Here is a 72,089-nt window from a genome sequence, read left to right as displayed (position 1 = left end):
CAAGGAGTTGAACCACAATAAAAAGCCTGCCTGACTTCACTGAAGAGGAAAAGCCAGGAGAGCTTGGGCTATGGGGTGTAAAATGGAATAAATAAATTAACAAAAGAGGGATGGAATTAAAAGCAGCAGTGCTGCTGAATAAACAACAAGAAGATTTTTTTAAAAAAGGCTATGTCTGTCTTTTACCAGTAAGAGGGAAGTGGACGTGCCCAAGGGGATGCCTTTCACTTCAACTCATGAAAGGCAATAGCTGCTTCTATGCCATTAAGAAGCTACCTGTTACTTCAACTCATGACAGGCATTAGCTTCAGCACAGGGCACGTCCACATGCCCTAGGGGACCTCATCCCCTTGCCCCACATCTATTCAGTTGTTCCCCAAGGTTAGGGTGGGCAGCAGTGCTGTGTTTCCTATCTGTTATTTATTTGCTTAGTATATGATTTCAGATTGTGTTTGTGCATTTGGTGGTGCTACTGTTTTAAAAAACACTGGGAAAAGTCCGTTCAGAGTAGAAAGAGAAGTTTCCCAGTATCCCAAGTTACCCATTTTGCCTATCCCCTCCTCCAACTTTGGGATCATGTGATCATGACTGGGAGTTGACTCTGCCCCTCAGCACTTCGAAAAGGTACCTTTTCCCGTTTTTTTACATATTTTTTCAAAAACTTCTAGCAAGCGAACCGCACCACGCAGAGAGCTGAGAGTAGGCTCAAAATGACCCCCAGCCACGACTCTCTAAGCACAAGAAGTTTCAGAAAGATAGCTTAAAAAACAACACAGTTATCCCCCATTCTTTTCTGCAATGCAATCCTATGGGCAAAAGTTTTCAAAATGGTGATCGGAGCGCTCCGCGGAGAGAGAAGCGCTCCGTCTATGGGCGCTTCTCTTCACCTTGCTTCTAAGGGTCCGCGGTCCGCTTCTACTCCGCCTCTGGGCAAGGCGGAGCAGGCCAATTCGCTTCTGATTTTCCGATTCTAATCGGAGCAGAGCACATCCCTAACAAATACTTTGTAATAACCATGATAAAATTTCAAAAGAAGACATTAAAATTATGCAACCACCAAATAAACAAACAAATCAATCAATTAATAAGTAAAATGCTTGGGCAAAAAGGAATGTTTTGATTTGGTGCCCCAAAGTAGAACCAAATGGTGGCTGATGGAACTGTATATATTGAAGGAAAAATACAGAAAAGAGACTAGATGGCATAGACTTGGAGAGAAAAGTGAATGATTAAGGGAAAAGACACTCTTTATACCCTTTATTTAAAATTAGCTTATCTTGCAATCATTTTTTCACCCTTTTAAATCCAAATTAATTTAAAATATCCTGTGTATCATCATCTCTGCAGCAGGGTCCAATTGACATGTATTGTATTTGGTCACTTCACAATATTTCACTATTATGTAATTTGTGAAGATCAAACTCTGTATTACAGAAGGTGGCACCCTTGTGTCAAGTTCTCCCTGTCTGTAATATGTGAGGTCACATATCACATATTGTGATGTTCCTATTAATGATGAGGAGCAGAGCAGGGAAATGTACTTTATACTGATGTAAGTAATGCTAAATATTATGGAAAAGACAGAGGATAAACTAACACAGAGATGCTATGTTTAGCAGAAACTCCATGGCTTTATTCAGCACTGGTTAGGCCTTATCTTGGGTATTGCATCCACTTCTGGGCTCCTCACTTCAAGAAGGATGCGGACAAGCTGGAGCGTGTCCAGAGGAGAGCAAAGAGGGTGATCAGGGGTCTGGAAACAAAGCCCTATGAGGAAAGACTGAAAGAACTAAGCATGTTTAGTCTGGAGAAGAGAAGATTGAGGGGAGACATGATAGCACTCTTCAAATACTTGAAAGGTTGTCACAGAGATGAGGGCCAGGAACTCTTATTGATCCTCCCAGAGTGCAGGACATGGAATAATGGGCTCAAGTTACAGGAAGCCAGATTCCAGCTGGACATCAGGAAAAACTTCCTGACTGTTAGAGCAGTACGACAATGGAATCAGTTACCTAGGGAGGTTGCGGACTCTCCCACACTAGAGGCATCCAAGAGGCAGCTGGAAAACCATCTGTCAGGGATGCTTTAGGGTGGATTCCTGCATTGGACTCAATGGCCTTATAGGCCCCTTCTAGCTCTACTATTCTATGATTGTATGATCCAATGGTGTCATTCTATTATTTGAAGGGAAATTTCCTCCCCACTATAACACACCCACCCCAAATTGTTAGGGAGAGTTGGTGGATCATCTGGAGCAGATTGGGGGGGGGGGCATGTGGGGCTTCAGGGAGGAGGAGAGGAGGAGGAAGTCACATTGCACAAGCAGACATCTGCTAGCACAACATTGGATCCAAACCCATCTCTTAACAGATCCAAGAAAGTCTCTATAAACTAGCTATATTTGGGTTTTTTCAATCATTTTTTCAGTCCATTTTCATTGGGAAAATAATCATAAATAGAGCTTAAGAGGGAGAAGGAAAACCCCTAATACATTTTTGATCAACCCTGATAGATGCATCCCTTCTCTTATCAATCTTTGGGCCCAAAGAGATGCAAGTCTAAACACAGGTAAAGGGAACCATAAAGATAGCCAACACCTATCATTAGTATTTCATGCACAAACTTGGTGAAGTACATGCAAAAACATCAGATATGCTAGTGCTGATTGAAAGAGCCTTGGCCTACAGCCAATAGCAGCACAGCTGGGATCTGGCCTTGCTGCCACTGGTTGAGATAAGGAATGCAGAGGAGACAAGACTACCTAGGGATACATGGAAGTTCACACAAGGATCTTTTGTAAAAGCTATTTTGCATTTTTGCATATGTAGAAAAGCCTAAAATTGACATTGCAAAATGAAATTGAGGCCAACAGTCAGGAGAGAGAGAGAGAGAGAGAGAGAGAGATGATTATCTGTGATCGCTCAAGAAGGAAGAGTTTGTGTGAACAAATAGGTAGGGTTCGGTGTAAACAGGTTCTTGTTTCCTTTGACTAATATTCAACTTCCCATTCCCATTCATGGAATCTTGAAGAGTAGATGGTACTTCTAAATCCTCATGTGATGAACATATGTAGCTGCCCTATAGGAGTCAGTTGGTCCCTCAAGGCAAGTAGTGGGTGGATCTCCAAGCCCTGTTAACTTTAACTGGAAATGCAAGGGATTAAAACTTGGACCTACAAAACAGTTACAGTCCTTCATCTTTTATAATATTATTGTCTCTCTTGCTTCCAACTCCTTCTCTTCCAGCTTGCCATCTGGCTCATCTTCATCTTCTGTTTCCTACCTAAATATGTCTAATTGGGCAGACCCAAATGAACTTTGTCAGCTCAAATGTGAGCGATCTGTGGGGATGAAATTACAATAACACCACAATCCACTCAAATTTTTCAACATGACCTGCGTTATGGTACTGCAGCACTCACATTGCTATGCCATTTTTTTAAAAAAAAATCAATTTTACCCTCAATATTTCAATGTTATGGCAGGAAGGATTGCTTTCACTCTGATTTGGCTTCAAATCACAGGGCGTCATTATGAAGCCAAATCAGAATGAGACAATAAGGTCCATTGCACTGGGGGTTAACACACTCCCTACCATCGCTTCTCCGCCAGTGTTTTCTTTCCTCAAATTACTTCCTCTTTCAAAAGAGGAAGTACAGAACCAGCACGAAGCCCATTGAGTTTGCTGTTCTAATGGCGCTGCTTCTCCTGCACACAGCAGGAGAGAGCAGCAATTCCGAGTTTAAAAAAACATCTGACTTAATGATGGGTTTTTTGTCACACAAGGAAGGCCAGAAGGGGCGGAAGGCGTGCGAATGGCAGACAACGTCATGTTAGGGACCTGAGCAAACTCTGTAAGTGCCCAATAATGAGCATGCAGTAAAACACTCATCGGATGGAGCTTAATATTTCCTGCCTTCAGTGTGGAAACTTGGGAATTCTTTAAAATGTTTTTTTTTTCAAATAAACTCTTTTGAATAAGAAAAATGGCACCCAGCCACAGCCAAGAACATTTACATTCACTCCACATTTTCCCCAGGTGTGCCCCCAAAGCAGCAGAAATCCCCTTTCATAGCCTGCGGACAGAAAAGGAGAAAGAGAAAGAACATAAGAAGTGCCCAGATGCTGGATCAGACCAAGGGTCCATCTCGTCCAGCACTCTGTTCACACAGGGGCCAACCAGCCATCGGCCAGGGATGGACAAGGAGGACATGGTGCAACAGCACCCTCCCACCCATGTTCCCCAGCAACATTACTGCCTCAAATACTGGAGATAGCACACCACCATCAGAGAGAGAGAGAGAGAGAGAGAGAGAGAGAGAGAGAGAGAGAGAGAGAGAGAGAGAGAGAGATCAAGCCTATATATCTAAAATGTCAACATGTTATTTCTATCAGCATAAGTATGGGCAGGAAAGTACATTCTGATGAAATACAACCAGATTGCTTCTGGAGGGCAGGAAAGCACCTGTGTTTCAAAGTGCATTTTCCTAAAGTATTATCAAGCATAATCAGCATTGCGCAGTATAAACCTCACTGTTTGTAGACCAGAGGCTCTTAAAGTGTATTTTTAATGATCCACCTTACCAAATGGAGCAACATTTCCCTTCCGCACAGGAGTAACAAGGCTATAAAGAAGAAAGCAAAGCTGAGCAAGGGGCAGAAGAATAACAGCAGTAACAGGACAGATGGTTAGCCAAGAGAAATGAGACCTAGAGTTGTTAGCCAGACAAAATACACGTCCACTGCAACAGATTGTGAGGCAAGCCCTAAGATACTGGGTTACCCTCTGTCAACCTGCAATCTCGCTCTCTAGCTTGCAAGCTCTGCTGTTGAGGGAGGGAAGAGCATGTACAGTGCTGTGACGCTATGGCAGTGACAGACTGTTAGTAATCCTGTCAACGGCTGAAACTTAGGGCTAAGCTAAACGTGATGTTAATTGCATGTAGGCAATTAACATGCAGATTTTTTTAAAAAAAAAGAAAGAAAAGAAAAGAAAAAGAAAACTTAAAACACTGCCGTGGACAAGGAACTGAACAGCATGGTAACAACCCCTCCCTCTTGGTATTAACTCCCATGAGGACCAGTAGATGCTTTCTTCTCAGGGCAAAAAACAGCTTTATGGGGCAATTTTCTCCCTCTCCATGCACTACAGGCCTGACACTTCTCCTCTCGTTCCCCCCGCCCAACAGCTTTTTAAATCCTTTTAAATATGCAGCTTAATTGGTGACACACACAATTAACATCTCCCCAGAAGCTGGTGATCCAATATTTCACGGAAGACCTCCAGGGATGGACAAGCCAAGGTCTCCCAAGACAATGGTGCATTTTCAAATTATCCTCATTAAAATTCCACACATACCCCAGACATACAGACGAATCCTAACTTTAAATGGAAACTGACTTCCTGTGGTTCATCAAACTGATAACTTCTGATTCTGTCTTCAGTGGATAGAGTTGTCAAAGAAAAGCAGATACGTAATAACCTCTCTCTCTCTCTCCCTCTCTTTAAATGACCAACTTCAGTAATAGTGAAATCTTTTTAACTAGCTTGCTTAGCACACTGGCTTCATAATGCAGAAAGAGTTTAGAGGTGAACTGTATATATGTATCAATAAACAATAAGCAAACACTAGAGTTGTCTGCATTTTTTCTACTATCACGTGTGGCTTGCCAGTGCTAAATTGATGTTGTTATTCATTTTGATTGCCAGGTTAGTGATAATTTTTACATTGTTTTGACTGTCCAAGCAACTCATTCTCATTATTGGTTATTTTAATATACTTTTGATAAATTATTATTATTATTATTATTTATATATATAGCACCATCAATGTACATGGTGCTGTACAGAGTAAAACAATAAATAGCAGGACTATGCAACAGACCCTCTTTTAAAGAAATTGGAAGAAATTTACAAGAATAAGGTTGCACCAAACGTTCACTAGTTTCTATATTTGCTTCAGAATTAGCACTGATCAAAAGACAAATAATAATGGCACTATATATATTCACTATATATGTTCTTCAGTACCCTTTTGTTTTTGCCCTTGTTGTCTTTGGCTTTACTTGCCTTCACTGCCATTTGATCTGATTGGCTGTGGCATCCCATATTTTGTTTATGAATGTCCATGACATCATGTCAAAAGTAACTCTGTGATGTCATTGACACTAAATCACATGGATGGGTGATTTTCAATCTGATAGTGAAGGGAAAGATGAAGAAAAATGACACCGAGAGACACCGGCAGCCACAGGAAGAAAAGTGTGTCACCCGACATTGAAGAACATGAGTGCCTCTTCCCAATTTTTTTTTTAACACTAATGAAAATGAACATGAAACTAAGTTAGTATTTTCATGTCAGACCTAATTTTAATACAAATATTCAGGTTGGGAGGGGGAAAAGACATAACATCCAGCACTTACTATCTTACCACCTGAATCTTTACCTACTGCAGGCATTTAGAAAAACTAAAGATCATGCAGTTCATTCTCAGAATGAAATAAAAAAAGGTGTAGTACCGGATTATGGCCTTTGGTTTATTACACAGAACCATGTTCAGTTGGCTATAGAGCCTACCTGTATAAAAAACACATCATGTGAGCTGAAGATAACTTGTTGCTATGAAATCACAAAAGTAATCCCGGCATATGCAGGCTATTCTTATATCCAATTCTGTGTAAAGCAAACAGCATGGATACAAGGTATGTCTCAATGTACTTTGTTTGATTTTCATCCTGACCACACTAGCAAGCGCTGTAGTATTTACAAAAGGATGGGTCAGCTCAGGTAACCTGTCAATGTTAACAAAGAAGACAAAATATTCAAATTAAAGTGGGAGGGGGAGGAATCTACACCAGCCATTAAATCCGGGCTGGTCTCATGTGGGTTCCTGCGCTTCTACTTGATGCACAGGGAAACCTGGGGGCAAGTGGGGATAGCCATAGGCTTTCCAAGGGATATTAGGAACCATGGAAAAGTTGATGTTTCCCGTGGTCCCGGGAGCATCCCGCGGACCACGGTTGTGTGGCCATCACTCCTGCCTCTTCTTTTCCTCTCCACAAGTAGTGGGGCCCTGAAAATGGGCCCAGAGCTGTATGTTTTAATCTGTCCAATAATAGAAGTTATGAACATCACAAGCCCTTGTCCTTCACACTTGCCTCAGACTTTTCCATCTTCTGGATCAGGTTTAAAAGCTGATGAACATGAAGCTCAAAGTAAAACTTCAAATGCAGAAGATATTCCAACACAGATCCTGATTACGGAAATAAACTTGAGTTATGGTAGAAATTTCAAAGATATATTATTTTCTGAGCTGGAGCTGGATAGAAATAAATATGAGTTCAGGATAGCTAATTTTGTCTACTGTTACTATGACACTTACTGTGGTTCATGATGAAATAGTGCTGAAGAGTTCAATGTTATTATGAAGTTTAACTGAATATCCACATTTATTGCTTCTCCTTAATTACATTATAGAAATGTTTCTTTTCTGAGCATTTCTCTCTAAAAATGAAAGTTGCCTCTATTTCACCATATCGTTTTTAAGCCCAGGTAATAAAATCTTATTTTTGTTTCCTACCATGTTGATGCTTTCTATGTTCAGTTATGCTTATTTTTCCTATTTACCCAACCAGCAAAACCCATGATTTATTTAGATATCTTTGGGTGATCCACTCCATCACCATCACTGAATAATGAAAATATCATTATTTTCAAAATTGTGTTTATACTTAACATTTAACAAATATTAGGCTCCGGCTATTGGGCGGTATAGAAATGCAATAAATAAATAAATAAATAAATAGGCTGACCATATGAAAAAGAGGACAGGGCTCCTGTATCTTTAACATTTGCATAGAAAAGGAAATTTCAGCAAGTGTTATTTGTATATATGGAGAACCCTTGTGAAATTCCCTCTATATCACAACAGTTAAAGGAGCAGGAGCTATACTAGAATGACCAGATTTAAAAGAGGGATGGGCACCTGCAGCTTTAACTGTAATGATGAAGAAGAAATTTCACCAGGTTCCCCATATATACAAATGACACCTGCTGAAATTCCCTTTTTAATATAATTGTTAAAGATACAGGAGCCCTGTCCTTTTCATATGGTCACCCTACAGATATATCAAAACTAGCACTATTTTATGTGTGGCTCCCAGTCATCTCAAGTGTGGCTCTGTGGTTCACCCTCTCATTCTCTCTCTCCCTCCCTCTCTCTCTCTGGGCTCATCTACATACACCAAGCAGGATATCCCACAATTAAAGTGGTATATAAAAGGCAGGAGCCAACTACTGCTTTCTAACAGTACTGAAGTGCACTGCAGGAACTACGCTACTGCTTTATAGTGGTACTGAAGTGCACTGACAACTGTTGGGGCCCAGGACACATCTACACCAAGCAGAGTATAACACTGTGAAAGTTGTATATGGTCTGTGTCAATGGGCCCCAACAGTTGTCAGTGCACTTCAATACTGCTATAAAGCAGTAGTATGACTCCTGCCTCTTATATACCACTTTCATACCACCTTTCATAGTGGAATATCTTGCTTGGTGTAGATGAGCCCACACTCTCTAAAGTAGCTGCTCCCTCTCGGCAGGGGCTCTCAAACTTTGCCTTGTTGTTTGCTTTAGCGGTGGGCCAACTACTGTGATCCCGGCTACTGGGGTTGGGGAGCCAGAAGACCTGTTGTTCCTAAGTGGCAAGGTGGCTGGGTGAGGGAGGGGAAAGGAGCATGCAGGAGTAATCAGCCAATTTAGCAGTCATGGAGGATGGACAACGTGATTGACTAGCGGCATTAGTTCACTGTGTAGGAGCAGTAGGTAAAGGGGAAATTGAATGCATGAGTGTGAGAGAGAGCATAATGTGGACTGGCCCGGGCAGATTTTGCAGCATTGAGTACAGCACAGCACTCCTTCAGTGATGAGGAAAAGATCCATCCCAATCCAAGGATCAAGTGAGAGTGTCAGACTTTGCTTGCTTGATGATTTAGGCCGTGGCTAGACAAGGTGGTGTTACAGCGACAATCTCACAATTTTATGATCACAAGATCGTCTCCCTCATCTACACATGCCACATGACATCACGGCCACCATTTTGAATGTATTGTTCTTAAAAGAACAGGAGAACACTAGTGCTCCACCGAAATCATTTTTAAAAAAGCAACAACCTCACGCTCCCCCCCACTCCCCCGATGGGGTCTGTGCTCTTTGCCCCGGTCCCAGCTCCTCGTGGTTACTCACGAGGGGCTGGGACAACCTATGATGCCCGGCCACACTTTCTGTGGTCTCGGGATCATCCTGAGACAGTGGGGAAAAGGGTCTGCCAATATCCCGGGGCTCCCGGGATGCCCTGTGTGTCATGTGGATGCACAGGGATGATCCCGGGGCAATCCCTGGGATATCGGCTGGTCTAGCTATGCCCTTGGTGACTGACTGATGAGGACTTGCTGGGATGAGATGGGGAGGAGAGGCCCCAAAAGACCTCCAGACAATTCCAGTGCACAGTGTTTCCACTTGACCATGGGGAGGGAGGAAGAGGACACCCACACACAAACACACAGCTCAGGATAGGCCCCCAAGTAGACACAGTAGTGATTGCCTGGAGCCAAAGTAGTTCCTGCTTGAAAAATAGGGAAGATCACCATGCTACATTATACAGAAATGCTGAAATCCACAAAAGAGGCTTCTACACATTTACCACAAGATGGATTACCAGGGACACAGACCGAATCCTGCTTTCAGTAGGATGTGAATTTTGAAATCATATCTGCATACAGATTCTGGAGCAACTAGTCATCTAGTTCTTCCATGCACCTAGAGCTAGATTGCAGCAAATAACAATTCATGCACTACAGTTTCTTGACAAGAAAGTAAACATTGCATGTATTTCCATTCTCCTGTCCCCAAATGTGTGATTTCTTTAAAAAACGGCTTCTTTCCATAGCTTCAAAATATCTGAAAGCTTTACATATTTACCCAAGAGGGAATTGTGTGAAGACTGATGGCTGTTTGAACTGTCCCAAAGATGGAACCACTCATAACCCCCCCACCCCCCCGGCCCCAGCTGGCGTCTCTTTAATCTCAATGGAAATATTCATCCAAAACAATATTTCACTTCAGTCTCTTGGATGATGTCTTCAGCTTCTTGGCTACTGAATTACGTTATCTATTTATAAATTTCACCCACAAGATGGCCCCTTATAAATAGAATGTTTGAAGATAAAATAACCCAACTCTGCATAAACCACAAGCTTTTTAATCTCCAAGCTTTTATTTTGTGCTCTACATTTTCTTGGATTCCACAAAAGGTGCTCTTGTTATACGCTCAGCAGCTTCCAATTGGCAGCAAAGGATTCTCAATCACAATTTTCTTGACTCCTGTTGAATTAGTCTCAAGTCTGCTATTGATCTTTTTATAAAGCCAAAGTCTAAAATACTGGAATCAGGGGTAACGTTTGCATCAAAAAATGTCTGAATTTGCCACTGTCTCAAGAACGGACTTCTACCTATGGATTACTCTGTGGACACAGCCTATATTTACCTCAGTTTAAGAAAGGAAAATGTCAAATGTGTCAGTGGAATTGAAAGGCAGGTGAAAATTGGAAGCACATTTGAAAATCGATCAAAATAATCTCCCTTCACAGAGATTGTTATGTGGTTCACAAGCTAAGTGCGCAGGACAGCCTTATCCCTTAACTATCTCAATTAATCTCTTCTTTACTAGCTAACCAGCTAAGAATATCTGTGAACCAAAAGTTCTGGGTTCAAATTATACTTCACCCACAGTTGCCCCTGTCTCAGCCTCAGCTCCCCATCTGCAATTTGGGACACCTCTACTAATAATAAGTTACTGGCTTGCATAATCAGGCTGTTGTGAGGATAGCTGAGAATACATGTGGAGCATTTTAAAAAGTTAAAATATGCTAACCAATTGCTAAGAATTATTATCATTAGATGTGAAATATCAAAATGACCTCTGGTGTCCCTCAACGTTTATCTTGTCCATCATGCTATTAAAGATAACCTGAAAGTGCTGAGAGAGGCCATCTGTAGTTTTGGGGTTTGGTGCCACAAGTATGCTGAAAACACACAACTCTATATCTCCTTTCCATCTAAAGCCAAGGAAGCTGTTCAAGTCCTAAATCAGTGTCTGAGATCAGTAATCACCTGGAAGAGGGAGAAGAAATTGAAGCTTAATCCAGGAAGTGGCTGTCCTGGTCAGTCAAAGGCAGATCAGGGAATAGGGATTCAACCTGTGCTGGATAAGGAATACATCCCCCTTGAAAACAGCAGGGGTGTACGGTTTAATTTAACCCTGAACCTAGATACCAAGGATTTGGCAGCAGCAAGGAGTGTGTGTTTGCACAGCTTTCATCAACTGTGGCAAGTGCCCACATTCTTGAAGATATCAGATCTGGCCATAGCGATGCATGCCTTGGTTACATCCTATTTGGATTAGTGCAACATGCTCTATGTTGAGCCACCTTTGAGAAGCCTTTGGAAACTTCAGCTGGTTCAAAGAGCTGTAGCCAGATTTCTGACTGGTACTGGTTACAGGGAGCATGCAACTCCCCTGTTAAAACAGCTCCACTGGCTTCTGGTCTGTTTCCGGGCACAATTCAAAGAGCTGGTTATGGCTCAGGTCCAGGTTATCTGAAAGACTATTCTCCCTTATGAGCCTGCCCATGCCTTGAGGTATTCTGAAGAAGCCCTTCTCTCAGTCTCACCACCATCACAGGCACACCTGGTGGGACCGCGGGAGAGAACCTTCTAGAAGGCTGCTCCAGGGCTCTGGAACTCCCTTCCCAGGGAAGCTAGACTGGCTCCTCCTTGGTGTGCTTCTGGAAACAGGCAAAAACTTATTTGTTCCATCAGGCCTTTGGTGAATAGTCCGGACCCCTGTTTATGCACTGGAATTTTTTTTAAAAAATGTTATTTGTATTTTAAATGTTTCAATATGGAACTAGATTTAATTATATTTGTACATTGTATATTTTTATACGTTTTAATTGCATATGTTTTAATTTTGTAAAGCCACCTTGAGGCCCAGCATTAGGGAAAAGGCAGATAATAATAATAATAATCGGTGCAAAATAGAATCACTTACTTGCTGCCCACCCCCTGCTCTACATGATGCTGACTTTGTAAAGTTTTCAGAAACATCATCTAGTTTAGAATGCTGAATCCATACTATAGGGAACATGTGACTCGATTAACAGCAGCTTCACTGGCTACTGGTACATTTCTTGGCACAACTAAAAATTATTATTATTATTATTATTATTAGTAGTAGTAGTAGTAGTAGTAGTATAGACTGCCCAATACCTAAAGCTGTCCGGATGGTTGACAACAATTGATAAGATAATAAAATACAGCATAAAAATATAGCATAAAAAGGTTTAAATACAAAATTTTCTAAAAGTCCTACATCACTTAGGACCGGGCTATCTGAAAGGCCACATTCTCGAATAGGAGTCTGTCTTGGTTTTAATATCCACAGGATATTATTATTATTATTATTATTATTATTATTATTATTATTATTATTATTATCATCATCATCCTGCCTTTTGCCCAATACTGGGCCTCAAGGCGGTATTACAAAGTTTAAAACATACATTTTAAAAAATAGGAAAAGAAATGTAAAAAAAATTAAAATTAAAATACACAACAAAATTATAAGTCATTAACATAGATGGAGGGCCAAATTACTCTCCAAATAGTGATCAATTACCAATTAATGAGAGCATTTAGGATTAGGGCATGAATTGACTTAAACGGAGAAATGAAGAAGAGCACAGTACAGCCAAGAATGAGGCTCCTTCTCTCTATCCTACTACCATCAGAGGCACATAATGTAGGACCGTCTCAGTGGCTGTTTTCAGGCTCTTTGTTTTTCATTTATTTATTTATTTTTCATTGATTTCTTTGTTAATTATAATTTTATATTTTATCATAATTTCATTATTGTTAGCCACATGGAGCACTATTTTTAGTGAAAGGGCAGGATTCAGATTCAAGAAATACTATATGACAAGTTCTAGAAAAGATGTCTATAAATACTATGGGATCCTTCACACATGTACATTGTATATTGATGACTGCAATAATAGCTTGCTATGTGGATGTTTCATCACAAGCTAACATCACAGATAAAACATCTGACAGCTGTGCAGAAAATTTCTCCCATGTTCTTTTTCACCGTTCTCATTCAATCTGGTAGAAAAGAAATTGCTTTTGAAAGAAACTCCAAGGAAGAGAAAATGTGGAGAATTTCTCATAGTTTGGTTTGGAGTTCTTGTACTTACCCTATTTGTGAGGTGGCTGAGAGGTGTGTGCAAATGCCCTACCTTTCATGGTGCAATCATCTCTCCAGCAGCCTTCTTGGCAACACACACTTGAATTAAAGCCCAGGGGAAGACATCATGAGATAATTCCTCCCATAGGGACTTTTACCGATCAGGAAGCTCAGGCAGCTGTAGAGTAATGGGGAGATGTGTAATAGAAATAAAAAAACACACAGCACCATTGGCCAACTTGCAGTGATTATGTAAGCTTAACAATAGCACCAAATGAAATTCAGAATAAATTATATAATGTAGTAAATAATAATAATAGGAAACCCTTTCATGGGAGGAAGAAAATGTTCATGAAACTGGAGGACAGATCTTTTATTTATTTATTTATTTATTTATTTCATTTATAGCCCTGCATTTTTTCCTCCAAGGAAACCAAGGCAGCGTACATAATCCTCCTCCTCTCCATTTTATCCTCACAACAACAACCCTGTGAGGTAGGTTGGGCTGAGAGTCTGTGACTGGCCCAAAGTCACTCAGTGGGATTCCATGGCTGAGGGGGGGACTAGAACTCAGATCTCCCAACTCCCAGTCCAACCCCTTAGCCACTACACCACACTGGCTCTTGACACAGTACTAGCTCTCCTATTCTTGGAGCTGGGCACAACCCTGCCCCCTTTACGTCTGCTACAGGGCTATTAGTAGCAATATTATAAGCATCTACATTAGAAACAAGATGTGCCTATAATCACCCCTCTGAAATTTAATATTTGGAAGACCCTGGGGAAGGTGCTAAACCCTGAAAAAATGACAACTAGAGCTAAGTAGTAGTAATTTTCTCCAAACATCCTTTCATTAGCTGTGATTTCTCTTTACGTTCTCTCCATGTGCAGCCTCCAGCACCATATCCCATATTATTCCTGAGGATTCCCTGGCCATTAGAATTGGCCCTTCAGAGGGATACAGTAGGGAGGAAAGGGTGGGAAATCCCCATTTTCACAAGTGGAAATTTCACTGTTCATTTTGCATCCAAGCAAATGTTTTCATTAGTGTCGGATGATCAAATGTCAGATCCTCAAGTGATTGGGGGGGGGGGAACCAAATTATGTGCATGAATGTGTGAACCAGCTCTATGCTTCAAAGTTATCTGATCAAACTGACTTATGCTCAGTACAAGGCTTTTCCCTGGTAAATTTCCTCCTGGGAAGCATGATCGATCATTTACCACTGAGTCAAGGGCTGCTTTAAGTATTCCACTGTAAAAAATAAATACAAATAAATCACTTGTCATCCCCAAAGGGAAATGTTGCTGATTCTAGCTCTCTGCCAATAGACATGTGAAATACATATATTTTCAAACACCTGTTTGTTACCATTTATGTTTTTAGGTATACATTGAAAAAATTAGTGCAGCGTTAAAAACGTGCCTGAAAAGTGCTTGAAATTACCAAGCTTTAACAAGTTAGCCAGACACCTAGACTAGATCTACACTACTGCTTTATAGCAGTATTAAAGTGCACTGATAACTATTGGGGCACAATCCACATTCCATATACCTCTTTCATAGAGCTTCTTCAGATGAGCATTTTATCACTCATGACTGGCCACTTATGGTTTTTGGCAGGACATTTTGATGATGCAGTAATCCTCCTGTGCATCTGCTGCTCCTTCTGCTCGTTTTTCCATCACAAAATAAGACCTAGAAAATCCAGTTTTATTGGCTATAATGAAACTTTCCACCATTTCCTGCTGTGTGCAGGAGAAGCTGCATGATTAAAAATGTCACGTGGTCATTGCTTGCTTTCTTATTTTTCCCCATGTGAAGAAAGAGGTAGCTGCTTGTCCCTACTGTGGGACAGAAGCAGGAGGCAAAGCGATGGTAGGGAAATGCGATCCCACCCCGCCCTGTCTGATGACCCTAATAGGCTTATTTCCTGTTTTTAATTTGACATACGTAATGATTTAACACAGGGGCAGGGTCTACTCTACTTCTTTATAATGGTATTGAGGTGCACTGACAATTGTTGGGGCCCATGACACATTCCATATACCATTTATTTTCAAACCACTATCATCGTGTTATATTCTTCTGGCCTTAGACTGCTTTGGAAAACATGCAAGCCAGTCTTACGCATGTAGTATTTATTCAGACATAAAAAGTGTTCATTTATTCAGCGGAAGTTACTTTCAAGATCTATGTACATGTGCAAAGGATTGCAGCTTTATTGCTTTGCTGTGTCGAGTACACAAAACATTGGATACTGAACAACTGAAAAAGACAGAGGAAAAGTTAACCAAGGATGGAATCTATGCATGTTTAGACAGAAAAAAAAAATAACACAACTCCCAGCATTCCCTAGCCAGCTGGAGTTACAGGATTTTTTTCTATCTAAACATGCATAGGATTGTGCCAATAGCATTAGGTAGCAGAAGCCCAGCCATTTGAAGAAGAAGGGAAAAGGAAAGGAACCTCTCGTGCAAGCACTGAGACATTACTGACTTGGAGGGACGCCAGCTTTCGCTGATGTTTTCTTGGCAGGCCTTATAGCAGGGTGGTTTGCTGTTGCCTTCCCCGGCCATTATTACCTTTCCCCCAGCTAACTGGGTACTCATTTTACTGACCTCAGGAGGATGGAAGGCTGAGTCAACCCGAGCCAGCTGCCTGAAACCAGCTTCCGCTGGGATCGAACTCAGGCTTTGGGGAGAGTTTCAGCTGCAGAAACTGCTGCTTTACTGCTCTGCTTTTTCCTTTTTAACATTCCTTTTTAATGTTCACTGTTTTTAACTGTTGTAAACCACCCAGAGAGCTTCAGCTATGGGGCAGTATATAAATGTAATTAACAACAACAACAACAACAACAACAACAACAACAATAACAACAACACAGAGAAGTTGTAGATAGCGTCACCGAGGGTAGTGCCGCCACACTAACACTTGGAAAAGCTTTTAAATGTGATTTGAGAACTTCATAGAGGATAAAGTTATCAATAGCTAATAGTCACGATTGCTATATATTACCTTCCCCCTCAGAGTTAGTATGTCTCTCAGTTGCAGGTAGAAAAGGAAAATTGTTGTGATCATTCCCTGCTGATGAACCTCCCATAGGCATCTGGTTGCCCACTGTGTGGACAGAATGCTGGACTATGTAGTCCTTTGGTCTGATCCAGCATTGTTCTTATGTTCTGATGCTTTCTGACTCCATCCCACAGCCTCAAGACAGTGTCACTGCCTATATCAGAAGAAAAAGGAGCTGGGGTCAATGCCACATGAGACCTGTCCATCCTGAGCCATCCACACAGTGGCTTTTAATTTTTCAGAACCTATTTCAGACAGTGTTCCTTGGCATAGTTTGAGAGTCAACGAATTATGCTAAGCATCCATGTAATAACCCTCAGTCAGCCAGAGGGACAGTGATATGCATAACCCTTAATTGTAGAATGTCACCCCCTAATTTTTAGACAGCTCTTGTCCTCCCATTCCCAAATGTGTTCCTGCCATTCCCAAACTATTACAAATTTTCTATCAGGCAAACAAGAACATTGCCATAAGATTTGAGAGAGTTAAGGGGAAAATGAGAAAGTGCAAACAGAGAATATCAGAACTCATTTCAAGGATCAAAATTGATTTTTTCCAGTTTCTCAACAAAACGTTATTAGAGAAAATTTCACTGCTTTTCCAAGATCTCTGTCATCAAAACTAATTGCTTTCTCATTACCGTTGGAGCATAACAGTATCTTCAGATCAGAATAAAATAGAGAATGTTATCAAGCAACTTCCATGCTCAGAGATTAAATAGACGTAACAGAAAACAATGACTGATGAACAGAGAAGATAATACCATTTCCATTATTAGAATACGTCCTAGTCCTCACGTGTTTATTGTTTTAGGGCCTTCGTAAGGTTAAACAGTGAAGGAGACAGATTTTTAGAACATGAAAGAATTATCCTTTGTTGAAAGAGGTTGCAAAAATATCGTTGTGGCTGGTATATTGGATAGCCTTGAGAGATATTCTACATACTTCACAGAATGGGCTGTAGACTCATGGTCCCTTGCATAGCCAGCTCCACTAATCCTGGTCCATGCATGGCCAGCCCTGCCATTTCCTATCTGCCAGCAGTCCTACTGTTTGCGGCAGTGATAGAGCACTTTATTTTATTTATTTATTTATTACATTTTTATACCGCCCAATAGCCGAAGCTCTTCGGGGGCAGGGGGCAAGCAAGACATGTCCCTTCCAGAAATAAGCATTCCTACTCATTTTATGGCTTGCCCCCCAGAAGCACTACTTGTGGTCACTGTGTGTGGTAGGAGCTGCATGCAGACTACAAATGCTGGGGCTGGCCACATGCAGACTGGGATTGATGGGACTGGCTATGCACGCAAGGCTACCATTGGATCTTGTCCAAAATATCCAAGAAATTTCAATGGAAGCCAAAAAACAAAACAAAAACCCAACAACCCAGCTTTCATGAGCCTAGCTCCATATCTGCAAAGATCACCCTATCTGAAGTTGCCACTGAGTTTTGCCTAAAATATTCGATGCAAAAAATAAATAAATAAATATAGCACAGTCTTTTAGGGAGGCTGCATGCAGTGTTTTGGATCCAAAGTTGCTCTTTCATTCACACAAGGGGGAGGTGATTTCCCAAGGAGCAGATACTGGATGGGTTGTAGAAGGAAGAGGAAGATGAGAAACCCTGTTTCATGAACATGAACTCTCTTCTGTTCATGGAAGGAAAAGTAGCAGCCAAGCCAATGTTTTTCTATTGCATATGTTGGGTAGGGTGGGGTTGGGGGATACAAAACATGCAAATCCTTACCACATACAGAAAAATCCTGGAAAAAATGTTATGAAAGAAGGATATATATAAGTAAATGCTTGTATTGTATGTGTTCTTCAAGAATTTCATATATGGAGACCAAGCTGATGAAAGACTCTTGTCCTTCCCACCTCTCAAGTATATATGCTCTGTTAACTTAGCCACTTCTGCTACTAACCACCATTTTTTTTGTGAGCCCATGTTTTATCGTTGGTGATTCTGAAGATCAATAGTTACTTGCTTTTAGGATTTTAGCAATTGTCAGAAGATTCCAGGTCATCTCTCAATGTCTGAGATGAATAGTCACAGTGTCAGAACAGGACTAACAGCCAGTCCATTAGCACGCGCTCACACACACACACACACAAACACACACACACACACACACACAAACACACACACACACACACACACACACACATATATATATATATATATATATATATATATATATATATATATATATTATATGCATGGTAGCTGTTGCTTATTAAATTGAAAGTTAGCTTACACTTGCTTCAGTATCTCAAAAAAGGTACCCGAGTTTAGATTTAGCTAATATAATTCATGGACATTTAAACGGAATCTTTAGAGAAGTTGATCACTTTAAAGATAGATTATTAATCAGTTAAGATGGGTTGGTAGACGTAAAAATAAAGAATCCTCCACTAAGTCCCACACTTTGCCTGAAACATTCAGTCACTGCAGGCCACACATCGCGACATTGAATATCAATGTTAATAATTTTTTAAAAAATCTGCTACAAGCTTGTTTTAGGAAAGTTGTTTTTATATATTATACCATTAGTCTATCTAATCCAGTACTGTCGACACTGACTGGAGGCATCTCTCCAGGGTTTCAGGGTTTCTTTCCTAGGGGATGTCTTCATGACGCTGGGTTGGTGGTGTGTCCTTTGGAAACCCTGCACTTTTCCTCCCCCAGAGTGTCATTGGGTAATCCTGATGACAAGGAGGGAGTGTGGGGTTTATGGGCAGCCATCCAGGGATTGAAGCCACCCTGCCCTCTTCCTGGTGGAAGGCGACCAATCGCAGGTCACCTTCCACCAGGCACCGCCCAGCCATGTCTCTGCTGTGACTCCAGAGCAAGGCAAGGGGCTATCGTGACACCATCTTGCACATCCTTGCCTCACTCCAGAGGGAAAAGTTGGGTAAGTTCCCTACTTTTTTCAGCTTCGGCAGAAAGCCTTGAGGTGGGTGCACGACTGCAGTGGCATCATGACGTGCCACCGCCTGCCCACCCTTGGGTTTTCTGAGCATTTTGACAGTCCCCTATTCCTACCCATTAAAGCTGGGGATTGAACCTGGGGCCTTTTACCAGCAACACATGTGCAGTACTACTGAGTTTCTCCCTAGGGCTCAACTAGCAACACCACCAGAACCAAGAGAGAGAGAGAGAGAATTAGTTCATGATGAGTTGTTGGAGTGTACATTCAAGATTGTAATTCTACTAATTTGGAAAGATATTCTACCTCTAAAGCCATTTTAAAGAAGCACCATTCTTCTTCTTCTTCTTTTAAAAAAAGGTTGGTTTTGTGTGCGTTTTTAAGTTCTCAAGACTGAAATGTAACTTGGCATAGCGAAACCAGCACCAGATCAAAGGTGGATTTTTCTTTGTTTTTGTTTTTCGTTTCGTTTTTTCTATCTCATTGGCCATTTCTTGGTGATGTGTATGTAGATTAAAAAAAACCTATAAATGTACCATTTGGAACTGGATAACCTGCCAATTTTGGTTCATTGAAAAGACAATTTTTCCCATGGTGGGGTCTTTGAAAGCTGTAACAGACACATCAACAATATGTAGAGGTCATAATGTAAAATTTTGCAGGCAACATTGGCTGTAATCCTGTGCACAATTAAGCTGCTTAAAATCCTGTTGGTGCCAATGGAACGCATGCTGTATCATTATGTGCAAGACAGTCGCTAATGTCAACTACAGAAATGATTGGGGGGAGAGAATTGATCAGGCTAATCAATTTAGAATATGGACGCTGGATAAATCCTCAACAGATTTAAATAAGGTTGGAATCCTAAGAATCAAACATCCAAAATCAGCATTGGCTCTCTCTGCTGATATTGCACCCCCAATTTATGTATAACTAAGAATGTGGGGCCACAGTTTGTGCAAAACACACCATTTGTAAATTGTGCCATTTACAGCTGCATTTTTGCACAGGTAACTATTTACACTTTTTTAAAAAATTCCTTGATTTAAGGTACTAACATATTTGCAAGCTGGGTTGGGGGCATCACAGGGACCCATCAGGACCAAAAAAAAGTATGGATTTCCCTATGACGAACATCCCTAGCCTTGATAGGAAAGATGGATCAACCCAGAAGTATCCCTACTCCAAGGTCAATCAGCAGGTTAACATATCACCTGGACACTCATCAGGGTACTCTTTGTTCTGACACCATACTATTCAGAAGATTTCCATTCCCCCCCTCACACACACACACTTCATTTATTCATATATTTCAAGATTTTTCAGTTACAACAGAGCAATATGTAAACTAACATTTCATCAACTTTCATTAAGCACTTATTTCAAACATCACCACCAGTTTCCATGTACACCTCTGTTCAGAATTATGAGAGATCAAACACATTGAAAGTATAATACACTATATATATATATATATATATATATATATATATACACACACACACACACACACACACACACACACACACACACCACTATAGATATAATAGACTGAGTTTAGTAGGCATTTTACAGATCCGCTTTTTAGAGTCAGTATATACTAAAGATGGGTACAATTTCCCCAAGACAAAATGGTGGATACGCATGCCTATATGTGCTTCAGCCTCACTATGGGTTAAATAATCCACGATGGGGTGTTGTGTCATATGAACAGCCCCCACGGGTTCTCTTCATGGAGTAACAAATAAATTATTATTATTATTATTATTATTATTATTATTATTATTATTATTATTATTGCTCACCATTAACAACCCATATTTAACCCACAGTTTTGGCTTTGTACATAACAACAACCCACAATTCAATAACCAATACTGACCTAAACCATGATGTACAGAAATATTGGGCCAGTTTGCACATAACAGCAGCAAATCATGGGTTAGGTTAACTGTGAGTTGTTTAAGCTATGATTAACCTATGGTGCCCAGGTTTGGACATGATGCAGCAACCCCAGATCAACCTGAATATTCAAAATGGCCGCAGAATATGCCAGGCATGCACCATGGCAAATAGTGATTAACATATGACTTAACTGATTAACTTATTAATTGATTAACCTATGAATTAATTGATTAACTCAATTAATCTGAGATATGCTACTGTTATGTGCGAACAGCCCCATTCTCTTTCTCAGCTTTAGGTGGGTTCAAGGCAATTGTATAGCCTGAATGCTGATATCACAGCTTTTACTATATCCTTGACTGGAATCAGATTACCTTTGGGCATAATTCTGAAATATGTAAAGATATTTCCCTCTATTGCTGTACCTCTTCCAAATTTATTATTTATTTAAATTGGTTTTTTTTAAAAAAAGTCATTAAAGCATTTTTATCCAGCTGAGAAAGTGGCTTACATGCACTCAATAAAAACAAGGCAGTCCCTGTGTGTAAGCTTACAATAAAGGGAAAAGGGGATGGGGAGGGAAAAGGGGGGAAAATACAAATTCAGAAACCAATTCCTAATGTTAAATAGTAGTTCTTATAAGGAACTTCTGGAATGAAAGGAGTTGTGGGGATGGAGGAACCTGATCTGGTTGATCTTTCAGGACAGCTGATGGGGTCGGCCTGCTTCATATCTCAATTTGCTACAGAGAAATATTATTAGGATATTTCTTTGTTCATATCTCTCAATTCCCTGCTCACTCCCACTTCCTTTGCCTATTTCATTACATATGAAGATTCCTTATCCCAGTAGCATGAGCCCAGATGTTTGTACAGAAATGAAACAGCACATTGGAAGTAAGTTTGTCTGCTACCTATTAAACTTTCAAAACTCAAAGGACTCCTGCAGAGCTGGGCAATAATTCCCCTTTCCCTCATAAGACATGATAATTGCAAGTATTGGTACCAGAGAAGCTATTTCTACTGAAATGTAGTTTGGATGTCTTTTATTAGATAAAAACATCTCATTTCCAGATGTGAGATAAAATGGCAGGACTGTGTGGCACAAATGATTTTGGGAAAATGTAAATCCTTGACATCAAGAGCATGTTTATTGGGGCTTATGGTCTTTGGAGTGGACACGTGATCTAAATATAGGTGTCCTAAGATGGTGAACTATTGTCAGATGAGAATAGGAAATTGTTCTAGGTGCCAACTCATTTGTGGATACAAAGACACTCTAAGGAAAGGAAAGGAACCTTTCGTGCAAGCACTGAGTCATTACTGACTCTTGGAGGGACGCCAGCTTTCGGTGACGTTTTCTTGGCAGGCCTTATAGCAGGGTGGTTTGCCGTTGCCTTCCCCGGCCGTTATTACCTTTCCCCCAGCTAACTGGGTACTCATTTTACCCACCTCGGGAGGATGGAAGGCTGAGTCGACCCGAGGCAGCTGCCTGAAACCAGCTTCCGCTGGGATCGAACTCAGGCTGTGGGGAGAGTTTCAGCTGCAGAAACTGCTGCTCTACCGTCTGCACCACACAAGGCTCAAAGACACTCTAAAGGCCCACCTAAAAAACCCAAGCATGATAGATCAAGGTACTTCAGTAATAGATAGACATCTGCACTTGAGAAACAATAGGTGCAGCCTCTACTGCAGGGGTGCAGAACCTAAGGTGTGCGAGCCACATCTGGCCCTCTGAGGTCCCCCTTTTCCCTTGGATCCACCCACTTTCCCCTAACAACCAAATGTTGGGTGTTTCCCCTACTTATGTGCATTTTCCCCATTCTAAAAGGTTGAAATGCCTCCCCTCAGCATTTGTTACTGATAATAATAATAATAATAATAATAATAATAATAATAATAATAATAATAATTTTATTTCTTAGCCACCTCTCCATCCTGATCGAGGTGGGGAACAACAGTAAGTATAAAATACATTAAATACTTATTAAAAAAACATAGTATACATTGTTAAAACTTCCTAAAAGTCTCCCTAAAAGCATCCTAAAATTCCACTGGATAGGCCTGCCGGAAGAGAGCTTTATGCTAACATATCCTAGTATTTTAAGCCCATTCCTTTGCCTTCAGCACTACTCACCAATAGAATGCAGCCCACAAAAGCTTCTCTGAAAGGGAATTTGGCCCTCAAGTTGAGAGAGGTTCTGCAGCCCTGTTCTATTGGGTGACATAATATACTGTGAAGTCAGTATTGTGAATTCCATTCATTACACCAACAGTATAACACGTTTACAATATCTGCAACTACATCTACAAGTCTGATTGGATGTGAGGAGCTGTTAAAAAAAAAGGATTCTCAAGAAAGGATCCACAATTCAAGAAGGACACAGACAAGCTGGAGCGTGTTCAGAGGAGGGCAACCAGGATGATCAGGGGTCTGGAAACAAAGCCCTATGAAGAGAGACTGAAAGAACTGGGCATGTTTAGCCTGGAGAAGAGGAGATTGAGGGGAGACATGATAGCACTCTTCAAATACTTAAAAGGTTGTCACACAGAGGAGGGCCAGGATCTCTTCTCGATCCTCCCAGAGTGCAGGACACGGAATAATGGGCTCAAGTTAAAGGAAGCCAGATTCCAGCTTGACATCAGGAAAAACTTCCTGATTGTTAGAGCAGTGCGACAACGGAATCAGTTACCTAGGGATGTTGTGGGCTCTCCCACACTAGAGGCCTTCAAGAGGCAGCTGGACAACCATCTGTCAGGGATGCTGTAGGGTGGATTCCTGCATTGAGCAGGGGGTTGGACTCGATGGCCTTGTAGGCCCCTTCCAACTCTGCTGTTCTATGATTCTATGAACAATCGTTGTGCCCATCGTTCAAGAGAGAGAAAGAGAGAGAAAGGAAGGGGTGAGGGAAGCTTTCCCTTTGCCCTTTAGCTGTCAGGGCAAACCAAGCAGCATGGCAAACATACATCTCCTAATAGGCACATAAGATGTCATCACCAGGGGTGTTGTGCCTCTTTCAGCCTGAAGATTGAATTCCATTTTGGAAGAGCTCTTACAGGGGGTGGGGGTGGCTGGAAAGGAAAGAAAGGCAGAGCCAAAACTACAAGCATATTTTATATTAACGCTCTTATGGCCAGCAACTTAATATTAGGAGAGGCATTTCAACCTTCTAGAATGGGCAAAGACTGCATAAAAGACAGGAAACCACCAAACAATTGGTGGTGGTGAAAAGACGCCATGGCTAGTTACACCCCCTTTGATGGTGCTCATGCACCAACGAAGGTCCTGAGCCAATGCACAATCAGCTCGGATCTGTAGAGGGCTGGCTTCATCATGAATAGGTTTTACAACATGGTGATAGGAACCATGGTTGTCCAAGGCTCTCATCCCTGTGTTGTAAAACCTACTTGTGAGGAATAGGGATGTATGAGAAGTTTCAGTTCACTTTCAATCTAGGTTTTCACAGTTTGTACCTCTAGGATGGACCATGAACTCAAATGCCATCTGCAGTTGAAAGCCATACATTTCCGAGCTTGCAATGTGATTCACACCCCTTACGAATGTGTTCGACAGCATGCATACTTTTGAAAAAATGTCCATAAAAATGGGTTCATTTGAAAAATGTGCAAAACATGGTTTAACCAATGGGAGAAGAATCCATGCACTTCAAAAATATGCACAACTGATGTGTAATGTTTGGAAAAATAGGCACTTTTTTATGCGAAAAGAAAAAGAAAAGCTTGCAATCTGATACAGACTTGAAATGGGACCAACTTTGAGAAGGAATCTGGAGAATTTTGATGAACTCAAATTGTGCTGATTCATACATTCCTAGTAAGGAAGCTGGTCCCCTTCAGACTCAAGCTGTTCACACATTGGGTTGGAAGTACTGCTGTTATACAAGGGTCAACAAGGGAGTGGAGTGACCCCATGCTCCACTCCCTTGGTGACCCCACTTGTTCTCACAGCCCCTTCCTGCATTCCTAAATGAAGACCTGAAGAGGACAACACTCTGAAGGCCAAACTACATGTGATGCTAAATGTAGCATAGAGCTCCATCTTCGGATTTTTATTGATTAATTACAGGTCACGAGGGATGATTGTTATTTGAACCAAAGCACACAGGGAAGGTCATTTTCCTTCCCAACCATGATTGGAGCGGAAATTCCTCTCCTTCACACACACACACACACAGAGAGAGAGAGAGAGAGAGAGAGAGAAAGGAAGATGTAGCTTGGCCCTAAGCCAATTATTTATTTATTGCATTTGTATACCGCCCATAGCCGAAGCTCTCTGGCCGAAGCCTAACCTACCTCACAGAGTAGTAATGAGGATAGAATGTGTGTGTGGGGGAATGGAAGGCTATGGAGAGAGCTGAGATAAAAAAATATAATAAAATAAATAATTCATTAAAATTTTAAGGTCAATGCCATTGCTTAACAATAATAGCTGTCTCATTTGGGGGCTTTTTATCAATCAGCATAAGTATCAGCCCTGTTGATTACCTTCTTTATTATTCTCACAAAGTTAATGCTTTTAAAATACTTAGCCATTGTATGACCAGTGACCCAAGCAAATCTCTTTTGGCTGGTCACGTGCCCAACCCTGAGTGGGACCGGTGAGAAGAAAGAGGCAGGGCCTACCTTTCAAGAGCTCTCCCATTTTCCTGGGTTTTGATAGTCAAGAGTGGAGGCCACATCAGCAGTGAGTTTGTTTCCAGTGGCTGAAGCAGCTGTAAGCACCTCTGAGGCAAAGGAGAGGGCACTGTGGACAAAATCCAGCCTTTCTCATTCCAAAGGAGGTTGCTTAACCTCAAGGCAGTTTGGGGAGACACAGCCAAGTCCTAGGTGCTGGGGAGACACAGTCAAGAACCCCTGAAATAAGGCAATGGAGGGAAGTTTAATCTCCCACCCTGTCGTTCATACAGAGGGAAATTCTGCCTCTCCTTGTTTCATTCTGTGACTGCATTATTTTTTCTTGGTTCTCCTTTGAGTTGATCTTTGGTTGCTTGGAGGAAGCACTCTGGCAGAGGGATGCCCAAGGCCACCAACACCCAGGCTCTGCATTGGGTAGGGCCACAAACCACTGGAAACAGCACACTACAGGCTGCACAGCACCTTGTGCAGGAACCAGCCCATCAACTCCTTCAAGCACTAGCAGAGCAAATGCCACCCTGTTACAAGAGGGGGGACATAGCAAGTAGGATAGTGATTGCTTAACCTTCTTCACACCCACTAATTGTTCCTTGCACCATCTTTCCAAGCCATTTTACCCCACACTGTAGCAAACATGTGTCCCTGAATCCAGGAGGGGATCTACACTAGCCAAGTTAGAACGTGTCTTACCGTTTTTAAGTGTGTGTTTGGTAGTATTTCGCCACATGACGCTCAGTTTGTGACGTTTTATTGTTGTCTGTTCTCTGGTTTTTATTTTGAACTTCTCTGAAATAAGTCGTTCTATTTGGTATGATGTGGCCGATTTCATAGTATTAAATGGGTTTCCTGTAGTTCTTAACTAGCCTATCGCATTCCTGGGGGCATGTTTATGTAATTTCCGTGCCCAAAATTGGAGCCGTTTTTTTCTTTCAAGACACTTTTTTGCAGCCACTTCCAGTTTCACTTTTGGGAGGCTGCTTGCTGCATTGTTTGTCGGTGGAGGATTGTCTCGGGGAGAAGAGGAAGTGGGAGGAGAAATTGGCAGACGGGGAAAAAGAACAAACGGATTTCTTTTCTTAGGGCGTTACTAGACGAGGCTCTAGCGCGCGTTACCTTCCGCAGTCACGTCGAGGCTTCCAGATGACGTTCACGAGGATCCGCCGTTATCCCGCGGTGAAGCCTCTTTCTCCCGACTTTAAAAAAGTGAGTTTTAGGACGCCTTTTCCTGCTGTCCCGCGGTAATTCGGAGTACGTGTGGGAGGATGTGAGGTCACTGCGGTCCGGACTGGGCAGGAAAAGGCGTGCTAAGGGGGAGTGGTCAGCGGCTTCGGTCAAGCCGCCTCCGCCATTTGCGCGCAGTCCGCCAGCTGGGGCAGCGCGGCGGAGCGGCTTTTTTTTTTTATTTCCCCAGTGACAGTTTGCGCAGGAACGGAGGACCGCAAAAGTGGCTGGTGACTCCTTGCGGTGGGCAGCTACCGTGGCCGCATAATGGCGGTGCTGTACGCTGCCTGTTAGTGTGGGTACCAGGCTGGCAGAGGGCAGAGCTGTTTGTGGGCTGCTGCCATGGCTACGGCCAGATGTGGGTTGGCTCCTTGGGATGGGGCACAGGGCACAGAGGCGGTCATCGCCGCCGACACCTCAGAGGCATGATGGGAGATGTAGGCACAGAGTGGCCATGCAGACGATTGACCTCGGGTCATATGACACCCGCCACGACCCCCATCAGGAAGTGAGCGCATCAATGTTGACCCTCAACAGCACCAGCAGCACTTCGGCTGGCACTGGCACTGCCGCCGCTGCCGCCGCCAGGGCCGGCGGCGGCATCGCTGACGGCTGCGCAAGTTTGCGGTCTTTCGGACGTGCGCAAACCGTGCAGCGAGCGAAAAAAAAAGCCGCGGCAATCAGGCCGGTGTGGCTGCGCAACCGTTCTCGCGGCGGCAGCAGCACAACCGGCGCAAACTTCCGCCACAAATCGAAGGCAGGTGTGGATGATTAGGCGTCACGGCTGAACGGGAAAAGCCGCTTTCACCGCTCCTCAACGACGGAACACCCGGTACGTCTAGCAACGCCCTTAGTGTGGCCAAAAGGAATGCATTCCCATGGAAAGAGAAAAGTAAGTAAATGTTTTAAAAGCTGCTACGTTTCAAATCATTCAAAAACCAAAACGTTCAATGACTGTAAAAATGTTTCATATACTAGTGTAGATCCCCTCCAGGATGGGAGACAAAGTAGCTGAGAGAGGAAATGTAAAGGAAAGCAGCAAGCACAGAAAAGTTATGCAGACCTCTCCTGTCCAATCCTTCCCTCCAAATTGTGCCCTCCTACCAGTACTTTTTAACTAATTGACAGCAATTTGGGTTTTTCAGCTCCTTGTTTGTCAATGAATGTCTATGTTCATTCCTGAGAGTATCTCTCTGAACATTCCCAGAGTGGCATAGGAAGAAGCACACAGTAGAATCATGGAATCATAGAATAGTAGAGTTGGAAGGGGCCTATAAGGCTAGCAAGTCCAACCCCCTGCTCAATGCAGGAATCCACCTTAAAGCATCCCTGACAGATGGCTGTCCAGCTGCCTCTTGAATGCCTCTATAGAAAACATAGAGTAAGTAAGAAGCAACCTATCACATTTGAGGTTTTACTTACACATTGGGGAAAGTATAAACTTTTTCCTTCTAGTATCCAGTGAAGCTAGTTTCCATTTCTGTGTCACACAAGGACAGAGAAACATTAAAAGCTTAGAAATATCTGGCTGTCCCTCGCTGGGAACCTATTGTCTAAGAGCTTAATTCAGAAACAAAATTACAACACTGTCTGGAGGATTATACATGCTGGCACTTTAGCTTGCCAGGCTCTTCAGTAGAAAAGGCAGCAGGCCACAAAAAACATGAAACACAATACAATCACACGGCTCCATCCAAATCAGGGAAAGCCAAGAGAGTGTTTTGTTCTCCCTTCGGCACAATAAACAACGCCCGGTTCCTAGCAGTATTTTTTTTAAAAAAAAAATCTGCCCACAGGAGGTGTAGGCTGGTTGTAGTCACTTCATTTGGAAGATCAATTTTTTTGCAGGCATAAGGTGCAAACACTCAGGGCCGGCTTCTCCCCAAAATTACAACCCGTGCAACCATACCGAGGGCTGTGTTCAGTCCATAATTATTTTCATAATGAAAACCTTGATGCTGGAATGGCACACTTAACAGAAGGGAGATTTTATCATACATTCCATAATAAAACCTCTCTTACCATGCATTGCAATCTTTTTTCATCTTTCCCTTGCTAAATCTCTTACTCCCAAAGCAGGGCAGGCGCTAGATTCCAGTGGGTCCTTGGCATAATGAGACCCCTGTTGCCACCCCCCCAGACTTCCTGGGTAGTGGGATACATGAGTATGCTTGCCACACATACCCATATATAAACAATATTATAACAACCCAAAACATACTATCTCTCATCCAAAGCTGGCCACTTGACCTAAATATACAAAGAATTATGAGGGCCTAGTTTCAGTAAAACCAACAGAACTTTTCAGGAGGGTGTGGCATTGCTGCCTATTCCCAGGCCACAGCTAGACCTAAGGTTTATCCTGGGATCATCCAGGGTTCGCCCCTGCCTGAGCACTGGATCACCTGTGTGTCACCTAGGGGGGATCCGCCCATCGCTCCCAGAGCACTTCTATGCAATCCCAGTGCACCCCGAAAATGATAGTCTGACTTCCCTGTAAAAGAAACGAGGAAGAGCTGTCCATGCCGCCGCCGCCGGCGAGGAGAGCTCGGCAAAAGAAGGCAGAGTGAAGAGCGGAAGAAGCTCTCCACCCCGCCTTCTTTTGCCAAGCTCTCCTCGCCAGTGGAGAGCTCTCCTTGTCGTCGGCGGCGGCGGCAGCATGGACGGCTCTTCCTCGTTTCTTTTACAGGAAAGTCAGACTATCGTTTTCGGGGTGCACTGGGATCGCATAGAAGCTCTCTGGAAGCGATGTGCAGATCCTCCCCTAGATGAACAGGTTTGACCCCTGGACAATCCAGGGATAAACCTTAGGTCTAGCTATGGCCCCAGTGAGAATTCCCCTTCTCTAAGGGCTTTCTCACCCCACCTTCCTAGACACACACTTGGTTCCGCTGCTACCAGGACTTTTAGACTCAGGTCCAACCTACACTCAGGCCATAGCTACACCTAAGGTTTATCCCTGGATCATCCAGGGGTCAAACCTGTTCATCTAACTGCCACACAGGGCATCCAGCACTCAGGCAGGGATGAACCCAGGATGATCCTGGGATAAACCTTAGGTCTAGCTATGGCCACACAGGGGATCCAGTGCTCAGACAGGGGCGAACCCTGGATGATCCCAGGATAAACCTTAGGTCTAGCTGTGGCCTCAGACCTGCAAGGACACGCAGACATTGATTATTATCACCTTCAATGTTCCCATTTTTACTTACCTCTCATGTAGCCGAGAGTGGAAAGTGTAGGATTTTGATAAACAAAGGAATATTTATTAATTAGAACATGAAGTTTTTGAACAGTAGATAAATAACTTTAAATGGTCCTATCAATGTATACTCTCTCATATACAATAAACCATATCGCTCTCTTAATCAATCACTTCACAATCACCACAGACCTCTCTCTCTCCTTCACTCAGTTATGTGAGTAGTGGACCTGTGGTTATGGTTATATATATATGCTAATCCACCATTCTACCTGTCACTCATCCCATTCTCACTCAGGTATACTACCATAAAACAGAGATATAACAGGGATACATAACCATAACCACAGGTCCACTATTTACATATGTGTAATGCCACAGAGGGTTCTTCACCACCCTAGACTACCACCAAATTCTTTCTAAGGCAGAATCTGAGGAGAATGACACAATGCAGTTATACCACTAGCTCTGTACAAATTGTAGTTTCTAAATTGGGAGGCAGCCTGGGAAGCATACACTCCTTTCCCTCCATCTCCTTCTTGGAACAAATGTTCTCTTCTGCTCTCTTCTCTTCTGTTCTCTTGACTTTAAATATGTGTTATCATGACTAATTAATCACTTACTCTTGATTATGCTGTAAGCTGCATGGAGGAGACATAGGGCCCATCTACATGGGAGGTTTACCCTGCTCTTCTTTAGCTTACAGTTATACACGACACATGGCAGCATTGCCACTCCACAGCAAACCCATTTTTTTCCAGCCAAACCCCCACATTTTAGAAAATGTGTTTTGTGTTGCATATTCCCTTTAACCCAGCTTCCATGTGGCTCCAATGAGATGTGAATATGAGAATTCATATTCATCAAATATGAATTCGGCCAGTTTTCTCCTTTTTAAATTTCTTTACCTCAAGAAACAACAAGCTAGCATAAATAACCATGTTTACTCAGAACTAAGGTGACCATATGAAAAGGAGGACAGGGCTGCTGTATCTTTAACAGTTGCATAGAAAAGGGAATTTCAGCAGGTGTCATTTGTATATATGGAGAACCTGGTAAAATTCCCTCTTCATCACAACCGTTAAAGCTGCAGGAGCCCTGACCTCTTTTAAATCTGGTCACTCTAGTATAGCTCCTGCACCTTTAATTGTTGTGATGAAGATGGAATTTCACCAGGTTCTCCATATATACAAATGACACCTGCTGAAATTCCCTTTTCTATGCAACTGTTAAAGATACAGGAGCCCTGTCCTCCTTTTCATATGGTCACCTTAGTAATAGGCCCAGGCCAGATGGAAAATGTAGGCCCCATTTCAAACTGCTCATTAAGTATTTTTTAATCAGTTCTAAATACATAAGAACTAGAACAATTTATTAAAAAGTCATGGCAAGCACTTTTATTCAAGGTGTATATAAGACATCACTTCTTCACAGTCACAGAATGTGAATCACAGATCACAGAAACGAGAAGACGAAACAACACAGACAACAGGGCAACGAACAGTGTGCTCCACAACAATATTACAAGAAAAGGTAAGTAATGCTACTGAGCAACCGTATACAAGGTAGTGATACAAGTTATAATGTTACACGTATCAAAAAAAAATTGATATAAGCAGAAGTGTAGATCCACACAGAGAGTAATGTGGCTTGTCATTAAACATAGTGAGAGCTAAGTGGGATCTTCAGTAATGGTAAAACCTTAAGGAAGGGTTGTGATAACTTATTGGGTCACATGCTATGGTTCTTACGTTTTATCATCTTTGTATTTTCCTCCCTTCTTTCGTTGTATTTCTTCCATTGTGACATTTAAATAGCGTTGCAAGTGTTCGTATGTGCCCACTTACATCGTAATAGTTGTATCTCCCTGACTTTTGAATAATTGATTGTCAGCCAATCACTTTCCTGGGTGCATGGATACTTCCTTTTGGCACTTAAAACTAGTGCACTATAAGCTCCAAAGGGCTTCAGGGAGGAAATTTTAAAAAATCATAACAAATCAATGGATGACCCAATCTGATTAAAATTACATATGCTGAAAGCCCTCATTAAGACCAGCCACTGTGCTGATTTTGAACTCTTTATCTTTAAAACTTACGCAGATGTAAGCATTTGTTTAATTTCCATTAAAAAATCATAACAAATCACCAGATTACCCAATCTGATTCAAATTTAGTGTGCTAGAAGCCCTCCTTAATAGCTATTACTGTGTCAATTTTGAACTCTTTATCTTTAAAACTGACACAGATGTAAGCATTTGTTTAATTTCCATTAAAAACCATTAAAAATCGACAGGGGGGTGGAAGGCGAAGCCAGGAGATCAGGAAGTGGGCAGAGCAAGAGACCAGCACAAAGAGGAAGTATAAGCTATAACAATAAAACAATGTGTCCTGCTCTAATCAATGAATACCGGGAAAGCAAAAGGTTAGTAATGCAACATTACTGGCGTGTGCCCCGTGATGTTTAAAAATGAAACTAATTAAAATGTTTCCAGTGGTAGGAGAAACGTAATAAGCACTAGTGTAGATCCACCCTTGGTGCAGATGTAATGTTAAAATAGTCCCATTCAGAAGACACTTTGAACCATGGCTTTAACCAAGGTGAATAAGGCTTTTTGCTTTATTCACTGTGGTTAAAGCCATGGTTTAAGTTGTCTTCTGAACAGGCCCTGTGTGATTAAAGCTCATGACAGAAGTGGAAAGAATGTCAGTTCGTGAGTCTGGCTCCCAATTTGCAAATCATGGTTTGAACGGTACCAGCATGCCATTTGCAGTGGACCCATGCGAAGGTTCCTGCCTGAGCAAAAGTTCTGCATAATTTTGACCTGCGACATTTCTTAGTGAAATGGGGTGGGTCATGCATCATCCATTCTCTTGTTGTTTGAAGGGCTCATGTCTCTTTAAAATTCTCAGCAGAAGGGTCTCATTCATAGCCCATTATTACTTCTGAGTAGTTCAAAACAATAACCATGAAATTTTCATAAGCACACGCAAGAACAATATGTAAAGCAAGAACCAGGACTTCTTGCCACTGAATTCTTAAACAAACTGTCTTTGGGATGAGAAACAGCAGCCCTCGCACCAAAGGATGCTAAATACAGAAAGGTGGGGCAGAAATATCTCAAGTTACCTCAGTTTTCAAACCTTCATTTATCAGGGCAGTATGTAGCAGACTCTGCTACAAACATAAGACAGACTGGAGGAGAGAAGCAATTAGTTACAAAATGAAGAAAAGAAAGCCACCTTCAAAAACGAGCACACTGTGTCCTTCTTTAGGGTGGAGAGACCTTGGAGATTTATGAATACCAAGGGAGAGTTAAAGCTTTCTGTGCCTTATCAAAGCCAGAACAATTGTAATCTCTAAAAACAATCCCACTACCAGTCCTTTTCTCAATAGTTAGCCAGTGCCAGTAGAAAAATACAATAATTATCTCTCAGCAGGCAGTTTATACATTTGCTGCTCTCTCAATTCCCCCCCCCCTTCCCCTCAGGACAGTAATGCTATTGGCTTACATCCATTTCTGGACTGCTAGATTCTGAGAAGCTAGAAAATATTGGTTTCTCTCCTAATGCAGTTTAAATCAAGCTTCAAAAGTACTGCAATTTACTTATCAAGAAAGGCTTGTTATGAGTTGCTCCTGAAGCTAAGGATTTCTCATACCCAACATGGTAAACCACAGCGCTAGCCTATGTTTCTAGGCCAACAAAGACTAGTAGAAACGTATAAAACTGTCTAACAACAACAACAAAAAAGCCAGCTGTGGCCACAACAGTAACTTAAGGACAAATAGCCCTCCTCCTCTTCCTGATAATAATAATAATAATCAGTACTCTCACCAAAAATGGTGCTCAAGTTGGCTAATATAATTCAGATTTAAACAAAAGGTTAATTGAAACATAGCATAAAAGCAAACATATTGAAAACAAACAATAAAAGAAGTAAACAGCACCCAACCCAATCAGATCCCAAGAACAGTTTAAATATCTTTAAAAAAAAAAAAATTGTCAGCTGGCAGAAAGTCAACAGAGTGGAATCCAATCTGATCTCTCTTGGACATGGAGTTCCAGAGCCTGCTCAGGTTGTCTGCAGAGGAATGTCCATACATTGGTGAGAATTTCAAGGACATATGTAGGAAGGTCACATAGTTGATGCGGGGCAACTGGCCAAATGTCTTGGGCCTTTCTATCACTCTTCACATTTCCATCACTCCAATGACATTGCATCCAAAAAAAAAACCACCCACTCCCCTGAAATGTGTATTAGCATTACAGGAGAAAGTAAGCATTCATGGATAAATGGTTTTGGAAGCTTGCCTGTCATTAAGTCCTGATAAACTTCCCTGACTTTCCAAGGAATCCCAGGTTTTCTGGGCACATAGTTGAAAACCACCATTCATTCTTTCTCTGAGACATATATAATGGATTATTGTGAGCGTGAGGCAGCGTACCTCAGGCATCAGATTTGGTGAAATGTTTAACGTACAGTAAGTTATCAATTATTTAATCTCTCCTTACTATCATGAAGAGGCATCATTTGAGTTTTCAGTCTCAGGCACAAAAAATGCAATGGGGCATCTCAAGGGTAGAAATAATTACAAAGGATTCCTTTATTGCTACCAGTAAATGAGGCCCAATTCACAAGCAACACCCTGGTGGACACTCTGGATATGACCTAGCCAACATTAAAAATAAAAGTTATTTCAATGAGACTTTTAAATATATGTTTAAATCTCTTCTACTGAAACATACAGGACTTTAAAAGCAAATCACTCCCTGAATTGTGTCTTTTAAATGGGTCCTTTCAAAGTTTATTTGTACCCTGTTTTTCCCGTCAAAAGGAGGCCTGAAGCAGCTAATATCATCATACAAAAATGAATACAATGAAGATATATGTATGAAAAGTTATCTAACAATAAAATACTACTATAAACATATATATTAATCCAAATTAACAAAAAATCATAAACAATAAATAACAAGGTGTGTGACAAAACCTACTTCTGATATAGCTCCACAGTGCCCCCTAGAGCATCTGTTCAGTTGGTCCCCTGCTGTGCAACCTCAATAGATTTATCTATCCTTATCATACTTTTTGTCTTCAAAAATGCAACCAAACTCTTAATACTTTTTTAGGTTGACTGGCTCATACCAGGTGGGACTATTGATATGTAAGTTCATGGTCATTAAGAAGCTGGGTCAAGCCACCAGGAAATTTTCCGATTTGCTGACTAGATAATTGACATTAGAGATGGAGACTATCACTTATTGGCTAAAACAACCACCAGTCTCTGCTAAGGGCCTGGCTCTCTGCTAAGTGAACTTAGATACCTCTATATAAAAAATATTTATTCAATCTTTCTAAAGCTTTTCATATACCAACTAACTGAAGGCCAAGATGCTCTATCTCAGACAACCCTGTCTGTAATAAACTCTGAAAATGCTCTGGAACCCAAGGCTCTACTCACATAGTTAACGTGTTACAAGATTAGTTAATTAGTTAATTAGTTAGATTATTGATTTTATCTGGAATTTGCGTTCTTAAGATTTTTACATGGTTTCTGTTAAATTATGGGGTGGGTGGGGTGGGAAACCAAATCCTAGGGACAGGAGAATCAGCAAAGCTTGATCTTGTCAAGTTTTTCCAGGTGCTCAGTTTGTCCTGTTTTCATGCTCGATTGCAATTTGTTGTTGTTGTTTGAGCAGAAAAGGTGCACACTCGGGTGCACATTTTAAAAATGTGTCCTTTCCCCCTCTTTGACTAAAGTGTAAGAACGAGTACATTTCCAAAATGCCCATTTTTGACCTTGAACGCAAGCTCAGGAGCAGATGAGCTTTTCCTGAAACAATGCACTTACGTTCAAGTTTAAGTGTGTGAATGGGGCAAATTCAAATAAAACTCAATTCCCAATGCAATTCTCAAACATCCCTATTCAGTACAAGCAGAAAAAGGCAGAGGCAAGCCCCACCAATTCCTGCAATGACCAGGGGGTTGGACTCGATGGCCTTGTAGGCCCCTTCCAACTCTACTATTCTATGATTCTATGGCCATTCTCATGCCAAATGGATAACTTGGTAGAAGCAATTGTCCCTGGCAGCGGTTATGAGTTTCTAGCCCACCCTGGAGCAGCTCAGAAGGTACCAACTGGTCTCTTCAAGCGTAATAGGAGGAAGACAGGGCAGATGAGACAATCCTGCACCTTGCTCAACAGCTGCAACTGCTATGTAAAGGTCCATGCAGCATTGTTTTTTCGCTGTCAGTGGCTCCCCACACGGATCTGCTATTTTCACCACACCACAGTCAATCCTTTCCTATAAGGGCATATGGTGCTGCAATAAAAACAAAAATTACCAGGCATTTGTGGCAGGGCATATTTGTAGCTCTGTCAATCTACCCTTTGTGCAGGTGTAGAACTTAGAGGTAAAAATCTAAAATTAAAAAAGCCCCTTTACCAAAATATATTAGAAGTATGATAAGTACTCAGATAGAAATGTATTTATTTCTCCCCAGCCATGCACTTATACATTAACAAATCTGAAGACCATTCTAAATCCAGAATCCAGTTAAATGGCCAAAGGTCAACTGACACACTGGTAACTCAATTTCTGGAGATGTTTTATTTATGAGATATTTCTTCTACCAGTACCTGTGGTTAAAAAGAAGAGCTCTCATTCATATATGAAAAACATTCTAAGGGCTCATCTACACCAAGCAGGATATTCCACTATGAAAGCGGTATGAAAGTGGTATATAAAAGGCAGGAGCCACACTACTGCTTTATAGGGGTATTGAAGTGCACTGACAACCGTTGGGGCCCATGACACATACCATATATCGCTGTCATACCACTATATCCTGCTTGGTATGTCTCCTGCCTTTTATACATCACTTTCATACTGCTTTTATAGTGCAATATCCTGCTTGGTGTAGACGTGTCAATGGGCCCCAACAGTTGTCGGCACACTTCAATACCGCTATAAAGCAGTAGTGTGGTTCCTGCTTTTTATATACTGCTTTCATAGTGGAATGTCCTGCTTATTTATTTATTTATTACATTTTTATACCGACCAATAGCCGAAGCTCTCTGGGCGGTTCACAAAAATTAAAACCATAATAAAACAACCAACATCTACACCATCTGCTTGGTGTAGATGAGCCCTAAGTTACAGGTCTCTCTAAACTTTTCACATGAGTCGAAGTCCAATAAGTCAGACCATATGGACGGCTAATAATAATGAAAATTATCCCTACTACATCATGCTGTTTGTCTGTCAAACTGTTTAATTCAGTTTCCAAATGACACACAGGGACGATCCCTCCATTTGCCTGGGATAATCCTTAGGTGTTGAAAGGGCCTTGGTCTGGGAACTCTGTTCTACTACTGTGATGTTGTTCCATGTTTCTTTACCAGCTGAGGTCCAGCAAACAGACAAGAGATTGTTGCAACTGATTCAGAGCTCATCCCTGTTTACCACTAAGAATATGCACAGCTTCTTATGAATTAACTTAAGTGTTTATTTTAGGATTGTGGGAGGCCTGGCTGAGTTACCCATAGCTATGGTTCAGAATGCCATTTTGCACATTTGCTAGGTTCTCACAACTATCTTAATGATCATACATAAAGTGTGAATGCACATTCAATGTAATATGTGAATATATCCCTAGTGTGAGACACGATCCATGTCCTTTTCCTATCGCACTGAAAGTAATAGCAAGGATTAGGACCCTTGGGCTGCATTTGTTTTCAGAAAGGTTGTATAAAGTCCTGGAACCTTCTGCTTCCCCCCCCCCCCAAACTGTGCATTCTAGGATAATGTACGTCAGTACATTTCACCAAGACATGAAAGAAGTATGTGATATGCTGGGTTGGCAGTTTGGAGAGAAAAAAGTACAAATGTGTCAATTTTCAGAACTTTTTTTAACTTAATGTACCTGTGGCAGTTTGATGAGATCGGTTTGACATTCTGCACAATTGTAGACCTCTTCAGGTAGATTATGAATGCAAACGGTCAAGATATTAGCTCAACGGGTGTCATTTTATAAGCAGTAGACTTGTGAGGCTTATAACAATGGAACCTTTTTTGGCAGGGGAACTCACCACCACACCAAAAAAGACACTCTCGTTCTCCTTTAGTAATAACAAAGCAATTTTAGGTGTAATGTGGTTTTCTTCCAGATTTTTAGCAGTTTCCTTATTTGGTCAGAGCTGAGTGTTGGCACACAGAATGAATCCCTGCCAGACAACCATAAGTTCAACACTCACAGAGTGGTTGAGTCTTCACAGACTGATAATTGCATGAGCCCAAGGGTTCTTCCTGAATGCCTATTGGAGAGGGAGAGGTCACATGATCTCCAGTAGGCATTCATGAAGAACTGCCAGGATCCTCCAAGTGCCAGGGGTGTTTTGTTATGTTTTTTAAAAACAAAAATAGAAAGAAGAATTCTAAACAACCAGCTACACTTTTAAAAGGTATGTGGAAATGTTGTCCCTATCCCTAAGGAGAAAATTCTCCAAAATCCCTCTCTCATGTGAATGAGGCAGAAAAACAATGCCTCTTTTGCAGGGAGAGAAAAGGGTCGTGAAAATAGGGAGCAGGATTCATCATAGTGCACACACATGTGCTTTTGAGTGGGCATTAATGGAAACATGAGTTACTAATGCTATCTTATATGACTAATGACCTTACTGGAGCCATTGAATGCAATCAGAGGAACTATAAAACTGATTCACACTTAAGAATAGAAATATTCAAGAGATAAGATAAAAACAAATTGATGTAAAATAGGCAAGAGAGTGACATATGGAAAAGTGGATGAGAGGAGGGGAAACAGAACAGTTCAACTGAGGGTCATCAGTGAGCTCAAAAAGGGAATTAGATAATTTCCCAACAAAGCAAGCATTGAGAGGTAAGAAAAACATATGCTAATTGCAAATTTAGCAACAACGAAAAAAAGCACATGACTCTTCTCCGAGCCAGTTGCTTTCTCTAAAACACATTCACAGTACTTAGCTTCAGTATCATAGTGTTTAGAGCAGATGTGTTGATTCTGGCTGAATTCACAGCATGTTATTTTCATCCTTGAAGAGGAGTTCACGTTTATGAATGTCCTCAAATATCCCACCAAATCCTTTGACAGCGGCTGTGGAAACACCCCAAAGGAACTGTGAAGAGATTCTGAAAGGCACTGAGATCACAGCACACAAATGGTGATGCTATTTTAAGGAATCCCCATTAACGCATCTACAGCTGGAGAAGTTCATGACATTTGGGGTTGAATTACCAGGATTCTAGTTCAATCATCACTAAGTTATCAAGATCCAAGAATTACCTCAACCCTGTGTAGTATTTGGATTCAGACCACTCAAAGAGGGGGTGGGGGTTAACCCTAATATCAATGTGTTTTCTGAAGATGGGCAGCTTGGTGTGGTGATTTGAACAAAACACCACAAGGCTTTTTTTCCTTCGAAAGTTTCCTAGTACACAGTGACAGAAAGAGCTCTGAGATCACACAGGTCTATCCTGAAGAGAGTCTTATTAATAGAGCACTATTTCACTTATTAATTCAGCACTATTTCCATGCAATAATGTAGTGATGTCGTAATGCTCATTAATCTGCTTTATTCTAAGATCTCTCCGCTGGAGTTGTCAATGAAGTTTTGAGTTCCTGCTTGGGCAAAACAGAAGAGGGAATGTAAAAAATGGCACCAAAAGACAAAAAGGATTCTGAAGTTGCTACCAAGTTTTGTCTAAAGCAAAATGCCAATGACATTTGGATAAAGTAAGAGAATATCTACAAGGCTAACAAGTTTTCTCATATCCCTTCTTCTCACTTAAGTAAAGCATCTCAGTGACCCCTGTGTATCTGGGTAGTGGTTCTCATAATCTCATGTGAGCACAGCATCCTTAATCTTTAATCACTTCTCCAATTCTTCCTTATCAACTGCTCTTCACATTTACTTTGGCCGTTGCTAGACGAGGGTTTAGCCTGGTGGAGGCCCGGGCTCCCTGCTGTGCATGCGGGCGATGCACAGGGGATCCCGGGGTCAGGCTGGGCTAAACCCTCCCTTGACCCGGGATAACTGGATCCGCTTATGGCCTGTTTTTTCCGCAGCCCTGGGCTCAGCCCGGGGCTGCGGAAGGTCTAGTTAGTTCCATGGCTTTTCCCAGCTGCTCGCTTACTCACAAGTAGCCAGGAGAAGCCGCACAGTGCTCTGCGCTGTGCCCATCGGGCTTGGGGGTAGATCACGGATGGGGGGCGGAGGGGGCATTGGACATGGCGAGTGGGCGAGCGAGCAGGCGAGCGAGCAAGGGGGCGAGCGGTGTGAGCGAGCAAGGGGGTGAGTGGGAGGGTGAGCGGACGTACGGGCGAGCGGGGGGCATCATACATTGGGGGGAATCGGGGGCAGGGGGAGCAGGAACTCTTTTTTAAAAAAACAAGGACTTACCTCTTCGTTGGTGCGCTCCTGCGCACATGGCCCTTTAAGGTTTTTTTAAAATGCAGGACGCGACGGGGCTTTCCTTTCCCCGTCGCGTCTTACACGTAGAAAAGGGCGACGGCCCGCTCTAGCTGCAGCGCGGCCTCGCTCCTTCTCCTCTCCGCATTAACTGGTAGGTCTAGCAAGGCCCTAAGTGTCATGCTTCTCAACAAAACAGGCACAACCCAGAGAAAGTTAAATCTACTGTAAATTCCTTAAAAAACACACAAAGGGGATTCAAGCAGGTAAGTGGCATCTCAGGCCTCATCTACACCAAGCAGGATATTGCACTATGAAAGCGGTATATAAAAGGCAGGAGCCACACGACTGCTTTATAGCAGTATTGAAGTGCACTGACAACTGTTGGGGCCCATTGACACATACCATATAACTCTTTCATACCACTATATCCTGCTTGGTGTGGCTCCTGCCTTTTATATACTGCTTTCATAGAGCAATATCCTGCTTGGTGTAGATGAGGCCTCAGATAACAATACTGAAACTAACCCTAAGTCTGTATAACTGAACTGGATGCATGCTTTTCCCATTTACTCTGCTTTCCATCTTCCTGTCCTTCCTCCATTGCTTTCCCTGTGTCAAAGCTCCACAGAAGATAGCTTTTTATTATTACTGTATAAAGCACCGTAGCACCACATCAAATGTAGGCAATCGCTTCAAGCCCAAGAGCCAAGATCAATTTCAGGCAAACTCTCAGGGCCACATTCCAGTGGTGGGTAAGGCTGAAAGCAATGGGGGTGAGAGCTGTTAATGCCATTAACAGAGTCTTAGGAGAGACATTTCAATGTTTTAAAATTGGGGGGGGGGGACTACACAAAAGATAGCAAGCCACCAAATGATCAGTTTGTATTCAGGAATGGGAGTGAAGTGGACCAAGCTTCAAGGTTGAACTCTGAGAACCTCAAGAAGCTTGAGCCTCCCTTATTCTTCCATCCTGACTCAGGCCAAGCACAACCTTAGGAACTTTCTCAAACTACTTCAAGATTTCCAACTGGAAATTTAGTTAAATAATGCAAACTTTTAAGATTTCCATAATGGAGTTTTACAGGTACACCTTAACGAAACCAAGTTACAAGCATATCTGCATAAAGCATTAATTTGGTACATGCTTAAGATCATCCTTTGAGTTCTACATGACCTAGTGTGAGACAAACGAGACTTACTGTGCCCAATAAAATACAGGAGTGAGATCCCAAAGAAAATGGTCTAATTGGCAACCCACCGTTTTCCAGTGTCCCTTCAGGATTTCTGACTTTTAGGTGCACCAGCTTTCAAAGTCTGAAAAAAATTAGAATCTAATGAATGGTTTAAAAGTTGTGTCTGAGGGAACGGAAATAAATGGAATCCTTTGCAAATGCACGAGAGTCTTATCAAATCCCAATTATATCAAGTAATTATATCACATCCACTTGCATTTCTGATGCCACTGATTTTTTAATTATACAACAGAAATGAGAAAATGGGATATATATTAATATAAAGTTATGATGAAGGACTGTTCTTATCTTTAAAGCCAAAATGATTTTGGACCAAATTGCTTGAAGGGCTGCCTTCACCTATATAAGCCTGCTTACACTTTTAAGATCAGCAAGAGCGGCCCTTCTCATTTGCTTGTGTGTGAAGGCACTTCTGGAATGTGTGATTTGTTAACTATGAACAACCCATGAAGAAAAACCATGGTTTGCTGTTGGGTTGTGAACTGTGGGTTGTTCATGGATAACAAATCATGGTTTGTTAGAACAACTGAGTTCACAACACATTTCAACAACAAACCATGGTTCAATGACAACCCACCATCAACCTTGAGTGTGGGTTGTCATACTGTGTGAACCCGATCAATATAATCTAGCATTTGGTAATCAGTGCTTCTCATATATTTCTTAGGTCTTCTTCTACATACAACCATTGTGAATGAAAAAGATATCAACTTTTTTTTAGAAGGTTGTAAGTAAGCTACTATTTATCTAAAATATTCTAGGATAGCATGGAAATACTACAAGTATCCTGGAGATGTTGAGATTATAGAGAATTTCCCTGTAGAAAAGACAAACAATAAAAAGAGGTAATAAGGTTAAGAATAAATGGTAGGTTTTTCAATTCTCAGTGAATTAAATTCTGTCATCTTACAAAAAATCTTATGAACAGGTGGAACAATCAAATTTGGATTTGACAACTTCTGAGAATTACTTTTAGTTCTTACCTCATTATGCCATGAGTTAATGAAATCATGTTTTTTCCCCTTAGTCTTACAGAATAAAGTCTAATCCTGAGGAAATTTGATAGATGAGGAATAAGTAAAAGTGAAATCTTTTAAAATAGTCTTTGGACCAAATTGCTCGTAAGTCCACGCTTAACAAACCATCGTTTGGTAGCTCAGCTGGCTTCATAATACAACAACCCACATTTCAGTCACAAACCACAGTTCAACAACAACTTAATCTATTTTAACCTAACAATTTAACCTAACAATGTAACCCATATTTGACCTATTTTGGGTACCACAGGTATACAACAGGTGGAATATTGTTTTTCAAGTGGAGCTGGGGGAGTGGGGAATATATATCACAAGACTCAATAAAATCTCTCAGTTTCCACATAAGTAAATGAATAATTGCCATGGCCAGAAATGTCACTATATGTAAATCTAGAGTCCATAGCACAATGCGTATTCTATAGTTATCAGAATAACTCGAAGACTGAATTAGATTATCATCAGCCTCTAAAATATGAATGCAATCCTGTGCAGTGTAGCTCCCTGTGGGATGCCTTGCGAAGAAACCATTTTACCTTTGGGAACTGCTGTAGGGGACCCAAAGCCAAATTATATGTGACACTAATTGTGTAGCACGTAGCTGAGGCTTGTCTCTAGTTTGTTTGTATTTTAAAATATCTAATGTAAATTGTAAGGGTTAGGGTTAGAATTGTCATAATGTTCTCCTAATCATACATAGTGTAGCTATAAATTCTTGTTTTTCCAACCCTTGGGTAAATGCACATGGATCGCAACCATGGTGCTTCAGGAGAATGGACTGAACATTCTCCTATCTACCCATTTCCCCCTGAAATTCCACTACCCCTCCAGCAGGGTTAAAAGAAAAGAAAAGAAAAGAAAACAGGCTCCATTGCCTTCAATAGAGACTTTATTTTAACCCTTCCCTGTCAGGTGGGGGAGATTTGGGGGAGAATGGATGCAGGGAAGGGTTAAAGCCCCCCCCCCAAAAAAAGTGCTGTGCTTCCAAATCAAATCAGGACCATGCATACTTACCCAAGAGTAGGGAAAACAATCACATGTATAGCTACGCTATATATGTTGTTTTATTATGGTTTTAATTTTTGTGAACCGCCTAGAGAGCTTCGGCTATTGGGCGGTATAAAAATGTAATAAATAAATAAAATAAAATAAAATAATACACTATGTGGGATTCAAAGAGCCTTTAGCTTGCCCCTCCCTTGCTAAGCACTAAGCTTTGTCTACAAGTCAGGACCGGTTCTCAAAGAATTCTAAGCCAACTGACGCAAATGAAAATTACTAATAGTAAAAGCAGCAGAGTTTTAAAAAAAGATCCTGAACCATAAAAATAGACTCTACAGATATTAACCAAAGTGGGAGGTTCTTTTGTGTTGCACTTCAGCGATGCATCTTTGTATATACAGATATGTGCAGAAGGTTCAGATGATGATGTGATCCCAGGTTGAACCACATCACCATAGTTCTCCAAACCATAGGAACAGAGTGCATACATTGGGGTTAATAGCCAGATATGGCAGTCACTATGGGGATGGAATCACCCCCTACATCTTTCCTGATACTTCTTTAATTATTAGTTGTATAAACAGCAAGACTACATTAAAAGGTACAAAGCTACAAGTTCAATCGCAGCTTTTAAAGCTCAACTAAAAACTTTTCTTTTTCCTAAAGCTTTTAAAACTTGATGTTGTGTGGACTTTACACTGTTAGTTTTACCCTACCCTGTGCCTGCTTACCCTACCCTGTGCCTGTTGGCATTCTCTTCCCCTCCTTATTGTTTTACTGTGATTTTATTAGATTGTAAGCCTATGCGGCAGGGTCTTGCTATTTACTGTTTTACTCTGTACAGCACCATGTACATTGATGGTGCTAAATAAATAAATAAATAAATAAATAAATATAATAATAATAATAATAAAAGGTCATTTGTTGCTTTCTCTTATATAAGGAAGATGCCTTAAATTGAGTCCATTTCAGCTCAGTGTTGTTATTATTATTATTATTTATTTATATAGCACCATCAATGTACATGGTGCTGTACAGAGTAAAACAGTAAATAGCAAGACCCTGCCGCATAGGCTTACAATCTAATAAATTGTCTATTCCAGTTGCCACGATGTCAGGTTAGGGCTATTCCTCTCACCTGCCTCTTCTTCTTTTTTAACTTGGGGGATGCCAGGGATTGAACTGGGACCTTCCATATGCAAACCATGCACTCTTTACCCCTGACATATGCTCTGTACGTTCTGCTGCTGTAGACTAAACCATTAATGCTGTGGTCTGAGGTTAGGGAATCATTCACGGAGACTTCAATGCAACATGTTATCCCACTGAATGAAATTCAGTGTTTGACCCAAATCTGTCTGGGTCACTTTGAGAAAGCCCATGTAGTGTAGTACACTGGCTCTTTGACCACTGAATCAAACCCACCACTTAGATATGGAGCCTATGGGATGATCACAGCCAGTCACTATCACTCAATCTGACCTGGCAGGATCCTTGTGGATTTTCTCATTTTATCTCCGCATAAGCATTCCTGAGTTCCTTGGGAGATTAACCACATGCCCCCTGCCCTGTCCAATTTGGTTTCAGATACTACTATGGCTCCCAGCTAATTTCTCTAGCTTTACATTGCAGGAATGATCAGGGATGGACCTGAGGTGGCAGCAAGACCATTGCCATAAGCTAAGAAATCTTTATAAGCATTTACTCCATGTTCTCGGCAGACTTTTTCTTTTAAGGAAGGAAGGAAGGAAAGGAACCTCTCATGCAAGCACTGAGTCATTACTGACTCTTGGAGGGATGCCAGCTTTCGCTGATGTTTTCTTGGCAGGCCTTATAGCGGGGTGGTTTGCCGTTGCCTTCCCTGGCTGTTATTACCTTTCCCCCAGCTAACTGGGAACTCATTTTACCGACCTCGGGAGGATGGAAGGCTGAGTCGACCTGAGCCAGCTGCCTGAAACCAGCTTCCGCTGGGATCGAACTCAGGCCGTGGGGAGAGTTTTGGCTGCAGAAACTGCTGCTTTACCGCTCTGCACCACACGAGGCAATTGAAAAAAAACATTTTCTTAATAACTTAGTTTTCCATCAGGCTTATTCATTTAATCTACTGTTTGATAAACATCATTCAAATATACGAAATGCAGGGGGGGTAGCTATTTGCATTTTGCTTATGGTTATTTTTTCCCTGTGTTTTCTTATAATATTGACAATTAAGTAAACATCACATCCCAATGAACACAGGCTCAGAGAGAGCATCCTCAAGAAAATTACTTCCGCACTGCTGCTTTCCATTTAAAAACAAAAATTCCCTCAATTGTACACTCCAACAGGGAGACGTTTTTGCCTAATTTATTGATAGACATACACTAATGGCAGAAACAGGCAAAGTTCACCTACTTATTGCTTGAATATTCATGTCTATAGAGAATGTGTTTATACGTATCAACTCGGCAAGCAAGCGATGACATTACGTGGTAAATGCCAATGATCCAAGTATACTTACTTTTAGCACAAATAAAAAGCATGTAGTAACAAGGGTTCTGTGCAGAAAGTGTGTGATATATGACATAAATGGCAAGGCTTGTTGGGAAATTCACACTTCATTCTCTTCGCTCACATAAAGCAATTGTTTCCAAAGGTGGTTATGAGCAGCTTAGCTTCCCCAAGGGAGCTGTGTTTTGCCTGAATGAATTGTAATAAGAAGCTCCAGCATTCTTTTCCTGAGATAGAGGGGTAAAAATATCTTTTCCTTTTGAGACATTAGGCTAACTCACCCATTCGGTTCAGGTTGTAACGAACTGGCTAGGAAGCTTAGTATCACTTTCCACTAGGGCTGTGCACGGCCCTCCCAACTGGCCTCACCTTGGAGGCCATTTTGGGAGCTCCAAAACAGCCCCAAATTTGCCTTGGGTTGCCTCAGCCCTTGCCCACCTTGCCTTGGAACTGAAGCTGAAGGTGAGCTTCGCCCCTCTCCTGCAAGGTGGTTTGGCCTTCGTGGGGTTCCTGGGTGGCAGCCACATGGCCGGCGAGATCACATCATGCCAGACCTTTTACAACTTCATTGGCTGCCAGTCCAGATTCGGGCCCGATTCAAAGTGCTGGTACTAACATACAAAGCCCTAAACGGCTTAGGGCCATGTTATTTGAAGGAACACCTCCTCCCATATGTACCTGCCCGGACATTAAGATCATCCACAGGGGTCCTTCTCCGTGAGCCCCCACCAAAAGAAGTAAGGCAGGTGGCTACTAAGAGGAGGGCTTTATCTGTTGTGGCACCCCGGCTGTGGAACAAGCTCCCCAGAGAGGTCCACCTGGCACCTACACTGTATTCTTTTCGTCGCCAGCTGAAGACCTTTTTATTTTCTCAGTATTTTAACACCTAAATTTAAACTTTGCTGTTTTAATTCTGTATTTTAATCCTATATCAATTTCTGCTGTGTGGTTTTATTCTGGTTGTAATGTTTATATTATATTTTGTATTTGGGTTTTTAGATTGTTGGATGTTTTATTATGTTCTTAATGGTTTTAACTTTTGTGAACCGCCCAGAGAGCTTCAGCTATTGGGCAGTATAAAAATGTAATAAATAAATAAATAAATAAATAAATAAATGGCCATAAGAAAAGCCAAAGGAAGGCTGGCAACAAGTTCATTAGACTCCCAACTCCCTAGCTGCCTGCTCCTGCTCCTTCCCTCCCTCCCCTGAAACCCGGAACCACTGCCATACCATCACAACTTACCTTCACGTTTGTTCTCTTCAGAGCCAAGCCGTAATTTAAAGGAAGATTGTAGTGGCTCTCTATTTTGAATAGCTCTGTGGCCCCCAAAATACCAGAAATGGCCCTTTACAGCCACCATGGTTTGTGGCCATTGAGCTAATCAAAATAGAGATCCCTCGCAATCTTCCTTTAAATTGCGGCTCAACTCTGAAGAGGACACACATAAAGTTAAGTCCCAGGAGCGGCGGTGGTGGGAGGTAACCAGGGAGGGTGGAGAGGGAGAAGGAGAGGGAGGTGAGTCCAGTGAGTCCAATGGACTCAACTGGACTCACGTATGGCCTTGCTCCAGCTTTTCCAGGTGAGCGGGGGTAGTGGCCCAACACTGCCAAGAATTGGCACAAAGCACCTGTCCTGATCATGGGCATATTGGCCAGGCAGAAGTCATTTTAATTTCCTCAAAGGCCCATTGGTAGCATTGGTATGGGGACACTGTGGCAAATTAAAGTGGTGGCTGTCTCATCCCAGTATCACTGCTGGGCCAGCCTACAGGGTTGGGCTGGTTCTTAAAACAGGAAGGCCTCCATGAATCATACAAAGGGGCTTCTGAAGCCTAGGCCAGCCCTGAGAGTTAGTGCCACAGAGTGGTTAAGATATGTGGTTCAGAACACCTTTGGTTCAAATCACACTATGAACTCCCTACGTGGCCTCACACGAGCCAATAGTCACAACAACTATAAGCCATATTACCTACAGTTGTCATTGTTTGGTGTTTTCTTTGACTGGGTTCAGATGACAAGATAACACATGATGAGTTAATTAAGCCATGATGGCTTAATTAACCCATCCTGGATTATCATGTCATCTGGTGGGAGTTGTTTAACCCACAATGGCTTATTTGGCCAAAATAACTCACTCTGATAACCCAAGGTCTGCAGAGTGGGTTATTTATTCCATCCGGTGTTATTTGGGTATTGAGTTACATAGTTCAATGTCTGTACATATGTACAGGGAGTTTTCTTATATGGGGGTAATATTATATTTTGCTCTCCTGCTTTTGTAATCAGTGGCCTACAAGAGAAACACAACACACAAAAACAATTACAATTAAAAAACATCAGCAGAAACTCAAAAGCCACATACACAATTTTTGACTAATACTAAATTAAGGATCAAACATTGGAAATCTGCTAGAATAAATATTTCAATTTGTAGAAAAGGTTCTGTCCCATGTGGGCAGGTAGCCCATCTTTCTGTTTTATCTCGAAAGCATCCAATGTGACATACAGCACAAAAAGAACATGATAGATAGATAGATAGATAGATAGATAGATAGATAGATAGATCTAAAGGCCCTTTAGATCTATCTATCTATCAGCATGGAATTCAGATCCCTGTATCAGCCTAGTAACTTTGGAAGCTTGAAGTAATGTGGGAGAAGCCAACAATTCAAAATCTAAATTCAACTGTTGAATCTAAAGCAAACATTTGAGATATATACCATCTAAGAATTCCTGTTTTAATGAGCATTATGTGAATACATTCAGTTATGAAACATACATACACAGCAACAGCAATAACCTCTTTCTAGCTAAGCTACTTGATTGTGTGGGCTGCAGTTTGCATTTAATTGCCTGCCTTCTGAAACACCGTGTCAAAACATATTACAGCCAGCTGGTATTCACAGCCAGTTCACACAATTAGACTTTCAAAAAGGTTACCTGTAACGCATTCAGTCAATAAAAACAAAGCTATTCCTGACTGCTAAGTCATCGTAAAAACAACAATATCAACGGCAACAACACCTGAGAAGCTTCTTTTTATACTTGGAGAAGATATTCCCACCTCATCCAGTATGCTCTTTTTAGTGCACTCTGATCAACACTGGACGTCTTGCTCTGCATTCTCTCGTTCACTTGGTGAGTATGAGGGCCTGGGAAATGGCAGCTACAGAATTCATGCACCAGGATGTCTACCCAATGTGTTCCTACATGGGCCTGAAATGCATTCTCTTCACATTTATTTATTTATTTATTTATTGCATTTGTATACCGCCCCATAGCTGAAGCTCTCTGGGTGGTCCACATATATTTACGTTCCTCCCTTCAATCAAAAAATCGTATCGTGCACTTCCCCCCCCCCATTTGCATTTTCACTTTTATACAATTTCTTGGCCACCTTTCCACAAAATGACATTCAAGCCAGTTTACAAATATCAAATATAAATTCCTTAATAGAATTATGGGGGATGTTCCAAACGAAATTTAAAAACATAACTAAATTGTGTGTGCAAAGCATCCAAATTAATTGAAGCCGTGTTTCAATATGCTATAGTAGAGTGAAAGTTTATCTATCAATCAAGCTTCTTCTTCTGGAGAAATCATCATAAAAAAAGTAATTGATAGGTGATGCTCTCTTGTTGACTGCATTTCTTGATTCTATAATGTTACCACTTTTGAAACTTAAATCCGGTATCCATTGCCAGCATGCTGCTTTCTTCTTCGGTTTAAGATCTTCTCATTGGCTAATTTGAATCAGAAGCTTCATAAATGTGATCACTGAGAGAGCTGTCCCAGGGTGATGAAATAAATGTTACAGAAAGAAATTTAAAATGGAGAAGACTCCATGGCTGCCAATTAGTTTCCAGGCGAAGTATACAGTGTTGGTTATTACCTTTAAAGCCCTACATGGTTTGGGTCCAGGCTACCTGTGGGATCGCCTTCTCCTGTACAATCCGCCCCGCATACTCAGGTCCTCTGGGAAAAAAATACTCCAGTCAGCGAAAACTAGGCTGACAACCATTACCCAGAGGACCTTTTCTTCTGCTGCTCCCAGACTGTGGAATGGCCTGCCGTCTGTCTATTTGTGCTGTCTATGGCAGGTCCAGGATTACTTGGCTCTTTGTAATAATTGTGAAAAGATTTTATTAGTGTTATTAAAACAGTTCAATGAGAAGCTATGTCAGTTTGAGGGTCTAGCCATGCTTTATGACAGCCCATATTCTGAAACCAAGATGACTTCACCCTCAGTATTCAAAGAGTCTGCAATGCTCCACAGTAACGTCTTCTGATCTAATGTTAATAAGCATCAATTACTTGCAATTAAAATATAAGCTTCCATCATTCACAAACATACGATTGTGACATGCAGTTCAAAGCCAGCTTTGTCTTGACAGAAATATTGATTCCTTTTTAGTCACACTACACAAAAATAGCTAAAGAAAAATACCAATGCTTAAACTATTGATATTTGGTACATAGAATGAATAATCTCTTGTGCAGAATACAAAGTACTTAAAAGGGCTATAAGACATTTTGAACCTGAAGAGGGCCATAAGAGAATCTTTTTGCTCATCATTGCTGGTAGTAATTTGAGGCTCAACTCTGGGCTGAAAAGAATATTTTGTGGACAAGCTAGAAGCTTTAATTTTGAAAACAAGTTTGCTTGCAACATCAATAAAACAAGCAAAGGAGATTATTCTTCCAGTTTCATTTTGTTTTTAAATCGTCTTCACTGAACAGCTGGGACAGAAAACAAGTGTCAGGACTTGTTGAAAATTACTACTATTTTATTACGACGGTCAGAAAAAGGAACACTTCCTTAGAAGTCCTTGGTCATAACAGTTTCTCACCCCTAAATTAGCACCACTAACTTCTCAAACATATCTTCTCCAAAGTACAGAGGGACTAGGATAGCCTTTCCCAACCTAGCACTCTCCAGATGTATTAGATTGCAACTCCACAGATACCCAACCACAACAGCTGGAATTATGGGAGTTTCAGTTAGGCATGAACATATTGTGTAAAATCCATTCGATCTATGTTTCACAGATTATCAAGTGACTTTCGTTCTAACGGAATTTGTTTTTAAAAAATAATAATCTGAATTTGTGCAAATTCACTCTTCTTAAAATGTGCAAATCCCCCCCAAATGAGCATTTTCACACTTCAGCCTATGGGGGAAATACATATTTTAGGCTTTGTTTTTTTAATGGCATATTTTTTCTATTAGTAAATTAGCACAAAATTCTGGACTGTTAGAAAAACAGTCCGCAAGTCCCTGGAATCCATCAGATTGGAAAAACAGCCAGTCCGCTGTGGGATCTGTGGGTTTCTCTGACATCTGTTGTGGTTTTCTCCAACATCCCTAGTTGCAGTCCAACATGTCTGGATGGTACCAGCTTAGGGAAGGTTGGACTAGAGGAAAATAAATTGTTTCATGCAGATTGCCACATAACTATTTTAAAGAGATGCTTTAGATACAATTAGGATGTGATGTAAGCTGGAAATTGGATCAATTCAATCTTACTATCCTAGTGATTTGGGGCAGAAGGAGATATGGCAGGAAGAGGGGTTTGGGATATCAGAATAGGATGGGTTACAGATTCTTATACACTGTTCCCCTTCTACCCACCTCCTCCAGCTCTCATTTACCTGGTAGCTCATCTACTGAGCTCTCTTGTCTTTTGGTACTGCTATTTAATGTCAGGTTGGTCTGCAACAAGATCACACTCCTCTACAATTTAATCCTAGATGAAAGGCCTGATCTGGTATGTATTATTGAGATCTGGGTGGGTGAGCTCAGTGGGGTTGACCTGACTCAGCTCTACCCACCTGGTACTTGGTGCAACACCAACACAGACAGGAGGGTCAGGGGGGTGGAGTCACCATAGTTTACTGAACTTCCATCTCTATCACCTGGAAGCCATTCCACCTTGGAGCAGGCCTTGAGGGAATGCACCTGGTGTTGGGCCATAGAGACCAGTTGGGGAGTTGAGTAATCTGAAAATTAGGGGGGGGGGTCCAAGTAACCCCATTGTCATGGTCAGAACACTTCCTGGTGAGATTTGAAGTCTCAGCATTACTTCCCTCCTGCAGGGGTGGGAGACCTATTTGGATGGTCCACCACAGGAGACTGATGGAATCTAATAGATTTCTGAATGCTCATGGAGTCTTTCCATTGGAGAGAGTTGGCGATCCAGCTGACACCCTAGCATCACTATGGAACAGTGAGATGCAGAGGGCCATCGACTTGATTGGACCTGAGTGCCCTCTCCAGCACTGTGGGGCCCACTCTGCTCCCTGGTATACTGAGGAGCTGCAGGCAATGAAAAAGGCTGGTCATTGGCTAGAATGCAATTCAAAGCAAAGATGACTGAGCGCACTCAAAAGAACATAATCATGCCTTTGTGTGGCAGTGCGAACAGCAAAGAAGGCGTACATTGTTGCTGCCATCATATCCTCAAGTAGCTATCCAGCAGAACTCTTTCGAGTGGTCCGGGGGTTGTTAACACTCTCCACAGCGAATGGGACCCTGGTTCCCTCAAGGACCCACTGTGACTTTTTTGCATCTCACTTTGAAGATAAAATTGCTTGCCTCCATAGCAAGCTTGACACTGTTATTAGTGCAGTTCCAGTCGAGGTGTCTGATACCACCAACTGCCTGATTTTGTGAGATCAGTTTCAGCTGCTGTGGCCTGATGATGTTGACAAGGTACTTGCAACAATGTGACTGGTTATGTTTCCTCTCGATCCTTGACCCTTCTGACTAATAAAACCTAGCCGATGGAGTTAGACTGGGTGGGTCCAGGAGCCGGTGAATGCTTCTCTATGGGAAGGGGTGGTCCATTCCATCTTTAGAGAGGCATTAGTGCAAACACTCCTGAAGAAGCCCACTCTGACCCAAAGGTATTAGACAGTTGCAAATACCCCTTTCTTAGGGAAGGTATTGGAGAAGGTCATGGAGGAACAACTGCAGGCACTCTTGGAGGACACTTAGGGCCTTGCTAGATGAGGTGTTAGCGCGCTTTGAGGCCCGGTTTCCCTGCTGTGCGTCCACATGACACACAGGGGAATCCGGCCCCAGGCCGCACTAAAGCCTCCCTTAACGCACCATAAGCAAAGTCGCTTATGGCACACCTTTTCCGCAGCCCCGGGGCTGCGGAACGTCTAGTGACTTCTGTGGCTTTTTGCGGCTACTCACTTACTTGTGAGTAGCCGGAAAAAGCCACGGACAGGGCACAGCGCTCAGCGCTGTGCCCATCGGGCCGGGGGGGGGGGGATTCCGGACCAGCAGGAGAGGGGGATGGCGCAGGGCAACACAGGACGACGGGGGATGGCGCACGGTGGCACAGGACGATGGGGAGGGAGGGAGGGCACAGGGTGGCACAGGATGATGGGGAGGGAGATGGCAGAGGGCGACACGGGACGGGACGGGGAGGGAGATGGCAGAGGGCAACACAGGGGACGGGATGGGAGGGAGATGGCAGAGGGCGACACAGGGGATGGGATGGAGAGGGAGGGCGGGGAAAGAGTGGGCAGGGGGCAAGGGGCTTAATTTAAAAAAGGGTGGGGGGCTTAATTTTTTAAAAAAAGCTCTTACCTTCTCCGGAGTCTTCGGGGCGCACGTGGTCACTTTAACAAAACAAAAAAAATGGCCGACGCTGCAAGGCTTCCGGAGTCCCTGCGTGTCGGCCGTCTAGGAGGTGGGGCGGCGCGCGCTAAAGTTAGTGCGCTGTCACCCCGCCTTCAGGCCAGCTCAGCCGGCCTGGTATAGCAAGGCCCTTAGTATCTAGACCCATTTCAAACTGGTTTTCGATCTGGTTATGGGACTGAATCAACCTTGGTTGCCCTGATAGATGACCTTTATCGAGAGAGAGATGGGAGAGTGCAACCCTGTTAATCGTGCTCAATCCCTCATTGGCTTTTGATACCATCAACAATGGTATCCTCCTTGATTGATGCCTCGCACAGATTGATTCTCTGTGGGAGGCACTGTGTTATGATGGTTCCAGTCCTACTTGCAGGGTTAATTTCAGAGAGTAACATTGGGTGATCATTTCTCAGCCCCTTGACAATTAAGCTATGGGGTACTGCAGGGCACCATCTTGTTCCCAATGTTGTTTAACATCTATATGAAGCCTTTGAGGCAGTCATTAGGGGAGTTGGAGCAAAATGCCATCAGTATGCTGATGGCACACAGTTCTATCTCCCTGTGACATCTGTATCAGGAGAGGGTGTGCAAGTCCTAGATCAGTGCCTAAACTCAGTAAAGGGCTGGATGAGGGCCAATAAACTGAAGCTGAATCCTGGCAAGTTTGAAGCCCTGTGGATGAGTGGTTCTTGAACCCAGGAAATAGGCCCATTGCCTCTTCTGGATGGGGTTGCACTCCCTCTGAACAATCAGGTTCATAGTTTGGGGGTAGTCCTAGTTCCATCATTGCCACTAGAGGCCCAAGTGGCTGTGGCAGCTTGGAGTGGCAGCTTTGGCTGGCTCACCAGCTATGGCCTCTTCTGGACATGGATAGCATGGCCACAATGGTACAGGCATTAGTAACTTCACCACTGGATTACTGTAATGTCCTCTATGTGGGGCTGCCCTAGAGGCTGCTCCGAAAGGTGTAGCTAGAATGTATCAGCTCAGCTGATGTCAGGAGCTGCCTCTTTTCAGCATAGAATCCCTTTGCTGAGGGAATTGCACTGGCCACCTGTTGGCTACTGGGCCAGGTTTAAGGTTTGGGTACTAGTGTACAAAGCCCTAAACAACTTGGGACCAGGATACCCAAGAGAGCGCTTTCTCTCTTTCTGATATGCCGGATCATTGAGGTCGTCGTCGGGCATGATCCTGGTGGTTCCACATGGACCTATGGCCCGATTGGAACCAACCAGGAGAAGAGCCTTTAGGGTAGTGGCCCCTTCTCTGTGGAACTCTCTGCCCCTGGAGGTCAGGCAGATGCCAATACTAAGTTGCTTCCAGCACCTCCTGAAAACAACTCTGTTTCAAGAAGCCTTCTTAACTGTTTTTCTGGTTCATTTGTTTTTAAATTGAATAATTTTAATTTGCTTTTTTAATCTTCTTTCTTTTACTGTTTATACCTATGTTCACCACTCTGGAATCTGTGTTTGATAATTGAGCAGTATATAAATATTGTAAACAACAACAACAACACTTCAGAGACTAAATAAGATAGTAGCTGAGTCACCTTAGATACCCAAATGAGGGGACTCACCCAAATGACTTCCTGCTGAGGAAATTATGTGTGAATCTAAGCAGTTAAAACATTTAAAAGGCCAGGTGACTTCTTACACAGCTAGTTGGTGAGAAGAGAAATTAAGTATCTCCTTTGCAGCCTCTATACCTTTGTGATTTGGATGTCAAACCTGAGAACGTTGCTGATACCTCAATAGAAAAAGATCGAGCAGATGTACAATAATATCTGTCAGTTCAAGTTTATTTAATTATGTATCAATTTCTGAGTTGTCTTTTTTTATCAAGGCTTTTATGTGATGTAATAACCAGTTGAAGCACTGTGTTTGTAAGGCCTTTTCTTGGGGCGGAGGGGGCAGGGGAGTCAGCTACAATTTCAGTTTGGCACACAGAATTGTGCCCTGACCATGTGTACCAAATTTCATCCCAACATTTCAACGTTCGCGGACTTATATCTCAAACAAACTGGCCTACAAACTTACAAAAGGCATGCTTAAAGTAAGCCAGTAATTAAACCAAATAAAATAAAAACAGTGTAACAAGTTCATGGGTGCTTCCAGAGACAGGGCTCCAATAAGTAATCATTGTGCAGTTATTATGTCTTTTTTTTTCTTAATGAGTGTCCAGTAGTAAGAGAAATGATGGGAGTAGTGGTAGAAAAACACAGGAGGGATTCAAATGGAAGACAACTATGTCTGAACCACTCTCTCTCTCTCACACACACACACACACACACACTCGGTGAAGTTCTGTGAATGAGCCAGGGCAATGGCATCAAAAAGGCCAACCTGGAAGCATCTTTTGTCTGACTCATCAGACCCTTGTTCAACTGTGAGTCCCCACAGTAGTACCATCACTGCTAACTCTGCTATGTCTTCAGCTGTTGGGAGAACTGGGCCTTAGCAATATACATACAAATGAGTCAATCAAATGACCTGACTCCTATCCTACAGAAACTATCAATTTGAAAGAAAACCCAACTTCCATTTGAAATAAAGTGATTTTTTGAAAATAGGGGGGGGGGAATCATATTTTCAAATTGAAATATGAGACTATCTGCAATCAAACATTTTTTAAAAAGCAATTTGCAAGAAAGAAATGAATCCCTTCATCCTCAGCAGTATCCAACAGGGTCGCTGTGCTTATGCAACTGACGTAGTGCAAGCGTAAGCATCCTCAAGTATAAACCAATGAGAAAGTTTTCACAGGAAAACCTTTTGGGCCAGCTTATATTAGCATTGTGCTAGAGGCCACTTATAGCTTCATCCCACGTACCTGTTTCCCTCAAATTATCCCCTACAGCGCTAAACTGTCGTGGTTGTTGTTGTTGTTGTTAGCTAAATCACACCCTGGTTGGCAGTGCTCCTAAAATCCTTTGCATCCTAGGAAATGGGTTTAAGAAGGGAAATGTAAAAAATCATTAAAAAAAATCAACGGATGACCCAATCCAATTCAAATTTGGTATGCTTAAAGCTCTCCTTAATATCTATTACTGTGCCAATTTTGATGTTTTTAGCTTTAAAACTTACGAAGATGTAAGCATTTGTTTAATTTTCCTTTAAAAATGATCCTGTGCCCCCAGTGGCCACTCAGAAAACAACAAATGATTTGCTTGAAAACTAGTAGCTAAATACCTCAATTCTTTTCCCTTTATAGCACAATTAAAGCAGGGAGTACTTCACAATAAAAGCAGATTATGAACTGGAAAACTTTGGAGTCCTTTGCACACAATGCACAGTATAATGCTGGTGTGATAAAGCTTGTATGCTACGTCAATTAATTAGGCATAACAGCCCTGTTGGATACTGCCCTATATTTCCCCTTTGTAAATACCATAGATCCTATACTACTAATCAGTTGTTTTAAAACATCTGAAATCAACTTGAAATGTTACTGGCTCACTTCCCCCGTCTCCACAGGCACACACACAAATGCAGAAATGAAATTTAAATTCCTTTCATACAATCTGCCTGACTCCTACCAGCTGACTAACAAAAAGCCTTCAAGTTTTCAGGAAGAACAGATGGGTTTTATTAAACCTATGCGTACAAAAAAGGAAGCTGGAAGAAAAGGTGTTCCGTACCAGAAGGTGCATCTTTTCATAAATATATTCACGGTTGTCCCAAATTATGTACATAATGTCCTCTTTTACTGATGTTCAGTCTGTGACTGTTATCCTCGTGTACCCAAAATGACATTGCATACAAACAGATATCTGCAGGCTGGAGGGAGTCCCAAAATTTGCAAATGTACAAAAAAGTTAGTAAAAAAGTATATTTAAAAATGTAAGTGGGGGAAGAACATCAAAACAGCTCGATGTGGCCTTAGCGTGCTCAGTGACAATGAGATGCTGATTGAGTGTGTTGCAGGGGGTAGGAATGGGGTAGGAGTGGGTGTAATCCTGAACAGGGAGGAGTAAGACACTTCCCAAAATAAGTAACCAATTTCTCCTTAACCACATCAGGGAGTAGAGGCAGGCAGGCTTTGTGCTGCTTGCTTCTCACTGGGGCCTGTTCCTGCCTACAGCTTTGTCTATTTATTTCTTTAATCGATTTATACCCCATGCAGGCAGCTGCTGTAGTACTCAAGACAGGGGTCAGCATTGCAGTGCCCTCCAAGACCCCCAAATATGCCTGCCTAGGGTAGGGTGACCATATGAAAAGGAGGACAGGGCTCCTGTATCTTTAACAGTTGTATTGAAAAGAGAATTTCAGCAGGTGTCATTTCACCTGGTGAAATTTCCTCTTCATTGCAACAGTTAAAGCTGCAGGTGCCCTGCCCTCTTTTAAATCTGGTCACTCTAGTATAGCTCCTGCAGCTTTAACTGTGGTGATGAAGAGGGAATTTCACCATATACAAATGACACCAGCTGAAATTCCCTTTTCTATGCAACTGTTAAAGATACAGGAGCCCTGTCCTCCTTTCCATATGGTCACCCTAGCCTAGGGTGACCATATGAAAAGGAGGACAGGGCTCCTGTATCTTTAACAGTTGCATAGAGAAGGGACATTTGTATATATGGGGAACCTGAGGAAATTCCCTCTTCATCACAACAGTTAAAGCTGCAGAAGCTACTGTATACTAGAGTGACCAGATTTAAAAGAGGGCAGGGCACCTGCAGCTTTAACTGTTGTGATGAAGAGGGAATTTCACCTGGTTCTCCATATATACAAATGACACCTGCTGAAATTCTCTTTTCAATAAACTGTTGAAGCCCTGTCCTCCTTTTCATATGGTCATCCTATGCCTGCCAGACCCCAGACCCTTCCTTCCCACTGCTACCTTTCCTTCCTTGATCTCCTGCTGCTGCTCTAGCAGCTGCGGCACCTTTTCCTCCACTCTAGCCTTTCCTTTCCTGCCCCCTTTCCTTCAGGTTTTGCCACCAGTGTTAGAAGGAAGGGAGGGGAGGAAGGAGGTGGTGGTGAGGGAGGAAATGACAAGCAGGAGGGGGAGGAGCAAGAATGCGTCACCCACCCGTAAAAGTCTGAGTAGATGAGACAGGAGGATCTCCAAAAACATACCATATCCTGACATGAGAGCCATAAAACTTACGAGGGGCAGGAGCTCTGGACATGCCAATCACCAGAAGGTGCCAGAATGTTCACCATCCCTATTCTGATATACTGTAGCAAATTCCCACATGTCCCTACATCAAATCAACCTACTTATCCATCCTCCTCATATAACCTCCAGTATGGAGTAGGCAATAACCTCTCCATTGTTAATTGAAAGGAAGAAATCCTACTCCCCACAAAAGGAGTGACTGGATAAATCCCATACTAGATGAAGGGTGGGAGCTGGAAAGCCTGAGAGGCCAATTTAAGGTGGGGCCTCTCCAGAGCCTCGTGTGGTGCAGACAGTAAAGCAGCAGTTTATACAGCTGAAACTCTCCCCACAGCCTGAGTTCAATCCCAGCGGAAGCTGGTTTCAGGCAGCTGGCTCGGGTCGACTCAGCCTTCCATCCTCCTGAGGTTGGTAAAATGAGTACCAAGTTAGCTGGGGGAAAGGCAATAACGGCCGGGGAAGGCAACGGCAAACCACCCCGCTATAAGGCCTGCCAAGAAAACGTCAATGAAAGCTGGCGTCCCTCCAAGAATCAGTAATGATTCAGTGCTTGCACAAGAGGTTCCTTTCCTTTCCCTTCCAGCCTTTTATAGGCTCTGCCCCCACCCTTGCCTCACATGGCCCACGTGCCTAGGACACGTGAAACCTTTGTTCTCCTCCAACCCATCTGCAATGCTTGCTTTTCCTGCCCAAGCCATGCCAGCTGGGTGGGTAATGGATATCTTCCGGGAGGACAGTTCAAAGGATTGGATTAAGCTACTGAAAAAGGTCCTTACCTGTGTCTTCACCAAGCATGATGTCTCAAATACCAGGAGGTCCACAAGAAGGATCTCACCCCTTGCTTTTTGTACAAGGTTCAACACTGAAGATGTAGTTCTTACCTGTGGGATCAAACCTGACAGAGCAACAATCCAGGAAGGATTCAAAATTTATCAGTGGTCCACAACAGAGTCCAAAGAAAGAGGAGTCACTTGGTAGACAGACACATGTGGATCTAGGACTGGCTGTTGCATAAGTTCACCCTGAATAAAGACTTTCCCAATGCCATTTCTCTCATGTACCAGAGAGGCCTGATATTCTTTCTCACTCCAGCTCTCTACAGAGACAGAATTACTCAGGTATTAAGGAGGATTTTTTTATAAGGTCGTGGTAAGGCTTAACTGACCAAGGGGCAAAACAAAAGCTCAGATTAGAGAGACAAGCAAAGGTCAGGGAAAGCTAGGAAAAGCAAGACAAGAGAATCAGAGCGCACTGTTGCCATAGATGAGGAATCAGGAAAACCCTTGAAGGTTAAGAGGGTGAAGCAGAAAGAGATTGGGGCAAGACAGTGAACCGATTCTGAACAGCAGTATGCAGTATCTGCTTGCTGCCCAAATCAAGGCTAACTCTACATGGGTAGCAAAATAAGATGGTGGCTGAATGAGCTGCAACACTTCAGACTGCACATAAAAGGACAGCATACTACCCTGTAAGTACAAACTACCACAGAGAGTCCATACCCTTGAAGATTTCATGGACAGAAATACTAGTCCTGATGGTTGTGTGCTATCTCCAGTATTCGAGTCAGTAAGCCTGTGTGCACCAGTTGCTGGGGAACATGGGTGGGAGGGTGCTTTTTTTTTTCTTTCACCACGAGCAAGAAAAGAGAGATGATGATTATGATGATGATATAACAACAACAACAACAACAACAACAACGGCAACCCTGATATATATTTTTAAGAAGGATGAACAATTATCAGCAATTGTTACAAAATATATGGCATGCCAATTATATCAAAGGAAATTGGAGAAGAAAGTCTATGGGTCAAAATGCATTATAAAAAAAATGAATTACTATCTTCTAGCACCAGCTAGAGACCTTTGCACTATTGAGCAAGTAGGCACAACTAACTCAAGCAAATATACGTATGGTAATGTATTTTCTATTAGAATGTGTGTTGTAGAAATCTGCTACTTATGGAGCAAAACTGTTTATACTTTTAATTAAATGTGTTCATTTGTAACCAATTTCAATCTCTCAATACATGCAAAAAATGGAGCTCCTAAATTAAAAGCGGGTTAAAATAATTTGAATGAGTTGTATGATTAAGTTGTTTCTCTCCTGATGTATAATGAATTGTATACACTTGCAAATATATACATTCAAAACCAAACATATTACAAGCATCTGATTTGCAAACGTGGGGAATTTATATGCAGACAAACATGTAAATTTTATTATGCCTGAAGCAGGCATAATACCGAGAACAATTAAATTGTGCACTTTTGATTTGTTGTTATTAATTATCATTATTATGTTGTATCCAATACTGACTTTGCATTAACATAAAGTGCTTTGCTTGTGCAACGTGGGGTATCTGATTTGAGCTTATCCCTCCTACTTATTGCTCCACACATATCCTATACTATTCCATAGACTCCTCTAATCTAAGGGCACGTTTACACGAGGGCTTTTTCTGGAGATTGCCCCGGGATCATCCCTGTGTGTCCACATGAGGCACAGGGGATCCCAGGGGGAGGGAGGGATGATCCCTCCCTTTTCCCAGGATAACTGGGGATAACTGGGACAGCTTTAATCTCGACTTACCTGTGGTCTCGGGATCATCCCAAGACCACGGGACGTGTGGGCAGCTGTCTCGGTTTCGTCTTGGCTCTTCACAAGTAAACGTGAGGAGTCGGGAACTGGGCATGGGGCATGGAGCTCTTCAGAAGCTCTGTGCCCATTGGGGTGGGAGGCAGAAGCACTAGTGCACCCATTAAAACAACAACAACACACATACCTTTTTAATGGAGCGCTCATGCGCCCATCTTCAATAGGGGAAAAAAAAAACAGGACGTTGCGCGCTGCGTGTGGACTGAGGGGGAGGATCTCGCAATCACCATATCATGAGATCCTCTCCCTCCCCTCCCTCAGTCTAGACATGCTCAAAGAAGTGGCTTTTGGCAGGTTGCAGGTAGCTACACGGTTAGGAGGATTTGGCAAAAATCAGGTGCCCCACTTTCCATGAAAGGAAGGGCCTTCTGCTAACACAAAGCCCCCTTTAGATAAAATTTGTTGTCATTATTTCCCCCCCCTTATTTTTTTGCAAAGGGGGTGTGCGGTTTTTTGTGTGGTTTTTTTGCAACTGTATATTATATTATGGAGCTGTAGATGTAAGAAACTTACAAAAGAGCACTCTAGTTTTGCACACAAATTGCTTTGCACACCACCCTTGATTCCCCTACCCCCAATTGCCTTATACAGACCTTTTCCCAAAGTAGACTTTAGAACCATGCATAAAATGGACCTTTGCGGTTGAAAACTATTCTATGTGCCCAGCTACATACAGTATTTATATATATTTATATTACAATATGTACAAAGGTCTATACATTATACAGAACAGTACAGGAGTGTACACTTAAAAAAATCCACATTGCAATATTGGATTATTTACCAAGTACTCAATAAAATGGACAATAAAGGAAGAGGAGACTTAGCTAAAAGGAATCAGCAAATGCCTAAATGTAAAAACATTTTCCCTTGACATCACAAATTATTAAATATAATCTGAATGGCAGTGCAATAGGTAAAGTTGCCTCATAAGCATTAATGTCCATCTTAACTCTGTGGCTTGTACAAAGGGAGTGTGCAGCATACTCTATCAAATATACTTTATAATAGTATCAACCGTTTTGGCAAAAAAGATTTTTGAAAGTAACCATGAAGACTTTTTTGTTGTTGTTGAAAAAAAAATAGAAATCTGTAACAAATCTATATAACACTAAAATAATATATATATATATATATATATATATATATATATTAGTTTCAGTGTTATAATTTTGCATTGTCACACGATAAGTTGTGTTACTTAAAAATAACAAAACAACTCTATAATACCTTTTTTCATGCTTGATACATTTCTGTGCATGCATACTTTGAGTTCAATCACACCCCTCTGTATTTTTGGAACAGTTTTGTAACCCCCACCCCACAACACACACACACACACACACACACACACACTCCACTCTGGTGTTCCAACAGCAATGCATGGCCAGATCCACAATTTCAATGCCTTTTGCTCGTCTTGCTGGGATGGGGAGATGGAAGTTCCCTACTGCCCAGGCGTGGGCACCCTTTGAAAGTCTGGATCTCGCTGCTTCCATATTTTCAGAATGCTCCCTGCTCTGGCTGCAATAGGGCTGGGCTATGGGCTGCATGAAATTGGGCCTCAGGGTCCCCATCCCCCTAAGATGTACAGGTATAACAAAATCCCCAGTGTGAAAGTGTTGATAATGCCAGAAGGATGCTTTGAAATTTTGAGTACTAATTGTTTATATCTCATCCAGAAATGTAATCCTGTGGTAGCAAAAAAACCATGAAAAGTTCTATGGCACTTCAAACTCTCCCTCAGCACACATTTATAGTGACATTTCTGTTTTACAACTATGCTCTTGCCACAATAAATATCTGCATTTTTGCAAGTACTATTCATTTCAGTTCTTTTTCTTATAATATATTTTTCTTATAATTTTCTTATGTGGATTTCATACTTACTCAAGGGGGGGGGTATTTATGAAGCATGCTAGGAATTTGCCTACCTGCATTCCATTTATATAATGAGGTATCCTGAGATGACACCCCTCCGTCTCTTAATGAGTTCATTGTATTTGCCATGCAACTACACCCGGAATAACAAGATGAGCCAGGGGCTGGTGTTGCAGTAGCGGCAGCACAATAAAAGGGAAGGCAGTGGCTAGTCGCCATGAGGCTGGGGATGGCAAGCTGTGGCTGGGCCTGTGGCTGCGCAGGACAGCAGGGGCTTGGCATTTGCGTTTCTGGAAGTGTGAAAACTTCCCAAGTTCCTGTGTGGGCATCCAGGCTATTGCAATGACCCAGAAGAAGCCCAGAGGGGCCCTGGGAGTGCCTGCAGAGGCCTGTTTCTGCACTTCTGGAAACAGGCCTCTCCAGCCTTTTCTACATCAGCATCTGGGCTCCGCCTGGGTTGTCACCATAGCGATGACCCAGAAAGAGCCTGGATGGACCATGGGTGGGTCTGGAGAGGCCCATTTCCAGAAATGTGGAAATGGGCCTCTCCAGTCACTCCCACATGTCCATCCAGGCTTCTTCTTGGTCAACATCATAGAAGAGGCCCAGCTGGGGACTGGAATGGGCTTAGACGGCATGTTTCAAGATGTTGACCAAGAAGAAGCCCAGATAGATGCATGGTAGGGCCTCAAAGTATACATTTTGGAACTCAGGATATACGTTTTAAGGCCCTCCCAGGCCTCCATCCAGGCCTCTTCTTGGTCGACACTATGATATCGACCAAGAAGAGGCTGGGATAGAAGCCCAGGAGTGGATGGAAGCATGTGTTTCCCCTGTCATAAAAAATGTGATTTCCCCACAGACCATGGATTGGGCCATTTTCTGCACATGTCCGGGCCAAACTGGATGTATGGTCAACTAATCCTGGGCTCCAACAGTTGTCACTACTATTATAAACTGTTTTAAAACTGTACTGTAGATTCTGCTCTGGTCACACAAACTAGGCTTCTCTCTCTCTCTCTTTCTCTCTCTCTCTCATTCTTCTCCTGTGCTTCTTTTTCCACTCCCCCACACCCATGTTTTCTTACTTCCAGAACTTTCCATGGTCTTCAGGGACCACATCTCCACAGACACTCCTCCCCCAAGGCCAGTGTTCTTCTCTGCAAGTTCTGAAGGCCACTAATGGCTCCCAATCACTCAGTTATGTCTCTCTCTCTCTCTCTCTCTCTCTCTCTCTCTCTCTCAATTTGCACACAATGCTAGAGTTTCAGTGATGTCTGAAACATGCCCTTAATCATGGACCTTCCATTTGTAGTTTGTTTAATGTGATGTATTTAGAACTCTGGCTTTTCTGTCACCCAACAATCCAGAAAAAGAACTCAAAAGAACTAAAAAAGTTTAGTTGTTAAACCAGGGGTGAGGAACCTCTTTGGAGAAGCTCTCAGGGGCTGTATTCCAGTGGTAGATGGGGCCAAAGGGGATGCTACCAAAAATAACCATGTATTTTAGCTTAAAACTCTTACCCCCAGTAACAGCGGTCAGATCTCATATTACCATACCTCACAGGATTGTTGTGACGATAAAATGAGCAGGACATGTTGCCTTGGACACCTAAGGGGAAGGATGGAATGCAAATGTGATAGATACATTACGTAATCAGAATATGTTATGCAAAGGTATACACAGAAATCTGGCAGCTGAATATACCTGATGTGTTCACAGAATTAAAATGTTTTTAAGCACTGCATATTAGCGGAAACACTGTGGAATTGCAGGTAGGGTTGTGGTCATGACTTGGGGCACAAATTTGCCAAGACCTTCAGTGCAAATCTGTGCAAACTGCCAAATCAATCAGCAGCTGCCAGACCCCGTATCACTTTGCCAAATTGAGAGCATTTCTGAGATCCCCAAACTCCAAGTTCACCTGGAATATCTCCTATCTGGAATTGCATGCCAACAATTATGAACAATTCTGGCAGCAAGCTGAACAATGTCTAACTTACTTTAAAGGGGATACCACTTGGCAGCTCCAGTACTACACTGTGGGAAATGCTTCTGGCACCCTAGGACACCAAGGGTGTGTAGTAGAGTGCTGAACCAATTACTGAGTTGTTAATTAACTACCTGCTTTTAAAGTAATCAATTAATTAAGTTATTAAATTAAAATATATTGGCATATTACCCAAACCTCAAGGTAGGGAACTTTTTGAGATATTGAAAGAAGTGTAAAAGAACTCACATTTAAATAAACAAAATCTACCACTCATCATTAGGAAGTAAGGCTATCTTTATTCTTTTTGTTCTCTATTACAGGCACCATTCTGAATGCAATGTGGGAGGCCACTCATACACATATCATGTTTCAAATTACATGCAATTGATTTCTCAGGAGCACTTATCTTTTGTTCTAAACACTCAGCAGCTGTTTTATAAAAATGGGGATATATCACTTTGGGAGTTTGTCTGAAAAGCAATCTAGAAATGGAAGATATAAAAAATAGGCCTCATCCAGAATCCATGGACAGAAGGTGCCTTTGGCTGATTTTCAGGGATTACATACACCCCACAGGGCACCCACTCACCAGGGTCCCCCAACCATCTGTGTAGCATTTTCAGAGGGCTGGATGGGCTACCATGGGGAGAAGGGGGTCAAATTCCACCAGTTCAGTTGCACATACCTAAATCTGGATGCAATCCTATGTAAAGAAATTATATATGCCCAAAGCACAAATCTATTTGCTAGAAAAAATAAAATAAAAAGAGGGAGAGACCTTTAAACCTTTCCTGTAATATTGCCATCTCTAAAATCTTATACCTAAAATTGAAACGACATCCTACATTACAGTAACTCACCAGAACTAGGTGCCCAAGTAAGGCCAATAAACATGTCCTTAACTTGCAGCATTATCAGTCAAAAATTGGCCACCAGCACTTCATCAGGTAAAACTGTAAGGGATTGATCAGCCTGCCAAAATTTACACCCTTAGCATGTAGATGTTTCCTGTGAATATATTAATCAACTGCTTTGGTAATGAAGAAATGAGTGAGATCTCTAACCTGGTTAAAGGTACCCAGCAGTAGTCATTGCATTCAAGACTTTGTAACAGCCTCCCGCAATCTGGTGCCCTCCAGAAGTTTTGAATTTCAATTCCCATCAGCCCCAAAAAGTATGGCCAACTCCCTGCAGGGAGTTGTAGTCCAATATACCTGGAGAGCAACAGGAAGGTTGCGCTATAGAAAACGGCAGCCTTCCCCAGCAGCAACAAGCTTTGAGAAAAACCTCCTATTGACTCCAATGGGAGGATTTTCTTTCAAGCGTAGCTGCTGCGCGGCTGGTTGAAGAACACAACAGGCCAGATCCAATCCATAGGCTACTGTTCCCTATGCCTGCTCTGCACTTGATCAATACAGGTTTTGTATTGTAATTCAAGGAGTGAAAGCAGATCAACACAAGGCTCGACATCTATATAAATAAAAATGTAAATGTTCGTTTGTTCCTAATCTAAAATCTCCGAAACTTCTTCACCGATTGCTTTGAAATTTTGACACAACATTGCATTCGAATACGCGCGTGTTTTTATGTAACTATATTATAGATGGGGACAAAAGTGTGTCTTAGAATCGAAGAAATAGGGTATATAAAAGCCCAGAGGCCTCCTCCAAGCCACTTATGCAAATAGGAGAGAAGTCATTGTGACATCACCAACCAGTAGGCCAATCCACTGCCTCTGCCTTCTCTCCTATTTCCATGTTCTCTTCTATTTGGCTCCATCTAGCAATGTTTCTCAGAACTGCGGCCTTCTATGGAAGTTCCAAGTTCTGAAGAAAGGTAACTGCCAGGAGATTCCGGCCTAGCAGAGGGGCCAAAACCCACTAACCTCCTCACCACACCTGTGACAGGTAAAAACATGCTTTTTTTAAAAAAAAAAAAAAGCGCCATCTGTTGGACGTAAAAGGAACACATGCTGGTCAGGCTGGAAGATACATAAGCAGCAATGAAGCTGTATGGCGAATTCTTTCATTTCCCATACATGAACGAAGTCCAGCTGTTGTTCACTTAGCAGTACATCTAGAAAATGGACAACGCATTTATTTCACAGCTGCAAATGTGCAACAAATAGTGCTGAATCCACTGGCTACAACGTTAACTGCTTTCTTCACGTTATGTCAAAATGACGCGTGCTTCGTTCGTTGTAGAATTGCGTCGTGAACAAAATTACAACACGGGTGATCTTTTGTCGTATGTGCAATCAAATATTCCTAAGCTAACGCTTGAGCAAAATGGCATTTACGATCAAATAATGCAAACTGTCAATAACGGGGTTGGAGAAATCTTCTTCTTAGATGCGCCAGGAGGAACTTGTAAAACGTTCCTAATTACATTGATTCTGGCAGCAATTCGATCCCAAAATGACATAGCCTTAGCTCTTGCATCGTCCGGAATAGCTGCGACATTGCTACAAGGTGGAAGAACCGCTTTGAAATTGCCATTGAACATGCAATTCATTGAAACTCTCACGTGCAACATTTCCAAAGCATCCAGCGTGGGAAAGTATTGCAAAAATGCAAACTTATTGTTTGGGATGAATGCACAATGGCGCACAAAAAATCGCTCGAGGCTCTTGATCGATCATTGCAAGATTTGCGTGGAAACATCAGACCATTTCGGAACGCATTAATATTGCTTGCAGGACATTTCAGGCAAACATTACCTGTAATTCCTAGATCAACACCAGCGGACGAAATAAATGCTTCCCTGAAATACTCTACTTTGTGGCGACACGTAAAGACGTTAAAATTAACTACAAATATGCGTGTCCAGCTGCAAAACGATTGATCAGCTGAGATATTCTCACGTCAATTGTTGGAAATTGGGAACGGAAAGGTGCTGGTTGATCTGACCTCAGGACGAATTTCATTGCCTCATAACTTCTGCAATTTAGTGACGTCAAAAGAAGAATTGGTTCAAAAAGTATTTCCCAATATTCAAACCAATTATAAGAATCACGATTGGCTGAGTGAATGAGCTATTCTTGCGGCCAAGAACAAAGACGTCTACGAACTTAACAATATTATTCAGTCTAACATTCAAAGCGAGGCAGTCACATACAAGTCCGTCGACATTGTTGTGGAAGCAGATGAAGCTTTTAATTATCCAACAGAATTTTTGAATTCACTCGATCTGCAAGGGATGCCACCGCACATACTGCAATTGAAAATCGGCGTGCCAATTATCATCTTGCGAAATATCAACCAGCCAAAGCTTTGCAACAGCACGCGGCTTGCAGTAAAAAAATTACTAAGCAACGTCGTAGAAGCAACAATCTTGACAGGACCTTTCAAAGGTGAAGATGTCCTCATTCCTCGCATTCCTATGATTCCAACGGATATGCCATTTCAATGTAAGAGATTGCAATTCCCAATTCGATTGGCGTTTGCAATCACCATCAACAAAGCTCAGGGCCAATCTTTAGAATTGTGCGGTTTAGATCTAGACACGGATTGCTTCTCACATGGACAATTATATGTTGCGTGTTCTAGAGTCGGCAAACCAGACAATCTCTATATCTGCACAGACAATGGAACAACAAAAATTTTTGTATACCCACAAGCATTGTGAAATTAAACATATTAGAAACGTGTGCTTTCTCTTTTCTTTCTTTTCCATTTAACCAGACTGAGCCACAGCAACGCGTGGCTGGGTACAGCTAGTTGTATTATATTTGTGTTCTTACATGCCTTGGTGTATATAGGTGGGGGGTTGGGGTTGGACCATTATTCAGTGAAAGGGCACCTGTCCCATATGCCAAATCTCTGGCATTCTCAGCCAAAAGGAAACCTAGACAGCAGGGCTAGGGAAGTCCCTTCCCTGAGAGCCACCACCAGCCAGATGGACCAGTGGTCTGGATCAATACAAGGCACCTTGATGTGTTATTGATCAAAATTACGTTTGTGTTCTTTGAAGCTCAAAATCTTCACCTATAAAACTAGAACAATCATCTACTCCTTTGTTTTCTAATCACAGTCTTGAAAGGTATTGGGATGATTCCCTGTTCCTCCTTCCAACATCTGCCCACATCTCTAGACAAATTAAACATTTGTGGCTTGATTTTCACTTTTGACTTACCTTTCATCTCCAAATATCGGATCGTCGCATAATCTTTTATTGAATGAAATGTTAATTGATGTAGACAGGACTGGGGAAGAACCATGCCTTCTTTGGAAAGGCTAAGTAATAAGAGCTTTGGGAGATCCCTTACACACACACTAATAATAATAGTAATAGTAATAAGGATGTTAAAAGAAAATGTCAAAACAGACTGCTCTGATGGGGTTGAATTCTGTGATTTCCTTTGCCTATTTCTCTTTCTCCTGTTGCCAAACAGACTCGGATTTCTCATTCATTTCTCTAACAACTGTAACTCCTCTTTGATTTTAATGCCAGCAAATGGAAGCGCTTAGTGTCTGCGTGTCCCTATCTGCCTCCTGGACTAGCATTGAAGTACGTTGATTTGATGCTATTGATTCTCCTATGAATGATGCATTATTACATTCTGTCATGAACAGTCATTCATTTCCCCCCACATACACGACACTCAGAGATAGCCTAAGACATTTTGGTGCCTGAGGCAGCAAATGCAAACAGCAACCCAGGACGGCAGGTAAACACAATTTTATTTGGTCAGAGTTTGGGAGGAGGCGAGGGATAATTGCTTTTAAGATCTGCTCAGCTGCTGGTTTACATTTATTTTAAGTCCATTTTAAGGACATTTTAAATTAACTTCATTTGATTTTAAACTTAAGTCTTCTTACTGAATGGGACTGGGTGTTGTTGTTTTTGTTATTTTGATTTTTGCAAAATATTAGTGCTGTTTTAAACTGCTTTGTTGAACACATTGGAAACTTCTTTTTCTTTTTTTTTAGTAGGGTGCTTTCAGTGCTTTAAACACATAAATATCACCACCGTCCCAATGTAGTAAAATGTAATAATAAAACAAATGAAATAATCAATACTTTGCTGTCATTTAAGGAAAATGAAAGGAACCTCTCGTGCAAGCACTGAGTCATTACTGACTCTTGGAGGGACTCCAGCTTTCGCCAACGTTTTTTTGGCAGGCCTTATAGTGGGGTGGTTTGCCATTGCCTTCCCTGGCCATTATTACCTTTCCCCCAGCTAACTGGGTACTCATTTTACCGACCTCGGGAGGATGGAAGGCTGAGTCGACCCGAGCTGGCTGCCTGAAACCAGCTTCCGCTGGGATCGAACTCAGCCCGTGGGGAGAGCTCCAGAAACTGCTGCTTTACCGCTCTGCGCCACATGAGGCTCTTACGCTGTCTTTTAAATGTACCTCAAAATGTGCCACTTGAAGAGGCAAGCCACAACTCTACCTGGCAGTAGTGCTGGTCCTGGCTGTGTGGGTGTAGGTGGATGCTACAATAGCACGTTGCTGTTGGAAAGGTATTGCAGCTTTAAAACTAGTATTTATTTGTGTAACTCAGGAGTGAGGAACCTCAAGCCAAGGCCTCAAATCCAGCCCCCCTAGGGACCAAATCAGGAACTCTGGGGTTTCCCAGAAGGTCTCACAACCTCCCCTGGCCCCAGCCTCTTCCCCCCCCCCTTTCCTCCAAGTTACAGTATCTGGAATGTTCTGGGATTCGTGGCCTCACCTCTTTCCCCATCATTGCCTTCGTCCCACTAGAATGTGGCTCCGGAGATCATCCCAGATGTAGGTGGCTCCCGGCTGCCCCCTCCCACACAAACACAGAGTGGTGTCATCATGACAGGTCTTTGGAGCAGAAATTATTGGACTCACTCAGCAGAATGAGCAGGACCTCTCCCTCACCTTATGCAACATGGCTAGCTTACCACATTTGGAAGCAAATGAAATAATATACGTGGCCATCTAATGACTATGACCCACACCCTCCACCCTGTAAGACCACTAAGTCCAAAATCTAAAAATACCTAATTGGATGTGCACACCAACACAGAGATGATTTTAAAAAAACAACAACAAAAAACAACAACAGTAACTTCCAGACAGTAACCATGTTAGTTTATTACAGCAAGAGTCTTGTAGCACCTTAAAGATTAACATTTTATTTAGAGCTGTGCACCACTTTGGTTCTGGTTCCAGAAACGGCCCTTTATGGCTGCCATTCTGTACAACATTAGATCTACATAAAAACAGAGTCCGCACTTTCCTTAAAAATGTTGGCTTGTATAGAGAACGGACAGCTGCTGGGCATGAGTGGAC

This window comes from Elgaria multicarinata, chromosome 5, assembly GCF_023053635.1.
Source record: "Elgaria multicarinata webbii isolate HBS135686 ecotype San Diego chromosome 5, rElgMul1.1.pri, whole genome shotgun sequence".
Taxonomy (NCBI): Eukaryota; Metazoa; Chordata; class Lepidosauria; order Squamata; family Anguidae; genus Elgaria; species Elgaria multicarinata.
The sequence above is the reverse complement of the archived record's forward strand: the minus strand, read 5'-3'. Positions refer to the sequence as shown.